General features: G+C 39.7%; 1 protein-coding gene, 1 long non-coding RNA gene and 2 other non-coding genes across 4 annotated transcripts; 2 read left to right on the top strand and 2 right to left on the bottom strand.

The window, feature by feature from the left end:
- Window positions 1-8,089: 8,089 nt before the first annotated feature.
- Window positions 8,090-10,935, bottom strand: LOC148210344 (uncharacterized). The gene is made up of 3 exons (XR_015792178.1): window positions 10,073-10,935; window positions 9,931-9,985; window positions 8,090-8,397 (listed from the first exon to the last, which is right to left on the bottom strand). It is a non-coding gene; the product is annotated as an uncharacterized LOC148210344 (long non-coding RNA).
- Window positions 10,936-21,177: 10,242 nt separating this feature from the next.
- LOC148210345 (small nucleolar RNA R71) lies at window positions 21,178-21,284 on the top strand. Its single transcript, XR_015792491.1, has one exon. It is a non-coding gene; the product is annotated as a small nucleolar RNA R71 (small nucleolar RNA).
- Window positions 21,285-48,146: 26,862 nt separating this feature from the next.
- On the bottom strand, window positions 48,147-48,252 carry LOC148210346 (small nucleolar RNA R71). The gene has a single exon (XR_015792504.1). It is a non-coding gene; the product is annotated as a small nucleolar RNA R71 (small nucleolar RNA).
- Window positions 48,253-63,395: 15,143 nt separating this feature from the next.
- On the top strand, window positions 63,396-67,238 carry LOC111025706 (uncharacterized). The gene is made up of 3 exons (XM_088126384.1): window positions 63,396-63,502; window positions 64,931-65,242; window positions 66,538-67,238. Exons 1-3 carry the CDS (start codon window positions 63,477-63,479, stop codon window positions 66,593-66,595), a joined length of 396 nt encoding a protein of 131 aa, XP_087982510.1. The 5' UTR covers window positions 63,396-63,476; the 3' UTR covers window positions 66,596-67,238.
- The last annotated feature ends 4,851 nt before the right edge of the window (window positions 67,239-72,089 follow it).

The raw sequence follows: 72,089 nt of genomic DNA on the forward strand, positions 1-72,089 counted from the left end.
GCAGCTCGGAGCTGGGCCTTGCGTCTGTCCTCTTCTTTCTTCAGCAGCTCGGCCTTGGCCTCCATCTCGGCCTTCAAAATGTCCACCTCAGAGTGAGCCTTCAGCAGCTCATCCTTCATGGTGGAGGAAGCAGCCTCCAAGGCAGCAGAGAACTCCTCTTTCTCCCTCGCTGCCAGAGCTTCCCTCCCATCCAGCTCGGCCTTTACAGCCAGAGCCGATTGAATGGAAGCAACAAACGCCTGAGGAAAAACACCAAGAAGAAAATTAGATCGAGCTACTTGTTAGGTAAATTGAGCAAAAATGAAGACACCAATCTTACCTCAGCGGCGTAGTCGATAGTCCTCTGCAGAACGGACCCCGGGTCACTTACAAATTTGGACGCCCTTCTGAGGCAGCGGTCCAAACTTGCAGCCGAGATGCGGGACACCTGGTTCATCACCCCGGAGCTTGACGGTTCGACCTGAACCGTGCTGTCACGTCGGACGTCCCGCCCATCCTGGCTTTAGGATCGTCCACCCGATCTGCGAAGCTCGCAGGCAGGGCCCCACGAGCTCCGACCTCTAAGGGGGAGGTGGTCTTCTTCTTCTTCCTCCTCCGCTTCAGAGGGGCCTCCTCCTTCACCTCCTCGCCCAAGGACGAGACGTCCACTGCCTCGATCTGACCCCTTGGGCGCTTCTCCCGCGAAGGACCCCCAGAAGACTCCAGCTCAATTACTGGGGCTGGATCTTCTGAGGCTGGCCCTGCCACAGCAGGAGTTGCGGGTTCCGAACTCTGGGCGGCCTCGAGAGCATGGGCTCGGCCCTTGGACTTGTGTTTCACGTTACTCGCAAATCCGCAAACCATGGCTGCAAAACAAAGGAAAGAAGTCAGCACAAAGTTAGAGGAATAGGGGGGGTAGCAAGCTCGGCATACCTAATTCAGAGTTCGGCCTTGAGGATTCAATGGGACGAACGGCAGAGTTTTAATCTAGCAGCCCGGACTCAAGCAGCAGCTTGTCGGTCACCAAGGTTCCGACCTTCCTGCCCCTCTAAAAGTGCTCCTTGTAATACTTCAGTGTGTCGAAGGAGGCTTGAGTAAGCTCGGGGACCGGTCGGATTGATACTGCACAAAGACAATGTTCGAGTTAGACCTGAATGACAAGAAAGAAAGTTAATCACAACAAGTAAGAACTACTCCGTACCTAGGTTCCCAAACCTAGTGGGAACGTCAAAGAAGGAAGGACCTGACTCATCCTTTGCAAGCCATTCCCCAGAAGCGTAGAACCACTTCCTCACCCATCCTTTGATGGAGGTCGGCCCCTTAACAATACCTCCTGCGCCATTCCTTGCGCACATATAGTACCGACCAGGCTTCTTAGCTATCCTTTTAGCTTCGAAGCACACGAGGAGCTGATCAACATCCAACAGCTCGGCCTCTTCACTATCCCGAGCTCGTAACCAAAAAAGGATGGCCAAAGCAAAAATGACACCCCACCCATTGGGGGCCACTTGAGCCGGAGCCAGCCCAGTTCGGAAGAGAAATTCTTGGACGAGAGGGTGAAGGGGAAGTCTGAGGCCGTACTCAAACATTTTGAAGTAGAGAGTGACCCATCCCTCTGGAGGATTGTCAACTCTCTCCCCCTCCTCCGGAATCCTAAGGAGGATGTTTTCAGGGATAGTGAACCCCCTACGAAGGGATCCGAGGTAGTGCTCGGGTATCCTAGAAGGGTATTCTAGACCCTGACCCGAAGTGGAAGCATCACTATCCTCCCCGTCATCGGAGAACCTAAAGTTTTCTATCTCCTCGAGCTCGGAATCTAACCTACGAGCTAAATCCTCATCGGATCCTAAGTCGCTGCTAAAAGAGGACGACATGGAAACTATGTCCGAAAAAGAAAGTGAGGGAAGAGACCGACCTACCAAGGGTTCGAGCTGCCTTCAGATCGAACTCCAAGAATTCAGGAAGCGTAAGGTATGACCTGAAGGACTGGGGGTATTTATAGCTCATCGGAAAAATTTCCCCACCGTACACGTATAATCAACGAGCGGCTAGGATCTTCCTGAAAATTCGAAGCGTCGGAATATTTGGATATTCCGACGATAAATCCACCGCAACAGTTATGTTTTCCCACGAATAGGAAGTCGCCACGTGTCGAAAGCGAGTCGAATGAACTTCTCTGCCAGGTCGAGATCGAACCAGACAGAGAGGGGGCCAATGTTTGGGGGAGAGAATACCCTGGACACGTGGAGGACAGCTATTGGTGTTCCAAGATGACTCAAGAGTCATGCCCAGCTCGGACCGCCAAGATTACCACCACTAGCGTTGACAGGTGCTAAGTATGAAGGCCGAGGTGCGACCTGGCGAAGGTCCGATCTACCGGGAAGCTCGGTGGGGGCCGATGTGAGTAACTGTCAGCGGCGTGATTATCGGGTGTAACCGTCGGTCCCGAGATTACCGGGTGTAACCGGCGGTCCCGAGATCACCGGGTGTAATCGTCGCGAGATTAACGGGACTACCACCCATAAGTAGAGGACCTCACTCCACGATCAGGTACGATGATTTTTGACTTCGAACTAAACTGGGAATCCGACCTATACTGACTTGATCGTCAGAGTGCTCACCTTTTTGTGCAGGTCCGCCCAAGTGTTCAGATCGGTCTGGAGACCGAGTTCGAGCTGCGATCATAAATACACTGTTGTGCATATCCTTGCATAAACAAGATCAAATCTTTAAAAGATGAAATAGATGCTTTGAATATTGAGAATAATTCTTTGATTAAAGAAAATGCATGCTTGAAAAGTAATGTCAATGATGTCCTGAAGCATGATGTTATTGAAATTTCATGTGATAAGGAAAAACTTGCTTTATTTGATAAATTAAATTTCTCGAGCATGATATTTTTTATAGAGATTAACTTGTTAAAGCTCTTAGAGAAAAAGAGTCAAATCTTATAAATGAGCTTGAATGTGCTAAAGAAAGCATTAAGAATTTGACAATAGGTACACAAAAATTAGATAAAATTATTGTCATTGGTAAATATTGTAATGATAAAAGAGGATTAGGTTATGTTGATCAGAGTTCCATTTGGTCAACTTCAAAAACAATTTTTGCTAAAGCCTCCTCAAGTGTGCATAATGAAAATTTTCCTAATGTTGTGCCAAAGTGTGATGTGCATAAGCATGATGTACCTAAATTTGTACCTAATCATTTTCATGCTAAGTCTAAATTTGTGCATAATACTACATTTGTACTTATATATATGTCCTTATCGTGGAGTTAGAGATCATATTAGACCAAATTGCTATAAATTGTAAAATGTTCCTAATTATTGTGCAAAAAGAAATATCTCCCATACATCAAAATCTTTTCATGCTCATAGAAAGAATTCTTATGTAAAAAAGAATGGGCATAAATTTCTTGTAAGAGAAAAATCCATGCATAATATCTTGTGTTTTTATTGTGGCAAATTTGGACATAAATCTTATGCATGTTATTTGCCCAAATTAAATGTTTGGAACTAAAAAAAAATGGGTTACAAAAGTTAATTGTACTAACCTAAATGGACCCAAGAAAGCATGGGTACCAAAATCTTCTTGAAATTTTTTTGTATGTTGGCTCCAAAATTCAAATTTGAATGGTTGCTTGGTTCAAAGAGGAAATTATCATGACGGCAACTCTATGTCTCTCTTTTGGTGCTTCAAATGGAAAATCACCTTATTTGATAATTTTGTTTATTTCAAAATGAGTATTCAAGATTTTTTTTAATATATTGTGATATTTCTTGATCATTGTTTGAAGTATTGATTTTTTTGTGGAATAGTTATTTTTTAAATTTCTGGATTGTCATGTGATATGATCTTGAAGAAATTATTTGCTTTGTTTGAATTTTTATAAAAAACCTCTTTGTTTGATGATCAATATATTGATACTTGGAATTAATTGTTAAATTCTTTTTTTATAGGGGGAGTTCTAATAACTTATTTGTTTAATTTCTTGAACCCTTTGGTTGATTAACGAAATTGTTGTTTTCATTGCTTAAAATTAACGCCTCTTTTTATCTCAATAAAATTGTTTTTTAATAACAATTGGTATATTTTTTTTAACAATTGGTATAATTGGATTGAAATTGATATTTTTTTGAATGGAACAAAATTGATATCTTGTTTAAAGTTATTTGAGTTTCTCTATAATTTGGTAAATCCTTGGAAATTTGTATTTTGATATGAAGAGCTTAAATTTGCTTTAATTTGTTCTCTTGAAGTTGATATTTTTGGGTTACATCATATTTATTATGATTTTTTGGGTTGTTGAATAATATTTGCATTTTAGCATTATTATGAAAATCTTGAAACATTATGATACTTTTTTTAGTATGCTTAGTTTTAGGGGGAGTTATGTCTTTTGAAGAATATGAAGGTTTGTTTGTAAGTCTTGTGAGATTTTTTTTCTATTCAATGAAATTTTATATTTTATATTGAAAATTATTTGTGCTAAATTCTTTAATCATTAATTCTATCTCTCTTGTGCGATTTTATATGATTCATTTATCCAGGGGAGTATCGTATTTTATTATTTAGTAACGGTGTATTTACTGATTTAAGGCTTTTTTTTTTGTAATAAAAAGTGAAATTTGAGTTGATATATTTTCTTGATTTGTGCTTATTGCATTTTGGTATGAAATTGATATAGAAATATTTACTTATATTTTTTATTGATTCCAAAAGTGGGAGAAAGTAGGAGAAAAATAAAATTGTTTTATTTAATATATTTCTTATGCCACTTTGAAGATATTTTTCTTAAGTGGTTTTTCATCATAAAAAAGGGGAGATGGTCGGCTTTACGAGTTTCAATGATACCATATGTTTTGATGATAACAAACTTGATATATTGATGATTTTAGTGTTTCAAAGTGTTAATGGCGTAGAGCTTGAAAAGTCGAATCCAATGCAACTTGAGTTGCTTAAATTGGAATTCAAATCATGAAGTTATGATCAAAACAAGCTGAAAGAAAAATACCCAAGATGATGACCTAGGCAAATCTTGTGCTGACACATGGCAAGCTGGATTGTTGGAAAAAAAGGAAAGAAAAGAAAAATGAAAATGAAAAGAGCAAGTTGAAAAAAGAAAAAAAAAAGAAAAAAAGAACAAAGAAACAGAGAAAGAAGGAACTTACTATTGGTAACTTAAAAAAAAAAAGAGAGAGAGAGAAAAGAAAAAGGAACGTACAGTGAAAAAATAAATAAATCAATCAAAGTAGCTGTTAGACATCGGAGCCAATGTGACTGAAGTCACACCGGGTTAGGGTTTTGTTCAGTTTTGCAGGTATTTTGTCCCAAAGTATTCGAGTTCGTGCGTAGAGTGAAGAGAACCGATCTACCAGAATCCCAGCATCAACATTTGGCGCCATGTGTGGGGACGATACAAGATTAAGCCAATAATCGAGATGAAGCCCAAATTCGAGGAAGGTTGGAATGAAGTGAGTTGATACAAACTCTGGAGGTCAATACTGTTTCGAAGAAGAGAGCCCTGAGGTGACAGCCAACGGCTCGGGAGAAATATGCCCGAGCCTTGATCAACTACCAAATTCGGCCACCTTCGACAGGGGAGAGTCGACTGAAGAGGTGGAATCCATCCCCTTGACATCCGACGATCGACGGGTCAACATTATAACCAGGTTGCAGAATAAAGAGAGAGCGAGCCTCATAAGTTTCCTTAGAAGCAACGCTGGTGTATTCACATAGTCACATGAGGATATGCCCAGAATCGATCGAGGAGTCATGGTCCACCGACTCAATGTCGACGAGAGCTGTAAAGCAATAAAACAGAAGCGTCACACTTTCAACCAGGAAAGAAATGAGATCGTGACTGAACAGGTGGAGGAACTACTTGTTGGGACTTTCTCTATCTTTAAAAAGATTAGAGACTCGTGCAAGCGCACACAATCACAAGTAATACTCGGAAGTAATCCAAGGTCGAATTCTCAGGGACTTGTTGCTTTTCAAAACAGTTTTTAAGAAGTGAACGGTTCAAATATGCAATTGTGATTTAGGAAGAAAATAGTGGTGAAATGTTGTTCTTTGGGGTTTTAACTAACAAGCAATTTAATGAAACTCAACATCCTTGTATCCTACCATAGTTTTGATGCAAAACATGGAAAACACACTATTATGGGAAAACGCACCACGCGCAATTCTTGACTTTTTTTGGGATTTCAGTTATACTCTTTCACTACCGTTTTTGGTTGCTGCAGAGGCTAGGGTAACCTACAATCACATTCCTATGTGTGATTACAATCCTAGAAGATATCTACCAACTCATTTGCATTATGGGTCAGAGAGCCTATGCCTAGGACCATGTTTTATGCGTTTATTCCTAAGTCACCTCCCATATTGGTTCCAATTATTTTACCTAACTCAACTTTCCCAAGGTTGGACTTTGGTGTACAAATCAAGTTCCCACTGGCCAAATGGAAAAAAGACGTAAAGAGAAGTTTTTAAAAACAAACCCAAAAAAGTGTCAGGCGCAATCTGGCCAAAGTCCCGAGCGTGTTGAAAAACAAATCATTTGACTAAGACCTTCCACAAAGAGGTTGATCACTAATTTAGAACATAATTAAATTAAATTAAATGCACGAAAACATAAAGAAAGTATTTTTCATTGAATTTAAATGAATAAATAAGCCGTACAAGGAGTTCTAGCTTGATCCTCTTCTCTCTCGAGCGTGAGGGGAGTTGAAACTCGCTAAACAACTTTAAAAAAACAGAATGGAAGTAAGAACTCGAATTAAAAGCAATACGAAAGGTAAAAGCGTGAAAAACGAAGAAATGAACAACTAGAACATGAACATAACCCCTAAAAACGTGTTCTACAACTAGAGAGCATCTAAAAGAAGATGAAATGAAGTTTGGAAGGGATGATTTGTTAAGGAATGGATGGCTTCATTTTATAGCATCATAGGTTGGTTGAAACTCCCCTCTATTTTAGATGGAAAAGGGTTGAGATTCACCTAACCACCTCACTTAGACTTCGACTCACGGTTTTGAACATGTGGAAAATGTCCTCCTTGCCCTTCATTAATCAAAACGTGCGTTTCGACAATTTGCGCTCCAAAAATGCACTGGGTGCAATTCTGGAAAAAACTGAATTCTATTATTTTCTTCCAACTTTGACCACATTTATCTCATATTTTTCCTAAAGTACCATAGTTTGACTTTTATGCAGAAATAATCTATGCATGTTTTACTATAAGAATATGTGATTCTTTTTGGCACATAATAATGGGAAAGGGGTAAAAAACGTGGTCAAACAGGGCTACTGACACATGTTTCTGCAGTAAAAAGTCAACCCTAACACACTCCCAAACTTAGCCATTTGCTTGTCCTCAAGCAAAAACAACGACAACAAATCTTAAACAATCAACATGCTAAGAATAGATCAACAATCCAAATGTTCTAAGTAAATGAATCATATAAGTCATAGGAAATGCTCCACAAGCTAAATGTCCTAACTTTACTCTCAAGCTAACAAACCATAAACCATCCTTTGTTTTGTAAATAAAAACGATTCTAAATCTTCCTCTTTCCTTGAAAACAAAACTCTTTTACAAAACCGTGGAATATGCACACTTCTGTTTTGATTCAAAAATTTTAACATCAAGTGGACCGACTACTAGCCCCTGAGGTTTTCAACACACTAACATCGGTTTCAAACCACAGCCACTCATAGAAACTTGTTAGGTAGCAACCCGGCCTAAAATGTAACGCCCCTGTTTTTTTTCAACTTCCGAACGGGACCATTACTAAACCTACATGCTCCAAACTACCTTCCAAAGCATAAAAGCAACTAAACGAACCTAGAAATTTCAGCTTTTCATTTGCTAAAGTTAAACCTCTGGACACTTTACTTTTCAAATGGACTAAACAACTTGTCCTTCATGGACAAACAACACCTAACTTTCCCGTTTAAGCCAAGCAAAGCCAAAACAAGTAAATAACGATAGACAAACAACCTATCCAACAGAAGCATAACCCTACAAGTTAATAACAAGACAACTAAGTAAACAAAAACCACCACTCTTCCACCGCGCCACTCTGATAATAACACCACAACCAAAACAATTAATCCATGCTTCAATCTCAAAAAGTTAGTGAATCCAACAACATAAAACATATGCCCTAAGCTTCTCAATGAAGCCAATGACATAATCTTTACAGAAGTCCATACTTAAAAGAAAAGTCATTAAAAACATTATACCAACCCCCTGAACTTTACACAAGTCGATACTCAAAACATAAGAAATAAACTAAGCCATCAAGACTCCTAAAGACCTATTTTAGACAAGTTAAAACTAAACGGAAACTAGTTATGGTCATTCTTCTCGAGTCTCCACCGCACGATCACCATGAACCTGATATTCACCTGAAAACAATGATTGTAGAGGGGGGGGGGGGGGTGAGTATTAAGAATACTCCGTAAGTAACCCTCTTTAACTACACACAAGCGACATGCTTGGCACGCGATATTCATTACAAATTATTACCCTGGCATCCATGCATCAATAAATCATAACACTCATTAATCCACACATTACAATCCAAGTAACCCCAACCACAAACACCCGCTAGTAGCCTTCAATAAATATACACAAATCTACATGCTCGTAATCACATCAATCATCAAAATGCAATAAGTCAACACACACACAAGCATCCAAAATATCAAGACTCTCGTAACTTCGTCCTCAAGTCCCACCGGTCTCTAGATCCTTCAAGCTACTTCTACCCATCCCACTATGTTAGTCCTCCAAGTCTCACTTCTTCGAATCGTATCAGCCCTTGCCATTTATCCCTAAGGCCCCGACACTCATCTACAGAAGCTTGGCGTTAAACCTTGACATTTATCCCCAAGGTTTCGAACTATGCATCTAACACATCACACCATGTTCGTTCTCCAAGTCTAACTCTTCGAATCATATCGACCCTTGCTATTTATCCCCAAGGTCCCGACACTCCTCTACAGAAGCTTGGTGTTCAACCTTGACATTTATCCCCAAGGTTTCGAACTATGCATCGATCCTTGACATTTATCCCCAAGGTCTCGATGACTACTTAACGTATTGATCCTTGACCGCCACCACGTCAAGACCCAATACTCATCATCAAATAGACTCATCATGCCGACCCCCGACCTTTTGTACCCGGAGCCTCGACACTCATCTCTACCAAGACTGGCCTATCGACCCCCGACCTTTTGCACTCGAAGCCTCGACACTCAGTAGTGACGTACCAGCCCTGGCCATCTGCCACCAAGGCTATGTATTTCTCCAATCACTTTCCGTTTCAGGATAAACCACACATTCAGCTCTCCGCCTCCTGCTAAGATTCTATCTGTGACTTTTAAGCCACGTACCATAAGGTCTCCCAGTAACGAAATCATTAGTCATGTCTACCACTTCGGACAACTCACAACAAACAAAACAACCAGTCTGTCCTATCACTTCAGATAAATCACAACTAATCCCTTCAGGGCAACGACAAGTCATTTACACTTCTATTCACAACACCATTTTTAATATGCTTTTCATTCATACAATGAGAGAAATAAATACGCAGTTCTCAAACTAGAAAGTAAATGTCTCCTAACTCAACAGTTACCATGTTCCAGTAATCATAAACCTAGCACATACATCTAGATTCAGAACATGCATTCGATCACCCAACATAACCACTTCCAACAATTTTTAATCAGAAACCACAAACCACCAGCTGCATCCAACGATCATGATTCAACACATTTACATAATATATAGGAACACAACAAGATGCAAAGCCAACTGTATCTATCAGAATTTCTCCAACGATGACCCATAACTATAGATATAAATGGCACATGATTCATATTAGAATGCAACAATAAACCATTCCAATAACATAACACCACGCACACACATACCCCTGGTACTACTTACACAAAGTCCCAAAACGCTACTAAGCTCGTCGAAGGGTTCCTAAATCCAAAAGCAAACAAAACTTGATTAGAGTTCATGTTAGAAACACTTAGTTTGCATCGAAACTAAGTCTAGATGATCCATTACCTATTATCTCACCATAAAACCTCATGGGTTAAGAGTGGGTCGACGCCGAGGATGTTCTGGCTCCAAAATTCGACTTCGAATGGCCTTAGGCTTGCTGAACCGATGTCAAAACTGATGGGTAACACAAATTTGGGTCCGATCCTAGGTGAGTCAATGTCGAACCTATGCCGTAAGGAATGCGTATCACAAATCAGCTTCGAATGGATGTGGTTAAGCATTGAAAGTCACTGGTAGGCCAAGAAAAACGCCATGAAACCCATTGAGCTTCATGGAATAGAGCTATTCGAGTTCGTCAAAGCTAGAGAACGGCGCCAACATGCCAGACCTGTTGTAGAAACACGAAGGAGTGGTCGCCTCTACTGCGCCCGCTGCTGCGCCCCTTCAGGTTTGTCGGATCTGAAGCAAAACTCTTCGGATTTGCTCGCAACTTACCGGAGAACAGCTTGCTGTCACTCCTGGAAGTCACACCACCGCACCGAAAGGGAGAATGCCATGGGTATGTCGTAGTTCGTCACGAAAGGACCCCAGACCGTTGGAATCTCACCACGAATCGCCGCCCTTGTCGTACACAAAGCACCGCCACTGCTGTACAAATCCATGCCAAAACGCTGCCACTTTTACCGTAAATCGAGGCCTGAACGCTACCGCTGTTTCTCGAGGTACCGTGCCGACACGAAATTGCTAATCGTGTAGAGTACCGTCGGATGCTGGAGTCACCGGAAGGAGGAGAATGGTGGTAGCCGCCAGATCTGAACAAGAAGAGGGTGTGCGGCGGCTGGGGGGGTTTGAAGAAGAAGACAGGGAGGGGACCTAGGGTTCGTTGTTTTATTTTTCTTTTAATTTCCCTTTTTTCCTTCATTTCTATTCTTTAATTACTAACCTTGTTTTAAAATGAATAACTTAAATTCTGAAATTTTAAAAGAGGCCCAACTAAATAAATCCCACAACAACCCAAATAAGATAATTAACTTTAACTCTAAAACCCTAGAATAAGGTCGAAAAAGGGAAAATTAAATTTCCAAAACCTTGAATTAAGATCGAAATAAAATCTCTCTCCAAAATTTGAAAACTTAATTTCTTTTAATCCGATGAACTTGATTCTAATTTACCCAAAATTAGAACACCAAAATTATAAAATCCAAAAATTAACATTATCAGCTTTGGGAAAAATCCAAATGCACTATTTATATCTTAAAATACAAGAGCCAGAGACCGCGGGGCATTACATAAAATGATGTTGACAATGGTTTTCACGAAGTCACCTTAATATTTAGGCTACCACCCTCCAAGATGCTAACGCCACCCATTTAAAGAAAATGAATGTCTATAGTGAGACTCGTGAAAAAGTACGTGCGTTTTCTTTCCTCTCATGTTTCTTACCACTCTTTTCATAAAACTAGGAAATCTAACCTATTCACGCCCTTAAGAATCCTCACGGACATGATACAAAAACAAAGAACAAGAGATAGCATTTCATTAAAAAGATTAACATGTTGAGAGGTTAGAAAAGATGCATTGAAGAAGCCAAGGACAAGCTAGTAGCTTGAACAAGGAAGCATGCAAGGTTGAACTTTAAACATATGAAAAAACACAACTTATATACCTTCCTAACAGTACAACATCCCAACAACTAACCTAAAACAAAAACTAAACTAAACAACCGATCATGCAAACTAAAAGAACAAAACAACAACCTACACAACCTAATATGCAAACTAATCTAAACAATCTAACATACAAAATCAAGATCCATATATCAAAACAAAATGAGGGAGATACTCCCTATTCATCATCGGAAGACTCATCGTCTGTGGCATTGGTAGGAAAACGGGAAGAAGATGGTAAGTCGGCCGCAAACTCTTCGGGGAATGAAGGTGCTTCATCACCGTATATCTTCTTGAGGAAAGCACAAGTGGCACGTTGAGTAACCAAAAGAAGTTCATACTTGTGCTTAAGCTAATTATATTGCTCCCTAGTTACCACTCATCGGGTCTCGGGATCCACGATGGTAATGGGAGAATCTTCCTCTCGGATAATGTAATACCCCCGAACTCTTCTTATAGATGTGAACGGCTTCTTCGACATCACAAAATTGGCATCATCAGTCTTTACTCCCGCCTGCAAGCATAACTCAGTTATAAGTCCAGAAAAAACAAGAGGACCTACCATTTTTTCGGAGCAACTCCATATCTCGTTCCTTATGAGCTCCCCAAAAAGTTGAACTCAATGCCCTTTATGAGGATGTAGACCACCATCGCCCTATTGCGCTTAATGGAGGAATCGTGGGAAGTGGGTATCGACCGTTTCTTCACCACATACATCCAAACTGTCGCTTGCTTATTAATGTCAAGGGGCTTTAAGGAAAGCTTCCCCATGGTTGAGACGATCCATGTCTTATGTGATCTACAAATAAGTCTACGCGCGTCCTCGACTTACTCGTCCAATGGATGCACCAAAATTTCATTACCTATGGCATTAAAAACATCCAACAAACCATAATGAGTATTAATAATGGAAGGCGAGAATTTTACCACTTTACCCCGTAATCTCACAACATCCCCTCGGTTTGGGTTGATGGTAGTGTAAAACTCTTTCACCAAGGCCTCGGATACACGCGTAGTTGGGGCAAACAACGACTCCCAATCATTATCCACAAGCCTTCTCCTAACATATTCCAGCACCGACTCTTGGGCCTCATCAAAACCTCTTTCGAGGAGGATATCATGTGTTGTGAAGGTGGGCCTCCTCACCTCCAATCTCACCCTTTTTACTCTTGATGGTGTGTTAAGAAACCCTTGAGAGTTGGATCTAAGAACCTTGCTATCGAACAAGACCCATAGAACTCAATCCCAAAAACCCCGAAAACAAGTATGGAATCAACCCAAGGAAAAGTTTAAGAACGGATTACCTTGATCATCAATATCAAGAGTAGAGAAAACTTATTTCTAAACTTGTGATTCGAATCACTCCACAAGAGGTATGATCAACACCGCTTGAATGATCCTAACATGCAAATTCTAAAAACACAAGAAATTGCACAAGAAATGGGAGATAAAGCTCTCAACCAAGCTAATGAGAAAACTCACTTTTCATTAAACTTCGAAATTGTGTTTACAACAAGACATCTCAAGGCTATATACAGCCATCCTAGCAAGCGAAGTCTTAAGCAAATGAAAAGACTTGTAACTTACAAGAAATGAAAATACTTGTAAATGAAAAAACATAACTTACAAGAAATGAAAAGACAAGCAAATGAAAGGTTAAGAACATGGAAAGTCAACCAAAATAAGTGCAATCTCGTCCATAATGAGGGATGTGAGTGTTTGACTTGGTTTTTGAATTGAATGAGTTGACTTTCACTTGTCTTGATGAAGTTGACTTTGACCTTGACCAAGTGGACTTTGACTTGCCTTAAAAACACTTAAAAATGCATAACTTGCACCAAATTGAAGTGCATAGTTCCAACTTCTTGCACATCTTCCATTTAATTCTCGTGTCGAGTTCACGAACGCTTGGACACGAAGTAGTAAGGCTTGTTGAAGTTTTCGAGCTCTTGATCTTGTAATTGGTCCATGAGGCATGACAAAGAGAGCTCCTTGGTTCATATCATCCTCCCCTTCTTCAGAAGGATTCGTCCTCGAATCTATAAGATCTCCTTACAATGCAACCTTATACTCAGCATCTTGAGCTCGTTCAAACATGTTGATAAGATAATAAATTTGTATGGTAAACTTGTAATTGCTTGTAGTAAAGAAAAACCTTGCAGTCTTTTTCCAAATTCCTGGTTTAAATCCCCAATACACTGGACCATGAGTCCATGATATTTGATTTTCCAAGGGCATTGAAGCAATGAGTGAATGTGGCTTCTGAGTATTGCCGAGGTCTTCATTTTGCAGTTGGGTGCTTTTCTTACTCTCCCCAATTTGCACAATATTTGTAATCTCGATCGCTTTCTCAATAAGTACCTCCTCTGTGGTCGTGTACTCATCAGGCATCAAAACCTCAACATGCACATCTTCTTCAGCATCATAAATAACAACATCAATATTAAAATCTTCTTGTTGGGCATGCTGAATAGTCTCAACATCTGTATCGTCAACGACATCTTGATTCTCTCCCTCATTTGGAATTTGTTGATGATTATCCTCTTGAGGCATAGAACAATCTTCCTCTTTTTGAACCGATTTTGCAGCATGCCTCTTCATGTCTTCGTATCGCATTTTGAACTATTGGCACAATTCATTGAGGTCATTTATGTTTTTGCGAATCTCGGCCAATTCCTTCGTATATGGATCTTCGCCATAGTGGTTATCATGATATCTCCGACTATTGTGGAACTTCGATTTCTGTGAACGTCCAGTGTGAAACATGGCTGCAAAACAAAGTTAAAGTAACAAAGCAAAATGGATCTCACAAGCACTCCCTTACTATTCCACTCGTTAATGAAGTTCACCCATGTTTAACACTCAACACTCAAAATAATGTATCACTTACTTTCAATCTCTCCCTCACGACTTAGTACACTCTTACACACATCAAACAAATTGGTAAGTGAGTAGCAAAGTCAAAGAGCAATGTGCATTTCAAGTGGTTTAGACAGCACATAAGAACTCATACAAGAGCGTGATTTTAGGAGTAACCCAAATAACAACAAAGAAACAAGTTAAGAAAAAGAATGGACAGAATTAGAAATGAAGCTAGAAAGAAATGAAAGCAGCATGATAATTCAATGCAAGGCTAGTAAATGAATAGAAAGTGTAACCACAAAGAAGTAATGACAAATGGGATATTCTATACTTGTCTTCTTCTTTTTTTTTTATTAGATATGGATCAGCAAAAGCACAATAATGTTAACAATAAATGCTTTCACGTTCAGTTTTTTTTTTTTTATCAAACAACAAATTGCAAGAATTTCACTATCAAGCAAGTGGAATTAGAAGACTTAAAAGAAGACAAATTTGTAGATAAGACCCAGATCTAGAAGAATGTAGAAGACGAAAATTGGAAAATTTGAACGGAATTTATACTTTTTTTCTTTTTTTTTGTAATTTAAGACAGAATGCTAATATGCTTAGATATAATCAAACATAAGCAAATGAATAAGGAATTCAAAGAGATAAACGCAAGGAAACATATATCCGATCAAATAGCCTAATGCTCTGATACCAAAATCTTAAGAAAACAATAGCCAATTGGATCTAAGAACCCTTATGGTTATGCAAACCCCTAGATCACAAGTGCTAAAACCCCCAAATCAAGATGATGTCAACCCAAGGAAGAAGTTAGAACGGATTTACCTTGATGATCAATATCAAGAGTAGAGAAAACTTGTTTCTAAACTCAAGATTCGAACCACTCCACAAGATAGCTTGATCAACGCTACTTGAATGATTCTAGCATGCAATTCTAAAACACAAGAAATGCAAAGGAAAAGCTCATGGCTCAATAAGCTTAAATTTCATTATCTCAAAACTCAAATCTCAAATCTTGGGAGTTGGATCCCTTGAGAGTTGGATCTAAGAACCTTGCTATCGAACAAGACCCATAGAACTCAATCCCAAAAACCCCGAAAACAAGTATGGAATCAACCCAAGGAAAAGTTTAAGAACAGATTACCTTGATGATCAATATCAAGAGTAGAGAAAACTTATTTCTAAACTTGTGATTCGAATCACTCCACAAGATGTATGATCAACACCGCTTGAATGATCCTAACATGCAAATTCTAAAAACACAAGAAATTGCACAAGAAATGGGAGATAAAGCTCTCAACCAAGCTAATGAGAAAACTCACTTTTCATTAAACTTCAAAATTGTGTTTACAACAAGACATCTCAAGGCTATATACAGCCATCCTAGCAAGCCATATGAAAAGTCTTAAGCAAATGAAAAGACTTGTAACTTACAAGAAATGAAAAGACTTGTAAATGAAAAGACATAACTTACAAGAAATGAAAAGACAAGCAAATGAAAGGTGAAGAACATGGAAAGTCAACCAAAATAAGTGCAATCTCGTCCATAATGAGGGATGTGAGTGTTTGACTTGGTTTTTGATTTGAACGAGTTGACTTTGACTTGTCTTGATGGAGTTGACTTTGACCTTGACCAAGTGGACTTTGACTTGCCTTAAAAACACTTAAAAATGCATAACTTGCACCAAATTGAAGTGCATAGTTCCAACTTCTTGCACATCTTCCTTTTAATTCTCGTGTCGAGTTCACGAACGCTTGGACACGAAGTAGTAAGGCTTGTTGAAGTTTTCGAGCTCTTGATCTTGTAATTGGTCCATGAGGCATGACAAAGAGAGCTCATTGGTTCATATCATGGTGTTTGTTCGGTAGAAGCGGGCTCCTCTTCATTAGCCTCCTCAAGTCGCTTTTCTACCCCTCTTTTCACCGTAGCCCTTTTGGCTTTTTTAGATGGACCAGCCTTGGCTTCTTTTTTGGCAACCAAAAGTGTTATAGCGGCTCGGGTTCTAGGCCTAGAAATTGCGCCAGACGCAATTTATACCACTTTTTTCTTCTTTTGTGTTTTCTTCACCACTACAGTCAAGCTCACCTCCTCATTTGAAGTCTCTGTCATATCAACAAAGTTTGGGTCAGAAACATTCAAACTTGACAAAGAAGGGGCCTTACCTTATGAAGAATAAAATGACGATTCCTCCATGGCTTCACTAGGGACATCCATAGGATCGGATGTTCCTCTTTGCTCTTGTGCAGGGGGCTCATCATCATCTTGCTGAGATTCGTGCACCAGAGTTCGTACTCTCACTTCATATTGAGAGATATCGTCATTTTCTTCTTCGTCCTCAAACTCATCTCCATGCACTTCTTCGGGTAATTCTCTAAGATCTTCATCCTCTCTATCAACATTCAATTGTCCTTGTGCTGCCCCACTGTTTCCATCATCCTCCAATGGATCTTCTCCCTTTGCTTCATTCAACGCCACCAAAATTTCGGCAATTTTCGACGTTGTCCTTTCCTGTTCTGAATCATAAAAAACTAGGGGCTGTTTAGTCAAGATAAGATTTGGAAAAGATGGAGACAAAATACCTTGTATAGTGGCCGGTGGAGTCTCATCCATAATTGTGCCAGGCGCAATTTAGCATTGAATTTCGACCATGGCCGAGTCTAAATGCTCCAAGGGCTCTGTGTCGTGTTCTGAGTCTCCACTAACTTGTTCTTGACCTTCAACATGCACAGCAACAGTAGTGGAAAGAGGGGGAGGGATAGACAGTTCTAAAGACTTGGAAACGGGGTTATCTTGAGAAAGATTCATCCTACGACGTATACTCATGCTATTTAACTCAAGTTGAATCTCTTCACTTACTTTCTTTGAGTTTTCCATGAATTCTTGCCATTTTATGTTTAGTTCCTCAATTTTCGCATAAACTCTGTCGTTCTCTTTATCCCTAATTTCGTTATTTTTACTGAACATCTCTGCTCTCTCTTAAAGTATAGCTATTTCTTTATCTAAAACAACACCTTTTTCCTTTAAAGATTGATTTTTTCGAAGATAGACTTTACTAACACCTCTTAAATTTGTCTCACTATGACCCTCTTTATTAACCCTAGCATCATGAGATTCCATATTGATTTTTTCAAAATTTGTACCACCTATGGATATATTTCTCCTAGGGTTCATTCTTATAGCTTTCTCATATTTTCTTCTTTGTTTCCTATGATCAAAAACTAGCTTTTCATGAGAAATTCTAGGAGTGCCAAGAGGAATCATATCCGGTTTAGTTGGTGGAGGCAACAACATTCTCTTCTTCTCCTTCTCTTTGTCATGTGGCTTGGAGAAAGATGAACCTTCCCTGGTTCTTCAGTTTGCTTCACGATCGACAATGAAAATCCCTCCAATAAACCCTAAATGTGCCAAAAAAGAGAGAGATGAGAGAGACTTTGAGATTCTTTGAGATTTCTTGAGAGAAGATTCGAAGACAAGTGAGAAAATTTTGGTAAAAATCGTGAATGGGGTGTTTTCAAATCCTAGGGCCGTTCGTTTTATGTTTTAAAACATATTAAAAACATAATTGGGTTTAAAATTGGGCCTCTTTTTGATTTAAAAACAACCCAAAGCCCATTTAAACATAATCCACATAAAGCTCACGAAAGCCCTCATCCATAACTCAAAAATCCAATTTTTCCTCTTAAATTGCGCCTGACGCAATAATGACGAGGGTCAGATCTTGATCCTGCAGAATTCAAATGCAAAAACAAAAATTAGATTTGGAATCTACACAAAAAAGTCTTAAAGAAAAAGTAAAAATTTCACAAAAAGAAGACAAAAAATATTTTACATAAAACCGCCCCCCAAACTATGCGAATGACTGTTTCCACTGTTTTCTCATGGGTTTTTCAGTATTACGGAGGTTTTACCTCTGTCAATATACTCACCATAATCTTTCTTGACTCGATGCCCATTTACCTAAACAAGCGTCGAAAGAATTTCCAAAAACAGAAAAGTCATCCATAAAAACTTCTAGAATATTTTCTACCATGTTAGAGAAGATGGCCATCATACACCTCTGAAAAGTCGCGGGTGCATTGCATAGTCCAAAGGGCATTCGCCTAAAAGCGAACGTACCATACGGACACGTAAATGTTGTCTTCTCTTGGTCTTCTGGAGCAATAGTAATTTGATTATAACCCGAATATCCATCTAAAAAACAATAGAAATCCTTACCTGCCAGACGGTCGAGCATCTGGTCAATAAACGGAAGAGGAAAATGGTCTTTCTTTGTTACCTTGTTGAGTTTGCGATAATCAATGCAAACTCTCCACCCGCTCACAGTTCGGGTTGAGATGAGCTCATTCTCCTCGTTGGCCACCACGGTTATACCCCCTTTCTTTGGTACACACTGTACTGGGCTTACCCAGCTGCTGTCGGATATTGGGTATATAACACCGGCGTCAAGCCATTTAAGAATTTCTTTCCTTACAACCTCTTTCATCTTCAGGTTCAACCGCCTTTGACTCTCAATAGAGTTCTTAGCATCTTCTTCCAATAGAATTTTGTGCATGCAAAAGGTCGGGCTTATCCCTCGGATATCTGCTATCGTCCATCCAATGGCCTTTCTGTGCTTCTCCAAAATCTGCAATAAAGAATATTCATTAGTAGGTGATAAATTGGAAGCTATAATAACTGGTAAAGTGTCGTTATCCCCTAGATACGCATATTTCAAATGCGACGGCAATGGCTTCTGCTCCAACGTGGGTGGTTCCACTATGGACGGAAGTAACGACTTGCATTCTTCTTTTTGTATTTTTTCAATAGGATTAGCCACATCTTCTGGTCCTTCTACTATCTTATCAAGCTCTTCTTCAATCTCTGTAACTAATAAGTCATAAAACTCATCAAACATAATAGGATTCAAGCTATTTATAGCAGAGCACTCTTCAAAGTCTCCTGGTAATTACATGGCATCTAGAACGTTAAATTTAACTTCTTCATTATTTACCCTCATTGTAATTTCTCCCTTCCTCACATTAAAAACTGTATCCCCAGTGGCTAGAAATGGTCTTCCCAAAATAATGGGAACGTCTAAGTCTGCCTCGCAATCCAGAATGATAAAGTCCACAGGGAAAATGAATTTGTCCACCTGGACTAAAACATCTTCTATCTTTCCCTCAGGTCTTATGATAGATCTATCTGCTAGTTGGAGGGTAACCGTAGTAGGTCTAGCTTCTCCTATGCCTAAAGATTTGAAAACTGATAATGGCATAAGATTAATGCTAGCGCCTAGATCACATAATGCCCTACCTAAGTTTTTTCCTCCTATGGAACATGGAATGGTAAAACTGCCAGGATCATTACATTTCATGGGTAGCGGGCTGCCTACAGCTTCACTACTACATTTTGTCATGGCTACCAGTTCATGCTCTCCTATTTTTTTCTTCCTAGAAACTATATCTTTCAAAAACTTAGCATAATTTGGCATCTGTTCTAGAGCATCTACTAATGGTATATTTATATGCAGTTGTTTTAAAATATCTAAAAATTTTCTAAACTGGGAATCATTATTTTTCTTAACTAATCTTTGTGGAAACGGGGGAGTAGGGGTAAAAGAAGGCTGTACCTGTGGAGGAACACTCAGGGTGTCCTCATTACCTTTTCTAATATTTTCTTTTTCTGGTGTTGTTGAATTTTCTGGTATCTTTACAGTTGGTTCAGTGGATGGAACCTGTACATCTGTTGTTGGCATTGTTGGTCCATCATATGCCAGTCCACTCCTGAGGGTGACAGCTTTGCACTGTTCTTTCCCTTTTCGTTTTGGTAATTCAGTATGGCCTGGAAAAGAACCTTGTGGTCTATTCTTCAATTCATTGGCGAGCTGTCCCAATTGGGTCTCGAAATTCCTCATTGATGCCGCTTGGGATTGTATCACTGCGTCGGTTCGGGCCATGTAATCCTTCATCATATTCTCAAGATTTGAGTTGTTATTTTGAACTGGTGGAGTCTGGGTTCTCTGATTGTACTGCTGTTGCGGTGGTGGGATGTATTGCTGTGTAGGTGGAACATAGGGCTGCTTGTTCTGTTGGCTCTGCCCTTGATTAAAACCGCTCGAACCTCCTTGACCTCCCTATGAGAAATTAGGGTGGTGCCTCCAACCTGGGTTGTAGGTGTTCGAATATGGGTTAAAGTTCCTATTGTTCCCATGTCCTACATAAAAAACTGAAGCAGGGTTATGTGGACAATTATCATAAATATGGTTTTAACTGCAAAATGAACAAATGAGATCGTTGACTTGGCAAACAGGGGCAGGAGTGCAATAATCTGACTGCACAGGTTGTATCGGCGTGGCTAATGGATTTTTTATTCCCAATGCCATCTCTCTTAGCCTCTGGTTCATTGTAACCATCTCTTTTTGCATCGAGGTCGCAATGTCCAGAGCCAAAACTCCAGCTGGATCTTGCTTCTTTGGTGCTGCCCTAGATCTTTGCGAACACCATAGTTCGTTGTGTGAAGCTAAGTCATTTAGGATGTCAACTATCTCGTTGAATGTCTTCTTTGTAAAGGCTCCGTTGGCAGCATTGTTTAGCATCATCTTAGTAGGATGATCTAAACCACTAAAGAAATGTTCTATCTGGATGCATGCCGGCAAGCCATGGTTCGGACATTTCCTGATTAGTTCTTTAAATCTCTCCCACGCCTCGTGAACAGGTTCACGATCATACTGTCTAAAGGAGATGATCTCCTCTCTGATATCAGCGTGGCGAGTAGGTGGGAAGAATTTTGTTAAGAACTTCTCCACTAACGACCCCCATGTGGTGATGGATCCCGGTGGAAATGCATTGAGCCATGCTCTAGCTTGGTCCTTCAAAGAAAATGGAAAAAGTGTTAGTCTCAGAGCATCGTCTGTTATACCAGGTAATCGAAATGCATTTGCAATTTGAATGAATGATTTCAGATGATCATGCGGATCCTCATGTTCCTGCCCTCCAAAATGTCCAATTGTCTGCAACATTTGGAACATCATTGGTTTAAGCTCAAAGTTTGCGTGGGCTGGAATAGGGTTGACTATCCCTGAATCAAAGTTCTGAAAAGCCGTGGCGGCATATTCTCGCATTGCCACGTCTCTGTTGTCCGCCATCTGGATATGGTTGAATTCATCATTTCTTGCATGATCCCTCATATTACTGTTAACAGCAGGTGGATCAACCGGATCACGAGGTGGAATATCTGCCATTGATGTGCTCGTACTCTCTACCTCACTTTCAGGACTGATTTCACCTTCTCTCTCTTTTTGCTTTTCTAGTTGTTTTCGAAGTCTTTGCTCCTTTCGAGTTTTTCGAAGGGTCCGCTCAATCTCAGGGTCAAGGGGTAGAAGAAAAGATCTTGTGCTCATGCACTTTAACTTACCCTTGTGAGATAAACGACCAAAAATATAGAACAAAAACGGTGGATGAAAATTACACCCAACAACAATTCACAAAAATAAAAACTAAAAGAATTTGAAAATAATTTTAAAACTAAAGTCCCCGGCAACGGCGCCAAAAACTTGACTGGGCGTTTATGTTGAACGCACGCACTAAGCGTGGTAACAATTATATAGATGCAAGCGCACACCTGTCAGAGTAATATAAAATGGATGGAGTATCCAAGTATCGATCCTCAAGGACTTCTAAATAATTTCCAAACTCTAAAGTTTTAAACAATAGTGAATGTTGAAATGAGTGATTCTTGTAAAATGGGAAGTGGTCACAAATAATGGTTTTGGATTTGGGATTTGAACTTATAATGATAAAACCTAGCCCGAATTACTTCAAGTTAGCCAACAAATAATCAAGGACATGCTAAGGATAATATGTATTTTACTTTAGAAACCAACGACTACGCTTCTCACTTGACTTATGTCTAAGCAAGTTCAAAGTCCTAAGACATTCCCTAATATGTCTATTATGAGAGATATCTTAGTTTTAGGATGGAAATAGTCGCAACCTCGGGTTAAGGTCCTATGTCTAGGCTACTTAAGCGAAACCCTTATGTCTAAGGCGCTCCTCTCCTCGGTTTAACCACTCAACAATGCAAATAAGCAACCTTTTCAGTATTGACTTGTTAAGACTTACAGTGGCCTTCTCTAAATCCTAACTTTTTGGGAAAACATGTTGAGCAATGAATGGAAAGCAAAAACACTACTTCTTAGCAACCCTTTTTAGACATAAAAGGTTAACTATCCATAACTGGGCTAGAGACGGGAATTTAGAAAGACATATTGAAGAAAATACAGCAAGTAAAATGGTTGAATGTGGAATGCATGTGTCAAAAACAAAAGTTAACTAACGGAGAGTTTTTATCGGGATTGAGAGCTTCGCCCTTCTCTTTCAAGCAAGGGGGAGTGTCACGTGCTCTTTCCTCCAAAAACACAGCTCTCTTAACTAAAAATAAAGTAAAGGCAAAGGGAAGATAAGCAAAGTGCTGGATTTTTATATATTTGAATAAGTAGAAAATGACTAAGTACAAATGGAAACAAAACAAGCTCAATAAAGGAATGTAAAGTGCTCGGGATTTAAAAACCAAAAGTAACTAATGAAAGCAACTCAAAAGTACTTAGAAAGCAACAAAGAAACAGTAAAAATGATCAAGAGAAGGAAGCAAGGCTTGATGATTTTGGTGGAGAAGTTGCTGGAATTTATAGCTATGCAGAATTGGTTAGGTAGGTCCTAAAACGATGGTGAATCACCCATTTCCAACTCTTTTGACTGACCAAATCGTGCTCAAACTGATAGTGGAACACTTCTTCTACACGTATGCATCGGTTGGAACCACCAAAACGCATTGGAAGATGCGTTTCATTAAGGGCAAAATTGGAAGAAAACCAGTTTTTCTACAGGCTTCCCAGGCGCCTGGCGCCTCCCATGTAAGTTTTTCCGTCTTTTTGCTTCTTTTGATTAATTTACACTCCCAAATGGTCCTAAAATGTCATAAATACAATATAAGCCAACCACAAACCATAATATATGAATTTTGCATGAATTGGAACTCAAACGACCGAGAAAAATCCGAAACAAAGCTGAAACATTGTAAAAACAGCATCTAAAACCTTCTTTTTACGCATGTAAACAAGCGTAATCAACTCGATGCCCATTTACCTTAAAGATATTATCTTTGGAACCCTTTAAATCCACCGCTCCATGTGGATAAACATGTTCAACTACGAATGGGCCCAACCATCTTGACTTAAGCTTACTTGGACACAACTTTAACCTAGAGTTAAAAAGCAAAACTAAGTTTCCAAGTTCTAAATTCTTGTCCATTATCTTTCTATCATGCCACTTCTTAGTTTGTTCTTTGTACATCTTTGCATTCTGATAAGAAAACTGACGAAATTCATCCAACTCATGTAACTGAAGCAATCTTGCTTCACCTGCAGCCACATAATCAAAATTTAGTTTCCGCGTAGCCCAATATGCTCTATGTTCTAATTCCAATGGAAGATGACATGCTTTACTAAAAACAATGCAATATGGGGACATGCCTAATGGAGTTTTATAAGCAGTTCTATACGCCCACAAAGCATCATCAAGTTTACTAGTCCAGTCCTTCCTATTTACATTCACGGACTTCTCTAAAATTGACTTTATTGCCCTATTTGATACCTCTGCTAGTCCATTAGTTTGAAGGTGATATGTAGTAGCAATTTTATGGTGAATGTTATACTTTTTAAGCAAATTACTTACTGCCCTATTCCAAAAGTGCGTACCCTCATCACTAATCAAGCATCTAGGTGTACCATATCTAGTGAAAATAAACTTTTGCAAGGACAAACTACCTTGGCATCGTTAGTAGGGGTGGCCAAAGCCTCAACCCATTTCGAGACATAATCAATAGCCAAGAGAACGTAATTCTTACCGAATGAAGGTGGGAACGGACCCATGAAGTCGATGCCGCAAATATCGAAAAGTTCAACTTCCAATATTAGGTTTAAGGGCATCTCATGCTTCCTTGACAAGTTACCTGATATTTGACAGTGGTCACATCCCTGAGCGAATAAATGAGCATCTCGAAATAGAGACAGCCAAAAGAAACCGCTTTGGAGGACCTTTGCTGCAGTCTTACATCCAGCAAAATGCCCACCATATGGTGATTTATGACATGCCTCTAGAATCTCCTTTTGTTCGTGCTCAGCAACACACCTACGAAGAATATTTTCAGGTCCTAGTTTAAACAAGAAGGGTTCATCTCATCTATAAAACCTAACATCGTGAAAGAACTTCTTTATCTGGTGCTTACTCAAACCATTAGGAATTATTTTGCTCACCAGATAGTTCGCATAATCAGCATACCAAGGGACTTCAAAAATAGCTAAAAGATACTTATCCGCAAAATGCTCTTTAATCGTACAACTATCATGCTGCAGAGAAGACTCTAGCCTAGATAGATGATCCGCTACTTGGTTTTATGTTCCTTTTCGATCTTTTATCTCTAAGTCAAACTCTTGTAGCAACAAGATCCATCTAATCAACCTAGGCTTAGCTTATTTTTTAGCAAACAAGTACTTAGGTGCAGAATGATCGTTAAAAACTATCACTTTAGTCCCAATCAAATATGAACGAAACTTATCAAATGTGAAAACAACAGCCAAAAGTTCTTTCTCAGTCACAGTATAGTTCAACTAACTACTATTCAAAGTTTTACTTGCATAATAAACAGGACGAAGAACTTTACCTTTTTGTTTACCCAACAACACACCTACAGCAAAATCACTTGCATCACACATTAGTTCAAATGGCAAGTTCCAATCTGGTTCAATTATGATAGGTGCTGAGCTAAGTGCACTCTTAAGTGTCTCAAAAGCTTTCAAACAATGTTCATAAAAAATAAAGGGTCGATCTACTTCCAACAACTGACACAAGGGCTTTGAAATTTTCGCAAAATCTTTTATAAAACGGCGGTAGAAACCCGCGTGTCCTAAGAAACTTTTTACACCTTTTACAGTTGTAGGAGGGGTGGTTTAGCAATCACATCTATTTTAGCCCTATCGACCTCAATTCCTTTTTCTGAAATTCTGTGACCTAAGACTGTGACGCCCCCAAATTTCACTACGTAACGAGATGACGTCACTATATTACCTACTCACCCCCCTCCCATTAAAGGTAACGTAAAGTGTAATGCCCTCGAAAATACAACCTGAAATATTGAGATAATGTGATCATTTCCCTATCCTTCCCCCTTTCAACCCAAAGACGTGAAACAGTTACTTTAAAGATAATCAGGGACTCATAACACAACAAATTCCTAAAAGTTCATGCTCGCCTCAGTGGCTAGCAATCCAATTAAAAGAAAACAATCATTTGGTCCAGTAATCCAAAGTGCATCAGTGACTTGAATAATAACAATAACCGCAAAACAATAGTTCGCATATGAAGAATGAATAAACAAAAAGAAAACGTTCCGTGAGCAAACTCAATGTTTAGTACACCCCTAACTATAAGTTTCTAATGTTGCTCGCAATGAACGACAGTTTCCGCCGTCCTAACCAACACAACTAGTGATCCCTCCTCAGTCAAGCCTCCTCCACGTCATCACCTCGGTCGGGGGTCCTGTTCATACCTGAAACAATGAATATAGAGGGGGTGAGTATATAAAATACTTCGTAAGTAGCCTTCCCTAACTAATCACAACAGCATGCTCGTAATCACAGCGATATCAAACACAATAGCAAAAAAAACAAACAACCAGGCAACACGAGATAATAACAGTAGATTAACATTCCCATATAAAAGCATCCAAACACTAGGACTCCCAAGACTTCGACTACACGACCCACTAGCCTTTGACCCACTCGAGCTAAAATTCGCTCTACCCCCCTACGTTTGTACTCCAAGTCTAACTCTTCGAGGCTTATCAGCCCTTGACATTTATCCCTAAGATACCGACCTCCCTGTACAAAAGCTTTGCATTCGACCTTGCCATTTATCCCCAAGGCCTTGAACTGTGCACCAGTCCTTGACATTTATCTCTAAGGTAGGGATGACTACTCGGCGTATTGGTTCTTGACATTTACCCCCAAGATATCGATACTCATCTTTAGAAACTTGATGTTCGGCCTTGCCATTTATCCCCAAGGCATCGATGACTACCGGCGTATTGGTCCTTGACATTTATCCCCAAGACCTCAATACTCCTTTATAGAAAACTTGGTGTCTGGCCTTGTCATTTATCCCTACGGTCTTCTACCCTCGGAGCCTCGACACCCAGTAGGGACTTAATCGCCTCGTCCATTGCCCACGAGGCCAGAACACCGGTACATCCACTTTCATTACACGATAAACCACGCATTCGCAACATCGTCATTCACTAAAACTTTATCACATAAGCCCCAATCATCCACTACAAGGCGTTGAATTTTCACTTCTGACAACCCACATGATAACAACAGCTAACCCGTCCCAGCACTCTTGACAATTTTCACTAACGCTTCCATGACAACCTATAAGTCACCCACATTCCAAGTCACAACACAATTTTCCAGCATGCTTTTAATGGTACCAAACGAAACACTACCCAACAGCTTCCAACTAAACAACATAAAACTAATAACATACAAACAGCACATGCATTTCATCTCAACATCTTTCTAAACGTCATAGATCAATCACTCCCAACCATAACAATCAGAATTGACCCGTCACATTCAACTATAAGAAACCATGCATGCCCATAATGTCTAACAATAGAATTAGTAACAAGTAACTCAACAATAATCACTAGGCGTTCACAAAACCAAGACTAACAATTTCTATATGCACGAAATAAATTATTCTAACTAAAAATCAGCACAAAACCATTCCACTAACATTCAATAACGCACGCACTCGCCCCCTGGTACTACTTACACATTGCTGACTGGGCGTTTATGCTGAACGCACGCACTAAGCGTGGTAACAATTATATAGATGCAAGCGCACACCTGTCAGAGTAATATAAAATGGATGGAGTATCCAAGTATCGATCCTCAAGGACTTCTAAATAATTTCCAAACTCTAAAGTTTTAAAGAATAGTGAATGTTGAAATGAGTGATTCTTGTAAAATGGGAAGTGGTCACAAATAATGGTTTTGGATTTGGGATTTGGACTTATAATGATAAAATCTAGCCCAAATTACTTCAAGTTAGCCAACAAAGAATCAAGGACATGCTAAGGATAATATGCATTTTACTTTAGAAACCAACGACTACGCTTCTCACTTGACTTATGTCTAAGCAAGTTCAAAGTCCTAAGACATTCCCTAATATGTCTATTATGAGAGATATCTTAGTTTTAGGATGGAAATAGTCGCAACCTCGGGTTAAGGTCCTATGTCTAGGCTACTTAAGCGAAACCCTTATGTCTAAGGCGCTCCTCTCCTGGGTTTAACCACTCAACAATGCAAATAAGCAACCTTTTCAGTATTGACTTGTTAAGACTTACAGTGGCCTTCTCTAAATCCTAACTTTTTGGGAAAACATGTTGAGCAATGAATGGAAAGCAAAAACACTACTTCTTAGCAACCCTTTTTAGACATAAAAGGCTAACTATCCATAACTGGGCTAGAGACGGGAATTTAGAAAGACATATTGAAGAAAATACAGAAGTAAAATGGTTTAATGTGGAATGCATGTGTCAAAAACAAAAGTTAACTAACGGAGAGTTTTTATCGGGATTGAGAGCTTCGCCCTTCTCTTTCAAGCAAGGGAGAGTGTCACGTGCTTTTTCCTCCAAAAACACAACTCTCTTAACTAAAAATAAAGTAAAGGCAAAGGGAAGATAAGCAAAGTGCTGGATTTTTATATATTTGAATAAGTAGAAAATGACTAAGTACAAATGGAAACAAAACAAGCTCAATAAAGGAATGTAAAGTGCTCGGGATTTAAAAACCAAAAGTAACTAATGAAAGCAACTCAAAAGTACTTAGAAAGCAACAAAGAAACACTAAAAATGATCAAGATAAGGAAGCAAGGCTTGATGAATTTGGTGGAGAAGTTGCTGGAATTTATAGCTGTGCAGAATTGGTTAGGTAGGTCCTAAAACGATGGTGAATCACCCATTTCCAACTCTTTTGACTGACCAAATCGTGCTCAAACTGATAGTGGAACACTTCTTCTACACGTATGCATTGGTTGGAACCACCAAAACGCATTGGAAGACGCGTTTCATTAAGGGCAAAGTTGGAAGAAAAACAGTTTTTCTGCAGGCTTCCCAGGCGCTTGGCGCCTCCCATGATGGTTTTTCCGTCTTTTTGCTTCTTTTGATTAATTTGCACTCCCAAATGGTCCTACAATGTCATAAATACAATATAAGCCAACCACAAACCATAATATATGAATTTTGCATGAATTGGAACTCAAACGACCGAGAAAAATCCGAAACAAAGCTGAAACATAGTAAAAACAGCATCTAAAACCTTCTTTTTACGCATGTAACCAAGCGTAATCAATTGATATGCTCATAGATCTTGCGTCAATTCAACACCTAATCAACAATAGACAAATAAAAATAATTAACACAAAATTTCCAGCCATCGAAATTCAATATATGGGATCTTGCAACGTCCGTTACCGCAAAAATCGACTTCGTCTAGGTGCGGGTAAATCGAGCCTAACTCGAATAAAAGTTGGTTGCGTAAATCGAGCTTCTAACGGTTATGGGTAGGCGCTAAAAGCAAAAACTGCTGCTGTCCAAGCTACTTTATCAACAATAACTCACCAAATCAATACCCACTACACTGTGTGCAGCAAGGACCCGTGCCGCGATTTCCGACCACCAAGGGAGACCGAACCCGCTCGCGAGGGGGGCTACGCCGCCGAAAAACGCCCCGGATTCGCACCCACGCCGCACCGTCGCCGCCTGTTGCTGCCCGACACCGCGCGCATACCCATTACTGCCTGAAGCCGCGCGTCCGTTGCTGTTCGATGCCGCGCGTCGTTGCTGCTCGGAGCCGTGCACTTGCTGCTGCCCGAGCCGCGCCGCCTGCTGCCGTCCGCCAGAGATGGGCGCCACTGCGTCGAGCTCGCCGACCATTGAGCTCGCTTCGAGAAGCAATGGGTTGACGGTAGAAGGAAGAACAGAAAGAAGGAAAACGTTGTGGGGGGGTGTTTCACGAAGAAGGTGGGTTTGGGGGGGGGAGGGGGGCTAAGGTTTTCTCTTCCCTTTTCTTTTGTTTTAGAACAAAAACCCCACTTGGGCTAGGGTTTTCCCTTTACTTCTCTTTTGTTTTAAAATAAGAAAGGCCCACTTACCCAATTACTTTTTGTTAAAACAAAACAAAGCCCACGAACAAGAAATTAGAATCCTATTTCCAACCTCCTTAAGCTTAATTATATCCAATAATAGAATTAAGTAGTTGGTCCAACGACTCAAGAAAATTGCCAAATAAGCGAACTCCTCGTTAAACAATAATTAAATAAGTACATACACGTCAATAACTCACAACAATTACCGCAACAACTCAAAATAAAATGAAATGAAACACTTAGATTAAATTAAAAAAGATTTCTAAGACAGGAGGCCCCGAGACTTGAGAGTAACCTAACTTGAGTAATGCGGGGCATTACATAAGACTATACTATACCTTCACGTACCATAAAATGACACTTCGCCCAATTAAGCACAAAGTTAGTCTCTTCACACCTTTATAAAACATTATCTAAGTTCTCTAAACAAACATCAAACGACTCACCAAACACAGAAAAATCATCCATGAAAATCTCTACCGTACTTTCTATCATGTCTGAAAAAATAGTTGTCATGAATCTCTAGAAGGTAGAAGGAGCGTTGCAAAGACCGAACGACATCCTCTGGAATGCAAATGTCCCATAGGGACACATGAACGTGGTGTTTTCTTGGTCCTCCGGAGCTATAGTAATCTGGTTGTAACCAGAATACTTATCGATGAAACAATAGCACTCTTTCCCTGCAAGATGATCAAGCATTTGGTCAATAAAGGGTAATGGAAAATGGTCTTTTCGAGTTACCTTGTTTAACCGACGGTAGTCCATACACACTCTCCAACCAGTCACCGTTCTAGTTGGGATCAACTCGTTGTCGTCGTTTGTAATCACCGTCATACCACCCTTCTTTGGAACGCATTGAACCGGGCTAACCCAACTACTATACTAGATGGGGTAGATCACTCCAGCATCTAACCATTTTATGATTTTCTTTTTGACCACCTCTTTCATTTTGGGGTTAAGCCTCCTTTGGCACTCGATAGAATTGGTGGCTCCTTCCTCCAGGATGATTTTGTGCATGCAAAATGTAAGGCTAATTTCTCTTATGTCCGTGATGGTCCATCCAATAGCCCTCTTATACTTTGATAAAACCTGCAAAAGCAAAGATTCATGTTCATTAGACAAATATGAAGAAATGATAACGGGTAAAGTATCGTTTAAACCCAAATAAGCATATTTTAACTGAGAAGGTAAGGGTTTCTTCTCCAATTCTGGAGCTTCAATGATGGAAGGTTGCAAGGCCTTCAAATCCACTATTGTCGGCTGTAAAAACTTAAAACGCTCAAATTGGGGCAAAATTGCGCGACGATTCTTTTTCTGCTGTCTCCAAATCTGCTTCTAAGTCTTCCACCATCATTTGCTGGAGTTTCTTCATGATTGCCCCTATTGTAGAGCACTTCTCGACTTCATCCAGGAGACGCATCGCATCGAGGACATTGAAGGTTACCTGCTCATCATTGACCTTCATTATGATCTCTACCTTCCTAACATTGAAAACAGTATCTCGAGTTGCTAAAAATGGCCTCTCAAGAATGATCCGCACCTCAAGATCTGCTTCACAATCCAAAATTATGAAATCGGAGGGAAAAATAAACTTATCAACATTAACAAGCACATCTTCTATTTTTCCTTCCGGTTTCTTTATTGATCTATCAGCTAGTTGTAAAGTGACAGTAGTGGGACGAGCTTCTCCTATATTTAACTCTTTAAAGACAGAAAGAGACATAAGATTAATGCTTGCTTCTAAGTCACACAATGCTCTTCCTAGGTTCTTACCTCCTATTGAACAAGGGATAGTAAAACTACTTCGGTCCTTATACTTAACAGGCAATGGATTCCTTAGAGAATCACTACTACACTTTGTTAAGGCTACCGTCTCATGCTCACCTAACTTCTTATGCCTATATATGATGTCTTTTAAAAACTTAGTGTAGTTAGGCATTTGTTCTAAAGCATCTATGAGAGGTATATTTATATGCAACTGTTTTAGAATCTCAAAGAACTTCTTAAAATGACTATCCTGATTCTTTTTAACTAGCCTTTCGGGGAAAGGTGGAGGAATCTTAATATTACCTACCTGTGGAGTAGTGTTGGGCACTACTTGCTTACCATTTCCGCCTTCTTACCTTTTTCTTTTGAAGTTACGGGTTATGCTTTCTCTTCTTGTTGTGGATTGGAGGTGGATGCAGGAATAGGTGTAACTGCATCAGTTTCTTCGTCTGGAAGTGAGGGTCTATCATAACTTAATCCGCTTTTCGTGATAACTGCCTTACAGTGCTCCTTTCCCTCACGATCTCGCTTCGGGCTTTTTGTGTGTCCAGGGAATGTACCTTGGGGTCTAGATTTATGGTCATTAGCTATCTGCCCCACTTGCATCTCCAAGCTTCTTATCGCAGCATCAATTCTTGTGATAAACTCTTTCATCATGGCTTCAAAACTTGCGTTGCTAACACTTTTCCGAGTAGTATTTTGACCTCTTTGCTGATTGTATTGTTGAGGCTGCAACGCCGATTGAGTTGGAAAACCAAGAGGAGTGTAGTTTTGCTTGTATTGTTGAGCGGGTGCTTGTGCACTGCTACTAGCTACTCCTTGCTTACTCCAGGAAAAGTTTGGATGGTGCCTCCATCCAAGGTTGTAAGTGTTTGAATACAGGTTGAAATTCCGCTGGACACCTTGACCTACATAGAAAATATACGCTGATTAGCTGGACAGTTCTCATACAAATGGTTATCACCACAATAGACACAAGATATATCTGAAATTTGTAAAACAGGAGAGGGTTCAGGTATCGCCGAAATGACGGTTTTTGTTTCCTTCTCCATTGTCAACTACTTTAACATCTGGTTCATAGCCGCCATTTGGGCTTGCATTGAAGCTACTGTGTCTAACTCAAAAACTTTGGCTGAGACTTGCTTCTTTGGTAATGACCTTCCTATTTCGCCTTGGTCATTAATGTCTGTCATTTTATTCAAGATATCAACGATCTCATTTACCTACTTCTCTAACAATGAGCCATTGGATGCAGTGTCCAACATCATCCTTGATAAACGATCCAATCCTCTATAGAATTGTTCGATCTGCACACATGCGGGCAATCCATGGCTCGAGCATCTTCTCAGTGATTCCTTAAAATGCTCTCAAGCTTCTTGAACCGCTTCGTTCTCCTTATGTCTAAAAGACACAATGTCCTCTCGAAGATATGCATTCCTGGTCAAAGTGTGGTACTTTTTGCCAAAAATTTATCCGTCAGTTCCGTCCATGTGTTGATAGATTTTGGTTCTAACGCGTTTAGCCAAGTCCTTGCACCATCCCAGAGAGAAAAAGGAAATATTTTTAATCTTAGCAGCCTCAGAGACACCAGGAAGTTGAAATGCATTAGCTATTTCAATAAAGAATTTGAGATGGGAGTAAGGATCTTCATTAGTCAATCCTCCGAACTGGCCCATCGTCTGTAACATCTGGAACATGACTGGCTTGAGCTCGAACTGTGCGGCTTCGGGTAAAGGATTATTTATCCCTGAATTTATGTTGTGGAACGCATGAGTGACATAATTCAGCATGGCTACATCTCGATTATCTGCTAGAAGGATCGGATTGGGAATTTCTCCTGCTCGGTTTGCTGCTCCTTCACCTGCCATATCTCCATTCACAGGTGGATTTTGTGGCGGTGGAGGATCTTGTGGATTTCTATTCATCTCGATGGTTTCTTCTTCAATTTCTACTTCTTTCTCTTTTTTATTTTCTCGATCTTTACTCAACCTATGCTCACGCCTTATCCTCTTAAGTGTTTCAATCTACTGATCAAAGGTCAACCAACCAGACCGTGTGCTCATACACAACTCCCTTAAAGGTTAGATATAATAATTAAGTCCAATGATAGAGGTATGCAACAATCACACAATGAAACAATTCACTTGAAAAGAATATGATTTGAAAACTTAAGTCCCCGGCAACGGCGCTAACTTGTTGGGACTTTATCTATCTTTAAAAAGATTAGAGACTCGTGCAAGCGCACACGGTCACAAGTAATACTCCGAAGTAATCCAACGTCGAATGCTCAGGAACTTGTTGCTTTTCAAAAAAGTTTTTAATAAGTGAACGATTCAAATATGCAATTGTGATTTAGGAAGAAAATAGTGGTGAAATGTTGTTGTTTGGGGTTTTAACTAACAAGCAATTTAATGAAACTCAACCTCCTTGTCTCCTACCTTAGTTTTGATGCAAAATATGAAAAACACACTATGTTGGGAAAATGCACCAGGCGCAATTCCTGACTTTTCTTGGGATTTGAGTTCTACTCTTTCACTACCGCTTTTGGTTGCTGCAGAGGCTAGGGTAACTGTAACGCCCCAGGATTTTGAACATCCCAACGGGGACCATTACTAAAAGCCACCTAAAACAACCCACTCGTACTAGAGAATTTAAACCACCTGACGTATAAACTATGACCAACTCTCACCACGCTTCCGCTGCGCTACTCTGATCAATAACAGTTACAAGAACTTGCACTAAGCAGCCCAAACACCACTAACGTTCTAAAGAAACTCAAATCCTTCACAGTTAATAATTTAATAACAAACTAACCTCATGAAACTTCTCAATGAAAACTTCACTAATCATAAACCATCCACTACACGAATCTAACTTTCACAAAAACAGCAAAGCAAAAGATATCTCAAGTTCAACTTGAACAAATGCATTATACTGATAAATATCCTCAACGTATTACGTCACCACAAGTCAAGTAGCTACACAAAATTACGGTTCTCAAGAAAACGAGTTATCAATCCTAGGACATCCCCTAAATATGGGACTTCACAAAACACTTTATTAATCTAAGAACAGACTTAAGCTAAAAACAAATAACTATAGCTATCCTATTCAACTTGAAACTTAATGACGCAGAATTAACGGGTCTCTCTAATCAAGTCTCCTCCTCGCCATCACCATCCCAAGAGCTAGTTCGATACCTGCAAACTGGAGGGAACAAAAAGGGATGAGTACAACCACAGTACTCAGTAAGCAGCCCTTATCTGAAGGGTCACGCACAAACAGCATACTTATCAAAGAAACAACGTGTCATGCTTATTAAAGAATCAAAATATCATGCTTATCACAACTCTCGAGCTTTGAATAAATAGAAAAATATCACAAGAAGCAGTTTATGCAAATGTTTAACTATACATGTACCGTACATGTCAAACTCATCCTTACATATTAACACACTAGTTCTCTTTCTTGATTCCTCAAAGGCTTCCTCCTTCGAATCGCATCGGCCCTTGCCATTTATCCCCAAAGCCTGACACTCATCTACAGAGGCTTGGCGTACGACCTTGCCATTTATCCCCAAGGCCTTGAACTGTGCATCGACCCTTGACCATTTTTGCCCAAGGCCCCGATGACTTCACCATCTATCGGCCCTTGACCATTTTTACCCAAGGCCCCAATAGCATTCCTTCCAAAAGACTGCTCGCATCGACCCTCAACCGTTTTTACCCGAGGCCTCGATACTTAGTTAGTGACGTATCAGCCCCCGACCATTTATACCCGAGGCCCTGACACTCACCCATTCAGTTTCCCCAAGAATTCAACTCTCACCAGAGTCTTACTATATGCTATCTTAAGCCATGACCCATGCATCTTTCAGCTCACAAACACAATTCAGCATGCTTCCACAACATAAACAACATTCTAACAATGAAATGATAAACCAATCATGCTTTCACAATATAACATTTCTTAACAACAGCTCCACAATGAGTTTTGTCACAACAAAGCATAACCAAACAAATTTTAAACAATTAGAGCCCAACACAATTCACCCAAAACACTTAATATCCAACATCAATATTCAATAAGCATTGCTAGATATAATAAAACACACAAAACACGCCGAACAATTCATGCATATTCAGACAACAAACATCCCCACAACAATTCTCAGTAGTTTAGCAAAGCAGAAAATTACGCCATTATCACCGACCAATATTCTACACTACTCCAAGTATACAAATTAACACAACGAGAGATACCTAGCACAACAGCGTATCAAAATCAATATTAAACGCCACAAAACCAGCATATTAAAAACTATTTAACACACATTAACGCACGCACACGCCCCTTGTCTACTTACTTTGTTATGTCCCAAAACTCTCACAAGAGTTCTACTTGCTACTACGCCATGCCTCATGCATCAATAATCTCATAACAGTCCAATATGCGATACACCAAAATGATCATATGTAAAAGCCAATCAATTTAAAATAGTCCAACATGATCCAACAACTCCAACAGGCATCGTTTACAGAAGAGGCACAACCAACAACTTAACCAAAATATAATCGATAGATATCCAGCATATATCAAACACAACTGATTTCTCATAAATCTTCAATATGCTTTCGGAACAACAGATTATAGTACAAGTATATAATTTTCATAATGAAAACCAATTAAAGCACAACAACAATTCGAACATAGTCATCCAAGATTACTTGGTTACAATTTATTCACACAACCACATAATTTTCCCGAGATATATCAACAGTTTTATCAACAATGATGTTTACTAAATGATAACAATGATAAGCAATCATGCAAATATCACACATGGGCACACGAGCAAACAACCATATCATATCAGCACACATCAACCAATCCCTTCAGTAAGAAACTACTTACAACAAAGTCCCAAAGCGCTACTAAGCTCGTCGAAGGGTTCCTAAATCCAAAAGCAAACCAACTTGATTAGAGTTCACGTTAGAAACACTTAGTTTGCATCGAAAGTAAGTTTAGATGATTCGTTACCTATTATCTCACCATAAAACCTCTTGGGTAAGGAGCGGGTCGACGCCAAGGAGGTTCAGGCTCCTAAATCCAAGTTCGAAAGTCTTCGCGCTTGCTGGTCCGTTGTCGAAAAGCAATGGGTAACGTCTATTTGAATCCGAATAGGGGCGGGTAACTCGAAACCAACTCCGAACAAGGATGGGTCAACACCAAGTGTTGCTGGAGCAAAGAAACCTTGGCGAATCTGCTACTGTTGGCGTCGGGGTTGCAAAACGAGTCGTCAGATACGTGGGTTCGTGTGTTGGCCACAAGCTGTAATCGGAGAATAGCGTGAGCGTCGCGTCGGAACCTCGTGCCACTTCGTTGCCGACGGGTCTTGGGTGCCAGCGCTACAGACTCCACTGGAGGGATCCACCGCAGCTGTTGTTGTGTCGTTGCAGGTGAAAGCGCCGCCGTGGGTGTCTGCTAGTCGCACGGGGAAGATCGACGTGAAACCAATCGACCAAACTATATCTGGGTGTCGGGCTCGACTGAGGAGAAACGGCTCGCCGGAGATCGACGGATCTCATGCCAACGACGCCGCCGATAGAAGAGCTGCACCATCGAAGACGGTCTGTTCGCGTTCCGCTGCTGCTCCGTTAAGCTGCTGTCACTGATACGAATCCATTTGTGACCAATTACATATATCAAAGGAGCAATTATTACAAGAAAGGCAAGGAAGATTCAAGAGGCTTTCACACTGCACCTTCAAAAGCTTGTTAATGCACAAGAACCAACAAAGAGTTTTGTGCCCGACTTTATTCATAATGTTACTTCAATGAGTCAAGAAGAGAATGGAGCAAAGATGGCATGGGAAAAGTTGTCTATTTTGAGAGATGGCACGGAGGACAAAAAAAGTTTGCAGATTCGTGAACAGGTGCCTTTGCAGATTGCACCTCTTTGGAGTTTGTGAAGTCAAAAGTTGTCAAACCATATCCAAATGTGAAGCGCCTCCTACAGCACATAGATAAGACCATTTGAAGCATGACTACGTTTTCTGATCCGAATTTAAGTGTCTAGAATGATGTGCAATCAAGTTTTAATTTGCATGTCTTATTTTTTACAATTTGCATTAAGTAGTATTTTGAAAAACTTTTGGTGTTCTTATGTTGAACGACCATTTGGCCTATTTAAAGGCTTGTAATGCTCTTGTCATGGAAAACTTAACATTAAAACATATTGAAATTCAAGAACTTTTGTTCCTTAACACTTTTGGTGTTGCTTCTTTCAAATCTTGCTTTAGGTTTGATGTTAAACCGATTCATTGGATTAGTCTCGATCAAGCTAATTCTGGAGTGAGTCGTCTTAGGATCTAGGAGTGACCATCGTAGATTCTAAGTCCGATCTAAGAGTGATTCATCTTCTAACCTTACTCTTGGTTGGAATCATTCGGTAAGTTAGTCGTTTTTGTGAATGTTTGCAAGGATCCTAGAAGGACCTCTAGCTTGGTAAACACGAGCAACCTTGGCGCTTATCATTTGGTATCACAGCATTGGTCGACATCCTTTGGCCGGCTCTAGAGTTGAAATATCTTTACTTTGTCTAATTTTATATTCTGTCATTTTTTCTTTTTTCGAAAGTAGTTCTTACAAAGTGTAACAAGACATACTACAACTTGCCTTGAAATTCTTGTATTTTTGCTCTCGGATTATTAGCAAAGAAAAAAAAATAGAAGCAAAAGAGAAAAAAAAACAGAAGCAAAAGAAACAAAAATCAGTAACAAAAGAAAGAAAACAGTAGCACAAAAAAAAAGCATTCGAAGATCCGAGGCACATGAAAAGTTCTTTTCATTATGTTGTGTTTTGTTTAAATTATCAAGTTTTTTATCCTAAGATTGAGTTGTTGTAGTCTTAGTTTGTGAGAGTTGATCATTGAATTAGTTATATCAAGCTTTAAGCAAGATTGCACCAAAATTTAAGCCAACCCTTACATCTTTGACCTAGTACCAAAAGCCTACCCTCGAGTGATAAACACGAGTGTCCTTGAGTGAAATCCTAGTGAGAGGAGTGGAAAGGTCCTTATTTTGTTATTTTATTTTTCTAACAAAATGTCACAGGGAGTACCGCAGGATCCTACTATGGCCATTCTTCAATCAATTCAAGATATGGTGGAAATGATGAGGGAAGATAGGCAGGAAAGAAGGGTGCAACAACGAAGAGAAGAACGAGTCTTACAGGAAGATGAAGGTATGTTTGACTTCGATGTACAAAAAGAACAAGTTGGGAGTAGAGGAAGGAATAACTTTGCCAACATTATGCAACCGAGGAGATGGGAAAGAGTAAATGAAAAGAGAGATGGTGGAGCTAAACTCAAAATTCCATCATTTAGTGGAACGACGGACCCCAATGCTTACTTGCGATGGGAAAGGAAGATAGAACGTGTATTTCATTACTCTACATATAGTGAAAATAAGAAGATGAGACTTGTCATTGCCGAATTCATTAATCATGCTAATGAATGGTATCAACATCTCAAATCCGAGAAAAGAAGGAAAGATGAGGATCAAATAGAAACTTGGGAAAAACTCAAAGAAGCCATGAGAATGAGGTATGCTCCCAAACATTATAAAAATGATTTGAAAACTAAACTGCAAGCTTTGAGGCAGGGAACAAAAAGTGTTGATGAGTATTATCAAGAGATGGTGATTTTAATGGAAAAAGCACACATTCGAGAAGAAGAGGAAGAAACCATGTCTAGATTCCTTGGAGGTTTGAATCTGGAAATTGTTCATCATATTGATAGAAATCCACCACCTTACTTGGAAGATATGTATCACCATGCTATCAAAATTGAAGATCAATTGAGGAAAGAAGAGGAGCATTCCAAATGGAATGAATTCATGCAACCAAAAGGGAAGTTTGGTGCTGTCAAAAGAGTGAAGGCCGAGAGCTCCAATGCCAAAAACAATGAAGTTCCAAAGGAGGTAAGGGAGAAGACTAATTCTCTTACATGTTGGAAGTGTAAAGGGTTTGAACACATGAGCAAAGAATGTGTCAATAAAGAAGTCATGGTGATAAGAAATGGTGTTGTTGATTCAAATGATGCTTGTGAGAAATATGATGCAAAATTTGAGGAAGATTCTAAAGCACATGTTGATGAATTTACTGAACAAGATCGCAAAGATTCTGATTTTGATAAAAGTGAGTTCAAAGAAAAGAGAGAAAGAGAAGAGTTAAGAGAAAGGAATTCAAAGGGGAAAGAAGAGGAAAATAGCAAGATCCAATCCATTTGTCAATATAAGTCAAATCTTATAGCATTGTTGCATAAGGACCCTTACTATCAAGCTCACATATTTTATCCTAGTCTTTCTACTTTTCTAAGATTTTTGCAGGAAGTTCCAACTTTTCAATTCAAGCATGATCGAATACAAGAAACAAAGGAAGCTATAAAGGAGCCAAGAAGAGTTATCCTATCATCTTCTCATGATCTTGAGATTGTCTTACAAGGTAAGTATAAAATATATCTTGATTTTAAAGATACTAACTTGCTTCCTTATTGTGTAGGTAACCATGGACATAAGAAACCTAAGGTGAAAGGCATTGTGGAAAACTACTTATCCAAGAATTTGTATAAAGAATTCCATGGTTGAGAAAGCAGAATGTTATGTTGGAGAATGCAAATGCAAAGTACCAAGTGGAGGAAAAATAAATCCGAGCACAATTTCAACAAACCAAGTGATTGGGTTTGGAAGCACTTTTAGAAGGAACGAAGAATTTGTCCAAGTCCAAACATAAGAAGACTAAGAAGGATGATATTACATGAAGACTTCAAGATTGCACTTCAAGAAAGTCAAAAAGTGGTGTTAACTCAAAGAAGGCAAACAATAAAGGGCCATAGAAATTTTCAAGAAGAAAGAAGTGACATGTCCAACGAAGAAAATCATAAATCTTCAAGCCCCAATATACAACTCACAAGGTAAGGAACAACTTGTTAAGGCTTATCATTGGACTAACTTGATTCGTTTTGATGAAGGAAATGAAAACCTTGATTTGAGGACAAATCCTTTTAAAGAAAGGGGGATGATACGAATCCATTTGTGACCAATTACATATATCAAAGGAGCAATTATTACAAGAAAGGCAAGGAAGATACAAGAGGCTTTCACACTGCACCTTCAAAAGCTTGTTAATGCACAAGAACCAACAAAGAGTTTTGAGCCCGAATTTATGCATAATGTTACTTCAATGAGCCAAGAAGAGAATGGAGCAAAGATGGCACGGGAAAAGTTGTCTATTTTGAGAGATGGCACGGAGGACAAAAAAAGTGTGCAGATTCGTGAACAGGTGCCTTTGCAGATTTCACCTCTTTGGAGTTTGTGAAGTCAAAAGTTGTCAAACCATATCCAAATGTGAAGCGCCTTCTACAGCACATAGATAAGACCATTTGAAGCATGACTACGTTTTCTGATCCGCATTTAAGTGTCTAGAATGATGTGCAATCAAGTTTTAATTTGCATGTCTTATTTTCTACAATTTGCATTAAGTAGTATTTTGAAAAACTTTGGTGTTCTTATGTTGAACGACCATTTGGCCTATTTAAAGGCTTGTAATGCTCTTGTTATGGAAAACTTAACATTAAAACATATTGAAATTCAAGAACTTTTGTTCCTTAACACTTTTGGTGTTGCTTCTTTCAAATCTTGCTTTAGGTTTGATGTTAAACCGATTCATTGGATTAGTCTCGATCAAGCTAATTCTGGAGTGAGTCGTCTTAGGATCTAGGAGTGACCATCGTAGATTCTAAGTCCGATCTAAGAGTGATTCATCTTCTAACCTTACTCTTGGTTGGAATCATTCGGTAAGTTAGTCGTTTTTGTGAATGTTTGCAAGGATCCTAGAATGACCTCTAGCTTTGTAAACACGAGCAACCTTGGCGCTTATCAGTCACCGCTGTTCGCTACTTCGCCGGAGATGGGGATGGCTGGGCGGCGATGATGGAACCACAAGGTGAGGGGCGGCTACCGGTGTTGGGAGGTTGAAGAAGAAGAAATAAGGGAGGGGACCTAGGGTTCCTTGTTTTAATTTTCTCTTCATTTCCCTTTTCCTTTATTTGTTTTTTAATACTAAAAGCCCAATCCCTTATTTTTAAAGGTGGCCCAACTAAAAAACACAAAGGCCCAAAACAACAAGTCCAAAATTTTACTTTAGAAATCAAATACAACCCACAACAACCCGAAATTAAATAGCTAACTTAAACTCTAATAGCCAAGAATAATAATCCAATAAGTAGAAATTAAGAGTCCCAAAAACCATGAATTTAAGATTTAACTAAAAATCTCCTACACTGATCGAGAATTTAAATTATCTTAATGCAATGAAATTAAACTTAATTCTAATTTAGCCAAAAATTAGAATTTCAAAATTATAAAATCCAAGAATTAAAGTTATCAGCTTAGGGAAAAATCCAAAGATACTATTTATCTCTAAAAAGACGAGTCAAAGAACGTGGGGCGTTACAGTAACCTACAATCATATTCCTATGTGTGATTACAATCCTAGAAAATATCTACCAACTCATTTGCATTATGGGTCAGAGGGCCTATGCCTAGGACCATGTTTTATGCGTTTATTCCTAAGTTACATCCCATACTGGTTCCTATTATTTTACCTAACTCACCTTTCCCAAGGTTGGGCTTTGGTGTATAAATCAAGTTCTCACTAGCCAAATGGAAAACAGACGTAAAGATAAGTTTTTAGAAACCAACCCAAAAAAATGTAAGGCGCAATCTGGCCAAAATCCCGAGCGTGTTGAAAATCAAATCATTTGACTAAGGCATTCCACAAGGAGGTTAATCACTAATTTAGAACATAATTAAATGAAAGGAAATGCACGAAAACATAAAGAAAGTAATTTTCATTGAATTTAAATGAATAAATAAGCCATACAAGAAGGTCTAGCTTGACCCTCTTCTCTCTCGAGCATGAGGGGAGTTGAAACTCGCTAAAGAACTTTAAAATAATAGAATGAACAAAAAACGGAAGTAAGAACTCGAATTAAAAGCAATACGAAAGGTAAAAACGTGAAAAACGAAGAAATAAACAACTAGAACATGAACATAAACCCTAAAAACATGTTCTACAACTAGAGAGCATCTAAAAGAAGATGAAATGAAGCTTGAAAGGGATGATTTGTTGAGGGATGGATCGCTTCCTTTTATAGCATCATAGGTTGGTTGAAACTCCCCTCTATTTTAGGTGGAAAAGGATTGAGATTCACCTAACCACCTCACTTGAACTTGGACTCATGGTTTTGAACATGTGGGAAATGTCCTCCTTGCCCTTCATTAATAAAAACGTGTGTTTTGACAATTTGCCCTCCAAAAATGCGCCGGGCGCAATTCTGCAAAAAATAGAATTCTGTTATTTTCTTCCAACTTTGACCGCATTTATTGTTGGGTGTGTTGCCCTAAACTCGTAGTTTGTATGTTGTGTAAAAACAAATGTATATTCAATAAAGTTTTATTCAATAAATTTGTTGTTGAATTCATAGCATTGCATTGTCCAAAATCCAATAAACTAAACATCCGAGGTTATTTTAGTGTAACCGGAACAATATATGTACTGCGTATATATTTGATATACCCCTGATATACGAGGTATATATTTGATATACCCTGATATAACCTAAAGGGTCTATAGTATATGGATAAGGTTGGGTACCTTATCCTAGCAACACTATAGATACGGCCCACTCTGTAAAGGTTACAGATGACTCGGTCCAGGTCGTTCGTGTGGAGACATGCGAGTGGGGGTATCCTATAAAATGAGTTTGTATAAGACCGGACCACAAAATAGCCAATCTTTAGATGTAACAACGTTAACTAATAGATTGCTGTTTCTTAGGATGACCAGGCAACTCATTCTCAAACCTAAGTGAGTTATGGACTCCTGCCAGTGAGGGCTCGTCCTTTGATCTGTATGGGTAAGAGTGGCCCAAGTTGCCGACTCAACATTCCTACCATTTTGGGGACGAGACCGAGTGGGGAGCTGAGAACATAACTTCACAAGATGGAATTCACTTCTCTCCAACTTTAGGGAAGTAGATGAGTGTTTCCTTAAATACTGACTCCAGGACTTGAACAAAGGGCCCCACCCTCTCATTGGCCCGAGAGGGACTTCCGGTTATTGGTCGGACCATAACCGGGTTGTTCATTAGAGGAGCAGTGGTATTTAAGGAGTAAGATATAACTCAAGGGTAAGACGGTAATTTGACTCAACTTGAGTTACGAGTACTCGTGAAGGATTGACTCGTCATTAATGGTCGTATATCCATGGACATGAAAAGATTATGCAGTGAGAAGAATGCAACTGCGGGTCTTTAGTGGAATGACCTGTAGTTAACGAATCTTGATTAACTCGGTCAATGAGTTTGACCGATTAATCTTGCATCGTTGGAGCTTCTGATCTGTAGGTCATTAGGTCCCCTTGCTAGCTCATAACGAGTAAAACGAGAATCAAGTTTTTGGAAGAATTTGAATTGTTCAAATTACTTAATGGATTATATGTATATTGATACATTATAATATATAGTTAATTATAAATTAAAACTATATATTATGAGAGAAATTATTTGAATGAGATTCAAATAAAATTAATATGAATATGATTCATATTAAAACTAATGTGCATAAGATGTAGTTTTATTTGAATCACATTCAAATAATTTCTCTCATAATATATAGTTTTAATTTAAAATTAACTATATATTATAATGTATCAATATACATATAATCCCTTATAAAATTTGAACAGTTCAAATTCTTCCAAAAACTTGATCCTCATTTTACCTGTTATGAGCTAGCAAGGGGACCTAATGACCTACAGATCAGAAGCTCCAACGATGCAAGATTAATCGGTCAAACTCATTGATCGAGTTAATCAAGATTCGTTAACTACAGGTCATTCCACTAAAGACCAGCAGTTGCACTCTTCTCACTGCAGATTGTTTTCGTGTCCATGGATATACGACCATTAATGACGAGTCAATCCTTCACGAGTGCTCGTAACTCAAGTTGGGTCAAATTACTGTTTTACCCCTGAGTTACATCTTACTCCTTAAATATCACTGCTCCTCTAATGAACAACCCGGTTATGGTCCGACCAATAACCGGAAGTCCCTCTCGGGCCAATGAGAGGGTGGGGCCCCTTGTTCAAGTCCCGGAGTCAGCATTTAAGGGAACACTCATCTACTCCCTTAAAGTCCGAGAGAAGTGAATTCTATCTTGTGAAGTTATGTTCCCAACTCCCCACTCGGTCTCGTCCCCAAAATGGTAGGAATATTGAGTCGGCAATTTGTGACACTCTCACCCATACAGATCAAAGGACGAGCCCTCACGGGCAAGAGTCCATAACTCACTCAGGATTGAGAATGGTTCTGGTAAGGAATCCAAATGGCAAATGGTGAATGTGCATCGACTTTACGGACCTAAACAAAGCTTGCCCAAAGGATTCTTTTCCTTTACCTCGTATAGATCAACTAGTTGACGCCACCGTTTAGACATGAAAGATTGAGTTTCATGGATGCCTACTCTGGATATAATCAGATTAAGATGCATCTACCAGATCAAGAGAATACCTCCTTTTTCACAAATCGAGGCCTATATTGCTACACAGTAATGCCCTTTTGGTTAAAGAATGCAAGCGCGACTAACCAACGAATGGTAAACTGATTGTTTGCAACGTTGATTGGCAAAAACACGGAAGTCTATGTAGATGATAGGTTAGTAAAAATCCGGAAAAGCAATCAATACGAAGCAGATCTGGCAGAAGCATTTCGGGTTTTGAGGAAATACAAGATGAAATTGAATCCCAGCAAGTGCACGTTTGGGGTGACCTCAAGGAAATTCCTTGGATTCTTGGTACACTAATGGGTAATTGAAGCCAACCCAGATAAAATCAAAGTTGTGTTGGAAATGAGTCCCCCTAGAAATTTAAAGCAACTACAAGGGCTTAACGGGAGGATTGCGGCACTCAACAGGTTCGTCAGTCGCTCAACCGACAAGTGCTTGCCATTCTTTAAAGTCCTAAGGAAAAAATGACAATTTGAATGGACTGAAGAGTGTGAGACTGCGTTCAGGGAGTTAAAACAATACCTGGGGGCAACCCCGCTCCTCTCAAAACCAGTCACGGGAGATGAACTCTACTTATACCTAGCCCTATCTGATACTGATTACGCTTGTTTACATGCGTAAAAAGAAGGTTTTAGATGCTGTTTTTACAATGTTTCAGCTTTGTTTCGGATTTTTCTCGATCGTTTGAGTTCCAATTCATGCAAAATTCATATATTATGGTTTGTGGATGGCTTATATTGTATTTATGACATTTTAGGACCATTTGGGAGTGCAAATTAATCAAAAGAAGCAAAAAGACGAAAAAGTATCATGGGAGGCGCCAGACGCCTGGGAAGCCTGCAGAAAAACAGGTTTTCTTCCAACTTTGCCCTTAATGAAACGCGTCTTCCAATGCGTTTTGGTGGTTCCAACCGATGCATACGTGTAGAAGAAGTGTTCCACTATCAGTTTGAGCACGATTTGGTCAGTCAAAAGAGTTGGAAATGGGTGATTCACCATCGTTTTAGGACCTACCTAACCAATTCTGCACAGCTATAAATTCCAGCAACTTCTCCACCAAATTCATCAAGCCTTGCTTCCTTCTCTTGATCATTTTTAGTGTTTCTTTGTTGCTTTCTAAGTACTTTTGAGTTGCTTTCATTAGTTGCTTTTGGTTTTTAAATCCCGAGCACTTTACATTCTTTTATTGAGCTTTGTTTTGTTCCCATTTGTACTTAGTTATTTTCTACTTATTCAAATATATAAAAATCTAGCACTTTGCTTATCTTCCCTTCGCCTTTACTTTATTTTTAGTTAAGGGAGTTGTGTTTTTGGAGGAAAGAGCACGTGACACTCTCGCTTGCTTGAAAGAGAAGGGCGAAGCTCTCAATCCCGATAAAAACTCTCCGTTAGTTAACTTTTGTTTTTCACACATGCATTTCACATTCAACCGTTTTACTTGCTGTATTTTCTTCAATATGTCTTTCTAAATTCCCGTCTCTAGCCCGGTTATGGATAGTTAGCCTTTTATGTCTAAAAAGGGTTGCTAAGAAGTAGTGTTTTTGCTTTCCATTCATTGCTCAACATGTTTTCCCAAAAAGTTAGGATTTAGAGAAGGCCACTGTAAGTCTTAACAAGTCAATACTGAAAAGGTTGCTTATTTGCATTGTTGAGTGGTTAAACCGAGGAGAGGAGCGCCTTAGACATAAGGGTTCCGCTTAAGTAGCCTAGACATAGGACCTTAACCCGAGGTTGCGACTATTTCCATCCTAAAACTAAGATATATCTAATAATAGACATATTAGGGAATGTCTTAGGACTTTGAACTTGCTTAGACATAAGTAAAGTGAGAAGCGTAGTCGTTAGTTTCTAAAGTAAAATGCATATTATCCTTAGCATGTCCTTGATTCTTTGTTGGCTAACTTGAAGTAATTCGGGCTAGGTTTTATCATTCTAAGTCCAAATCCCAAATCCAAACCATTATTTGTGACCACTTCCCATTTTACAAGAATCACTCATTCCAACATTCACTATTCTTTAAAACTTTAGAGTTTGGAAATTGTTTAGAAGTCCTTGAGGATCGATACTTGGATACTCCATCCATTTTATATTACTCTGACAGGTGTGCGCTTGCATCTATATAATTGTTACCACGCTTAGCGCGTGCGTTCAGCATAAACTCCCAGTCAAGTTTTTGGCGCCGTTGCCGGGGACTTTAGTTTTAAAATTATTTTCAAATTCTTTTAGTTTTTATTTTTGTGAATTGTTGTTGGGTGTAATTTCCATCCACCGTTTTTGTTCTATATTTTTGGTCGTTTATCTCACAAGGGTAAGTTAAAGTGCATGAGCACAAGATCTTTTCTTCTACCCCTTGACCCTGAGATTGAGCGGACCCTTCGAAAAACTCGAAAGGAGCAAAGACTTCGAAAACAACTAGAAAAGCAAAAAGAGAGACAAGGTGAAATCAGTCCTGAAAGTGAGGTAGAGAGTACAAGCACATCAATGGCAGATATTCCACCTCGTGATCCGGTTGATCCACCTGCTGTTAACGGTAATATGAGGGATCATGCAAGAAATGATGAATTCAACCATATCCAGATGGCGGACAACAGAGACGTGGCAATGCGAGAATATGCCGCCACGGCTTTTCAGAACTTTGATTCAGGGATAGTCAACCCTATTCCAGCCCACGCAAACTTTGAGCTTAAACCAATGATGTTCCAAATGTTGCAGACAATTGGACATTTTGGAGGGCAGGAACATGAGGATCCACATGATCATCTGAAATCATTCATTCAAATTGCAAATGCATTTCGATTACCTGGTATAACAGACGATGCTCTGAGACTAACACTTTTTCCATTTTCTTTGAAGGACCAAGCTAGAGCATGGCTCAATGCATTTCCACCGGGATCCATCACCACATGGGGGTCGTTAGTGGAGAAGTTCTTAACAAAATTCTTCCCACCTACTCGCCACGCTCATATCAGAGAGGAGATCATCTCCTTTAGACAGTATGATCGTGAACCTGTTCACGAGGCGTGGGAGAGATTTAAAGAACTAATCAGGAAATGTCCGAACCATGGCTTGCCGGCATGCATCCAGATAGAACATTTCTTTAGAGGTTTAGATCATCCTACTAAGATGATGCTAAACAATGCTGCCAACGGAGCCTTTACAAAGAAGACATTCAACGAGATAGTTGACATCCTAAATGACTTAGCTTCACATAACGAACTATGGTGTTCGCAAAGATCTAGGGCAGCACCAAAGAAGCAAGATCCAGCTGGAGTTTTGGCTCTGGACATTGCGACCTCGATGCAAAAAGAGATGGTTACAATGAACCAGAGGCTGAAAGAGATGGCATTGGGAATAAAAAATCCATTAGCCACGCCGATACAACCTGTGCAGTCGGATTATTGCACTCCTGCCCCTGTTTGCCAAGTCAACGATCTCATTTGTTCATTTTGCAGTGAAAACCATATTTATGATAATTGTCCACATAACCCTGCTTCTGTTTTTTATGTAGGACATGGGAACAATAGGAACTTTAACCCATATTCGAACACCTACAACCCAGGTTGGAGGCACCACCCTAATTTCTCATGGGGAGGACAAGGAGGTTCGAGCGGTTTTAATCAAGGGCAGAGCCAACAGAACAAGCAGCCCTATGTTCCACCTACACAACAATACATCCCACCACCGCAACAGCAGTACAATCAGAGAACACAGACTCCACCAGTTCAAAATAACAACTTAAATCTTGAGAATATGATGAAGGAGTACATGGCCCGAACCGACGCAGTGATACAATCCCAAGCAGCATCAATGAGGAATTTCGAGACCCAATTGGGACAGCTCGCCAATGAATTGAAGAATAGACCACAAGGTTCTTTTCCAGGCCATACTGAACTACCAAGACGAGAAGGGAAAGAACAGTGCAAAGCTGTCACCCTCAGGAGTGGACTGGCATATGATGGACCAACAATGCCAACAACAGATGTACAGATTCCGTCCACTGAACCAATTGTAAAGATACCAGAAAATCCAACAACACCAGAAAAAGAAAATATTAGAAAAGGTAATGAGGACACCCCGAGTGTTCCTCCACAGGTACAGCCTTCTTTTACCCCTACTCCCTCGTTTCCACAAAGATTAGTAAAGAAAAATAATGATTCCCAGTTTAGAAAATTTTTAGATATTTTAAAACAACTGCATATAAATATACCATTAGTAGATGCTCTAGAACAGATGCCAAATTATGCTAAGTTTTTGAAAGATATAGTTTCTAGGAAGAAAAAAATAGGAGAGCATGAACTGGTAGCCATGACAAAATGTAGTAGTGAAGCTGTAGGCAGCCCGCTACCCATGAAATGTAATGATCCTGGCAGTTTTACCATTCCATGTTCCATAGGAGGAAAAAACTTAGGTAGGGCATTATGTGATCTAGGCGCTAGTATTAATCTTATGCCATTATCAGTTTTCAAATCTTTAGGCATAGGAGAAGCTAGACCTACTACGGTTACCCTCCAACTAGCAGATAGATCTATCATAAAACCTGAGGGAAAGATAGAAGATGTTTTAGTCCAGGTGGACAAATTCATTTTCCCTGCGGACTTTATCATTCTAGATTGCGAGGCAGACTTAGACGTTCCCATTATTTTGGGAAGACCATTTCTAGCCACTGGGGATACAGTTTTTAATGTGAGGAAGGGAGAAATTACAATGAGGGTAAATAATGAAGAAGTTAAATTTAACGTTCTAGACGCCATGAAATTACCAGGAGACTTTGAAGAGTGCTCTGCTATAAATAGCTTGAATCCTGTTATGTTTGATGAGTTTTATGACTTATTAGTTACAGAGATTGAAGAAGAGCTTGATAAGATAGCAGAAGGACCAGAAGATATGGCTAATCCTATTGAAAAAATACAAAAAGAAGAATGCAAGTCGTTACTTTCGTCCATAGTGGAACCACCCACGTTGGAGCAGAAGCCATTGCCGTCGCATTTGAAATATGCGTATCTAGGGGATAACGACACTTTACCAGTTATTATAGCTTCCAATTTATCACCTACTAATGAATATTCTTTATTGCAGATTTTGGAGAAGCACAAAAAGGCCATTGGATGGACGATAGCAGATATCCGAGGGATAAGCCCAGCCTTTTGCATGCACAAAATTCTATTGGAAGAAGATGCTAAGAACTCTATTGAGAGTCAAAGGCGGTTGAACCCGAAGATGAAAGAGGTTGTAAGGAAAGAAATTCTTAAATGGCTTGACGCCGGTGTTATATACCCAATATCCGACAGCAGCTAGGTAAGCCCAGTACAGTGTGTACCAAAGAAAGGGGGTATAACCGTGGTGGCCAACGAGGAGAATGAGCTCATCTCAACCCGAACTGTGAGCGGGTGGAGAGTTTGCATTGATTATCGCAAACTCAACAAGGTAACAAAGAAAGACCATTTTCCTCTCCCGTTTATTGACCAGATGCTCGACCGTCTGGCAGGTAAGGATTTCTATTGTTTTTTAGATGGATATTCGGGTTATAATCAAATTACTATTGCTCCAGAAGACCAAGAGAAGACAACATTTACGTGTCCGTATGGTACGTTCGCTTTTAGGTGAATGCCCTTTGGACTATGCAATGCACCCGCGACTTTTCAGAGGTGTATGATGGCCATCTTCTCTGACATGGTAGAAAATATTCTAGAAGTTTTTATGGATGACTTTTCTGTTTTTGGAAATTCTTTCGACGCTTGTTTAGTTAATTTGGAGAGAGTATTGGAGAGATGTGAACAAACAAACCTAGTCCTAAATTGGGAGAAGTGTCATTTCATGGTACAAGAGGGTATTGTTTTGGGTCACAAAATTTCCAAGCAAGGAATAGAGGTAGACCACGCTAAGATAGACATCATTTCAAAGCTACCTCTTCCTACAAATGTCAAAGGGATTAGAAGTTTTTTAGGGCATGGGGGATTTTACCGCCGCTTTATAAAAGACTTTGCTAAAATTTCTAAACCCTTGTGTCAATTGTTAGAACATGATAAACCATTTGTTTTTGATGATGACTGTTTAAAATCATTTGAAATGTTGAAAGTTGCTCTAAGTTCAGCCCCTATAATTATCGAACCTAATTGGGATTTACCTTTTGAGCTCATGTGTGATGCCAGTGATTGTGCAATAGGAGCTATGTTAGGACAACGTAAAAACAAGATCTTGCATCCTGTGTATTATGCTAGTAAGACTCTGACCGGTGCACAACTCAATTACACTACTACTGAAAAGGAACTGTTAGCAGTTGTGTTCGCCTTTGATAAGTTTAGGTCTTACTTGATAGGCACAAAAGTCATTGTTTTTACTGACCATTCTGCTTTAAAATATTTATTTGCTAAAAAAGATGCTAAACCACGTTTGATACAGTGGATTTTGTTACTTCAAGAGTTTGATATTGAAGTTAGGGACAGGAAGGGTACTGAAAACCAAGTTGCTGATCACCTGTCTAGATTGGAATCCCCGCTCTGTGATGATGGAACTGTTATACGTGAACAGTTTATTGACGAGCAACTCTTGCGAGTTGATTCAGTTCCGTGGTATGCCGATATAGCAAATTATTTGGTAAGTCGAATAGTTCCTTATGAGTTCAACAAGCAACAGGTAAAGAAATTTCTAAATGAAGTTCGATTTTATCGTTGGGATGAGCCTTTTTTATATAAGCTAGGACCTGACAATATCTTACGCAGGTGTGTCGCAGAAGAAGAGCACGAGGCGATATTAGACGCTTGTCATATGTCTCCATATGGAGGACATTTTGCAGGACACAAAACCGCAGCCAAAGTTTTGCAAAGTGGGTTCTTTTGGCCCACTCTGTTCAAAGATGCACATAAGTTTGCCCAGGTTTGTGACAAATGCCAACGGACAGGTAATATATCTAAACGCCACGAAATGCCTCAAACCCCGATCCTGGAGATTGAAATATTTGATGTGTGGGGTATAGATTTTATGGGTCCATTTCCATCTTCTAATGGTAAGCTTTATATATTGTTAGCAGTAGATTATGTTTCGAAATGGATAGAAGCCATTGCAACTGCTACCAATGATTCCAAAGTTGTCATTCGTTTTCTGCAAAAGCACATTTTTACGTGTTATGGAACCCCGCGTTGTCTGATAAGCGATGGGGGGGCTCATTTTGTGAATAGGTCTATGCAAAAGTTGCTGACTAAATACAATGTGCGTCATAGGGTTGCAACAGCATATCATCCTCAGTCGAATGGGTTAGCCGAAATATCTAATAGGGAGATAAAAAACATTTTAGAAAAAACTGTAAATCTTAACCGTAGGGATTGGTCTTTTAAGCTTGATGATTCACTTTGGGCATATAGGACAGCATTTAAGACTCCCCTCGGCATGTCCCCCTATAGGCTAGTTTTTGGAAAAGCATGTCATTTGCCTCTTGAGCTAGAATATAAAGCATTTTGGGCTACTAAGAAATTAAATTTTGATTTGTTGGCTGCAGGTGAAGCGAGGAAGTTACAATTGTTGGAATTAGAAGAACACAGGCACTTTTCTTATGAGAATGCTAAGTTGTTTAAGGAAAAAACTAAACAGTGGCATGATAGGCGTCTTCGGCCGAACAATCTTCAAGAAAGTGATCTGGTTCTGTTATTCAACTCTAGGTTGAAACTTTTCCCTGGAAAACTTAAGTCTAGATGGTCTGGTCCCTTTCAAATTTTTAAAGTCTACCCATATGGGGCAGTGGATCTAGTTGACTCTAAGGGAAATGTTTTTAAAGTAAATGGGCAGAGACTTAAGCCGTATTTTGGAGAACCAGTGGATAGAGGAAAAACCTCTATTCAACTTTCAGGTCAATAATTTTTTGCGAAAAATGTTTTTCCTTCTTATCCGTTTTTGAAAGAACAAAAGTAAAGGAAGGAAGTCTTTGTATCTTGTATTTTCTCTTTGTTTCATTATAAAGTTTTTCTTATTAAGAGAATGTTTTTGAAAACGTTGAAAAAAAAAGAAAAAAAAGAAAAAAAAAGAAAGAGAAAAAAAAAACGTTGAGAAAAAGAAAAAAAAAATTACGCAGGCGTCTGGCGCCTGCCCTTTGCGAAAAAAAATCACGCAGGCGCCTGGCGCCTGCCCTGTTTTCCAGCAGTTCGAATTTCGTTTTCCTTCACGGTTTGGGTTTTAATTTTCGATAGCATGGGCTTTATTTTGGGTCAACATTAATCCTCTATGATTTAGCTTTAAGAACTTCTCTTCAAACTCAAATTTTGTTTCCCTAATCCTATTTTGTATTCAAATTTGTTTTCTTTTCCTTTTAGGTTTAGGAAACTTAGTTGAACTTAAATGTCAATCCCTTTCCATTTAGGATTTAGTTTGGGGAAAGCTTTAAATAGACTCATTGCCTAAGCTTACAACTCCACCAAAACCCACACAACTCTCTTCTTCCCCTTGTTTTTTCGGCAAAACCCACTCCCTTCATCACCCTTGTTTTCGATTTTCAGCTACCAAAAAGAAGAAGGAATTTCCAGCATTTGCTTACATCTATGGCTTCTTCTTCTCAACATACTTCACTTCCTACCTCTTCTACTCAAGCTCCAAATGCCACAAGCATTCCTTTTCCACCATTGGAGAATTTCCAACACCACATGGGTTCAGATTCTAGGCTAGCTGCTGTTAGGGGAGGAAACCCGCTTCAAACATTTGAATGTCCTCCATCCCAAGCTCCTACACAACATCCTATAATGAGCCCACATGGTTATGTTAATTTTCAGCAACTACCCACCTTTAATATACCTCAAAACAGTGAGTTTAGGGCTGAAAATCCTCAACAACTTCCTCCAATGATCAATCCGGGTATGTACCAACCGTTTATGTTTAACCCGGTTCCTTCCTATCATTTTCCCTTGTCTCAAATGCAAATTCCAGCTAGTGTTCATCCTTATGGAATGCCAAACCCATCTACTCTATTTCCTAGCCTTCCACCTTATTATGGAATGGGTCATTGGGTACCTCCACATAATTACGGGATGATTTCACCTAGAGTTTCCCCACCACCTCAACTTCCATTCCTAGAAAGAGGACCTCAAGCACCCCAATTGAACCCTAACATATCGAGTACCTTCAACATGGGACAACTAAAACCCTTAGAGCCTCCTAGGATGCCAACCCCAACCAATATGCCAATGGATGCAGGAGATGAGCATGGAGGAGAGCAAGAGAAGAGCCATAGCCATAGGCTAGAGCCCGGGGTTTCGATAGGGCAAAAGAGGAAGGGCAAGGAGGTGATGATAGACCCAGAAATTGAGGAAGATGGGAGTAGTAGGCGTCTAACGCCTAAGGATTCATCTATGGAGAACAGGGACGAGGAGCAGTTTTATTCATCTCCATTGATTATTACACCGGAAGATGGTAATGATGATTTTCTACTGGTTTCATGAGGACATTGTTCAAATATGTCGGAAACAGAGGATACCGAGAACGAAGTGGTGAGAACAGATACTCAGGAACCTTCCCCATTGGATACACCTACAGAAGGAGCGTTTTGTAGTCACCAAGAGTTGCCTACTGGGGCAACTGGATCTACTTCGTTGGCAACGGATGAGTATGTCACACCGATGGCCACTCTACCAGGGGTAAGGGATGCTCACACTATTCCTTCTAATACAGTTAACCCGCTTGGGTGTGATACAGGTAGATCCAAGGTTGGGGAGAATAGTACTCAAGAACCTACCAGCGAAGAAGATCTTGAGGACACGCAGACGATAAGGGAAATGTTCCAATACAAGAGGCGGGAGAGAAAGACTTCAAAACGTCGTGCAGTTCAGGCTAAGAAGCCAACAGTGCCCGCGAATGAACCTAAAACGAGAGCTGCGAAAGCTAAAGCAGCTGAAGCTAAGAAGAAGGTAGTGGCACCTGGGCCAGTTGATACAATTGAACTAGACTTGTCTGAGGGAGAGGAGGTCGAGACGAAATGGAACACGGCAAATTTAGCCACTCGAACTTCATTAATGAAATCCCGTAAGATTATGACAGAATTGGGATTCGATCTCACTCTAGGAGATGTGCCTGATGATTGGAGGGAGACCGCTAGAGACAAAGAGTGGAGACCACTTATTCAGCCCATACAATGTGAGGCTTTGGAGTTAGTCAGAGAGTTCTATGCTGCTGTCCATCCCCAGTCACATATAGCCATAGTGCGCGGGAAGGAAATACGGTTTGATGCCACTCAGATCAACTACACCTTTAACATTAAGAATATCAGAGATGTTGTGGGCAATAAGATGTTAGTGACTCCGACTCTAGAACAGCTTGATGAGGCTTTAGAATGTGTTGGGAAGCCCTCTGCCACTTGGGATTTGACTACTCATGGCAAGGTACGACTAAAACCTGAGGATGTTTCCCTCACTGCTGCAGGATGGTTATACATAGTCAAAAACAGAATTCTGCCAACGGAGCATGATGAGCATGTCACTCAGGATAGGGCACTGCTGGTTTATGCCATGCTAAAGGGCATAGATGTGAATTATGGAGAATTGATCAATACTAGTATCCATGAGTGTGCCCACCGAACACGTGGTAAGCTGTATCACCCACGTTTGGTCACTTCTTTATGCTTGCGACAAGGTGTACAGCTCCCTGAGGATCAAATTAAGAGAGATGCCCCAATTGTGGAAGAGAAGAATATTCGGCGTATTATCGCCCATGCGTTACAAAGAAGGGAAGGTACTGGGATGTCTCCTACATCGGAGATCCGTCGTCTTCGAGAGGAGAACCAACAGCTGCGAGATCAGGTTCGAGAAGTCGTGCAACATATCTACAACTTAAGGGCTTCATTGGATTTTGCGGTTTTACCTTCATGGCCTCCAGCGCTAGCTGCTATCCTTGGTCATCCATCTCCCAGTACTGACACTGATCCTAGTCCACAACCTCCGACTTCATGAAGGGGAGGTTTCTTCTTTGCTATTTTTTGTGTTTTCTTCTTTTTGTTAATGACGTAGTTTGCATATTCTAGCATTACTACGCATGTTTTTTTTTATATTGATTATGTTTCGAGCTCAGTTGAAGCATGAATAAATTAGTATCGTTTATCTTCTAATCACTTAAAGTATGCCTTCACTTAACCTTAGTTTAGCTTTTCACATGCCTATTTTGAAGCATCTGTGTTGTGCATGTGATTTCATGTCGATGATGATTATAAGAGATTGTTGAGTTTTCTGTTCTATGCCTGACTAAGCTTTGAGCTATTTCCTTTGTTTATGTGATAAACTCATTTTCTTTTATGTCTTTTTGATATTTACAGACTTTAAGCTTTTTCTTTGCCCCTATATAGGAAGTCCTTGTCCTTTTTACTGTTAAGCCTTTTTTTCATCCGATGCAAAAGTCTTTTCCCAGTGAGGACACTGTCTCTCTTAAGTTTGGGGGGGACAGTCGTTGTGTCAGTCGTTGTTTCAGAAAGATAAGGTGTTATTTATATTTAAAAAATCATGCTATTTTCTTTTGAAAAAGAGTCAGTTGGAAAGAAAGAAAATGTTGAAAAAGCACTTTGCTTAAAAAAAAAAAAAAAAAAAAAACGAAAGAAAGAAAGAAAAAAAAGTTGCAAAAGAGTAAAAAGAGTCTTGTTGAGAGAAAATAAGAGTGGGGAAAAGACTTGTGTTAGAAAGAAAAGAGCGGTAAAAACAATGAGAGTTAAAGAAAATGTATTTATGATTTCCGAGTCCTACTGTAGACACCCATTTAGTTTTAGGTTGGGTGTTGACTTTGAAAATAGCAGTAAAAATGGTGATAAGTGACTTCGTGTTTCTCATTGTCGTCGTTTTATGACCTAGCTGTTAGTTTCAAAGTCTTTCTACGAGTAGCTGTGGTTGAAACCGATGTTAGTGTGTGAAAACCTCAGGGGCTAGTAGCCGGTCTTTCAGATGCAAAAGTCTTAGTGTAAGGAGGGAGTGTGCAGATTCCTTAGGGGTATTGGAAAACGTTTTCTGTTTTTGAAAGAGAAAAAAGATTTTGAAAGAAAAAGTTTTTATCATTTCAAACTTGGTTTATAGTGACTAAGTTTACAAAGGCAATAGAATGGTAGGCTTTGACATCTTTTCCCTGAGACAATTTATGATTGAACATCTCGGTTGCTTTTGCTTTTCCTTGTCCATGTGTTAGAAAGCTGATTAAAGTTGCTAAGTTTTGCTTGAGAACAAGCAAAAAGTTAAGTTTGGGGGTGTGATTACGCTTGTTTACATGTGTAAAAAGAAGGTTTTAGATGCTGTTTTTACAATGTTTCAGCTTTGTTTCGGATTTTTCTCGATCGTTTGAGTTCCAATTCATGCAAAATTCATATATTATGGTTTGTGGATGGCTTATATTGTATTTATGACATTTTAGGACCATTTGGGAGTGCAAATTAATCAAAAGAAGCAAAAAGACGAAAAAGTATCATGGGAGGCGCCAGGCGCCTGGGAAGCCTGCAGAAAAACAGGTTTTCTTCCAACTTTGCCCTTAATGAAACGCGTCTTCCAATGCGTTTTGGTGGTTCCAACCGATGCATACGTGTAGAAGAAGTGTTCCACTATCAGTTTGAGCACGATTTGGTCAGTCAAAAGAGTTGGAAATGGGTGATTCACCATCGTTTTATGACCTACCTAACCAATTCTGCAGAGCTATAAATTCCAGCAACTTCTCCACCAAATTCATCAAGCCTTGCTTCCTTCTCTTGATCATTTTTAGTGTTTCTTTGTTGCTTTCTAAGTACTTTTGAGTTGCTTTCATTAGTTGCTTTTGGTTTTTAAATCCCGAGCACTTTACATTCTTTTATTGAGCTTTGTTTTGTTCCCATTTGTACTTAGTTATTTTCTACTTATTCAAATATATAAAAATCTAGCACTTTGCTTATCTTCCCTTTGCCTTTACTTTATTTTTAGTTAAGGGAGTTGTGTTTTTGGAGGAAAGAGCACGTGACACTCTCCCTTGCTTGAAAGAGAAGGGCGAAGCTCTCAATCCCGATAAAAACTCTCCGTTAGTTAACTTTTGTTTTTCACACATGCATTTCACATTCAACCGTTTTACTTGCTGTATTTTCTTCAATATGTCTTTCTAAATTCCCGTCTCTAGCCCGGTTATGGATAGTTAGCCTTTTATGTCTAAAAAGGGTTGCTAAGAAGTAGTGTTTTTGCTTTCCATTCATTGCTCAACATGTTTTCCCAAAAAGTTAGGATTTAGAGAAGGCCACTGTAAGTCTTAACAAGTCAATACTGAAAAGGTTGCTTATTTGCATTGTTGAGTGGTTAAACCGAGGAGAGGAGCGCCTTAGACATAAGGGTTCCGCTTAAGTAGCCTAGACATAGGACCTTAACCCGAGGTTGCGACTATTTCCATCCTAAAACTAAGATATATCTCATAATAGACATATTAGGGAATGTCTTAGGACTTTGAACTTGCTTAGACATAAGTAAAGTGAGAAGCGTAGTCGTTAGTTTCTAAAGTAAAATGCATATTATCCTTAGCATGTCCTTGATTCTTTGTTGGCTAACTTGAAGTAATTCGGGCTAGGTTTTATCATTCTAAGTCCAAATCCCAAATCCAAACCATTATTTGTGACCACTTCCCATTTTACAAGAATCACTCATTCCAACATTCACTATTCTTTAAAACTTTAGAGTTTGGAAATTGTTTAGAAGTCCTTGAGGATCGATACTTGGATACTCCATCCATTTTACATTACTCTGACAGGTGTGCGCTTGCATCTATATAATTGTTACCACGCTTAGCGCGTGCGTTCAGCATAAACTCCCAGTCAGATACCGCGGTGAGTTCGACGTTTTTAAAGGAGGAAAACGGGTGATAGTCTCCAATCTACTACACGAGCAAAGCAATGGTGGATGCAAAAGTTAAATACCCTCAAGTGGAAAAGCTGGCATTTGGCATTAATTACCTCGGCTCAGAGATTACGCCCATATTTCCAAGCCCACAAGATAACCGTCCTCACCAACTTCCCTCTACGGCAGATTCTGCAAAGGCCCAAAACTTCTTGTCGACTGGTAAAATGGGTTATGGAGCTCAGCAAATACGACATCCACTACAAACCGAGAACTCCAATGAAGGGTCAAGTCGTAGCACACTTCATAGCAGAATTAACACCGGTAGAACATCAAGTATGTAGCATCGCTCCACATGTTGATGAAGCAAAGCGGCCCTGGACCTTGTACGTAGATGGGTCCTCAAACTTCAGCGGCTACGGGGCGGGACTTCTATTAGTTTTTCCAGATAGGGAGAGGTTCGAATATGCGTTGCGATTTAGTTTTCACGCCTCCAACAACGAGGTTGAGTATGAAGCTCTACTAGAGGGATTGAGAGTAGCCAGTTATATCGGAGTCACGAACATATTAATACTTAGTGATTCACAGTTGATTGTGAGTCAGGTGAAAGAGGAATTCCAAACCAGAGAACCACGGATGGCGAGGTACCTTTCCCGGGTAAGAGGCCAGCTCGGTCAATTCTAGAAATACGAGATCCGGCAATTTCCAAGTACTCAGAATGTCAACGCAGATGCATTAGCACGGCTAGCGGCAGCCTATGAAACCGACCTGGGAAGAACTGTATTAGTAGAAATTTTACCCGAGCCGAGTATAGAGGTCCATGAGGTGATGGATATAGACGAACCAGGTCAACCTGAGAAGAACTAGATGAATCCTTTGATCGAGTATTTAAAAGATGAGACCCTGCCTGATGAAAGGATAGAGGCCCAACAACTCCAATGGCGAGCAGCTAGGTATGTGCTTAGAGATGGAAGCCTGTATAAGAGAAGCTACTCTTTGCCACTTTTAAAATGTTTACCACCAGAAGAAGTCGACTATGTTATAAGGGAGATACACAAAGGCGTTTGTGGTAACCATTCTAGGGCACGATCCCGGAGCCACAAAATCATTCGATAGGGGTATTATCGACCAACCATCCTAAGCGATGCAACACAGTTCACCTGGAAATGGACAAATGTCAGCGGTTCGCAATAGTGCCTAGGCAGCCGCCAGAGCCATTAACCAACATAATAAGTCCCTGGCCATTTGCCCAATGGGGAATAGGCTTCATATGGCCCCTCCCACAAGGAGAAGGCAGACCAAGTTTGTAGTGGTAGCAGTTCATTATTTCACTGAATGGGCTAAGGCTAAAGCCCTAGCGACAATCACCGAGAAGAAGATCACCGACTTTATTTGGAGAAGCATAATCTGCCGCTTTGGGATACCCTACACCATTATCAATGATAATGGAAAACAATTCAACAATGCAGCTTTTCAGGACTTTTGCCGAGAGTTGGGTATCAAGCACATTTACTCTTCGCCAGCACACCCGCAAGCTAACAGCCAGGTCAAAGCAGTTAACAAAATCATCAAAAGAACTTTAAAAAATAGATTATAGAAGCTTAAGCGGCAGTGGGCAGAAGAACTTCTCAGTGCACTATGGGTCTACAGAACAACACCCTACACATCAACTGGTGAAACACCATTTTCATTGTCGTTTGGTTCTGAGGCAATAGTGCCAGTGGAAACAAAACGATTCAGTCTACCTGAAAACGACGAGTCTATACAACTTAACTTCGATCTACTAAAAGAACATCGAGAGGTAGCACGTCTACGAACAACCGAGTACAAAAATCGAATTGTTTGATATTACGACTCAAAAGTCAAAAAGCGCAGCTTCAAAGAAGATGACTTGGTCTTAAGGAAAGTCACGCGTAATACCAAAGACCCGACCAGTGGGGATCTCGGACCGACATGGGAAGGCTCATACAAGGTCACCAAAGTGGTTCGGACAAGCACCTACGCCCTGGAAGATTCACATGGAAAAATCCTACCTCATCTATGGCATGCACAACATCTCAAGAAATACTACCATTAGTTTGGTGATGCATTCCATTTATTTTATGAGCGATTGTTGCACTTGTTTATGTCAAACGACTGGTTATTTTATTATATTAGAACAATTTCATTTTAATGAAAGTTTACGCCATTTAACATGATACTTGAGCTCTTATGTTTATGTGAAAACAACTTTCTCAAGTAGGGGGCATTGTACGTAAATGTCTACACCGGTCAAGAAACTCAAGAGGGGACAGACTAAGAAGCAAGCCAGAAAAGGCTCATCATGGTCAAAACAAAGGCAGGTGAATAGGGTCAGGATATAAAACCATTTGGCGAATGCCAAACAGGTTGGAAATCCAAAGACTTCAACACTAGCTCTACAAAAGTTAGATCCCAAGGCCGAAAAGGAATGGTGAAAACTAGATGGGTAAGAAACCAGGCCATGGAAACTTGATTATAACCAGGCAATTCAACAAAATATGAAAATCGGAAAAACTTCCAATTCATGAGACAACTCGGTGTTGGTACACAACTAGTAACAAAAAACCAGGCTTTTAAATATGAAAGCTGGATATAAAAGTTTTCGGTAGAAGCTCAGTAAATTAGGAACCTTGGCGTCAGCTAAGAATTCGGTACTAATGACACATATGAACTACTTTAAAAAAACAAGCGTTGTAGCAACCACGGATAACGAATACTCTCAAAACATGAATCTTATCGTGATCACAAATTTCATATTCAGTTTTGAGAGTGGGGGCTACTGTTATGTATGGAGCAATATGGTAGAAGATTGGACTACATCAGGAAGGACAACTGGGACCATCGACAAGCAGAGCCGGCCCAAGGCACGGAGGTCGGCCCACCAAAGGGACGACCCACCTCAGCGTCGAGGCACTGACCCCTTCTCGGCCTTAGGTCGAGAAGGCCTTCGGCGCTCTCCTTTTTTCCTCTCGGTCCCTGTTTCAAGTGTATGGCGTTCGGGCCCCAAAGTCGAGCCCTGTCTCCATTCCTCTACCAATTCTGGAGGCATCCCGGCCCAAAGCCCACAAATATCAATCCTAGGGTTGACGTCTTGAGAAACTCTAGGGGGGCAAATCGACTATAAATAGGGAGGAGGTCACCCCTTGAAGTTAAGCAAGAACTACACTTTTAAGTGTCTTACTTGTTTAGTGATCTCTCCTTTTGCTAATTTAGGCATCGGAGCCAGTGTGACTGAAGTCACACCGGGTTAGGGATTTATTCGATTTTGCAGGTATTTTGTCCCAAAGTATTCGAGTTCGTGCGCGGATCGGAGAGGATCGGTCTACCAGAATCTCAGCATCAACACAAACAGTTTTTATTTTTTAAAAAAGAAAACCAAAAATCAAAAACAAAAATAGATTTCGAACGAGTCCTAAAATAAATATTTAAAATTCATAAACTAAAATGAACCAAAACTTAAAATTTAGAGACCAAAATATAATTTAAACATTTTTTTTTATTTTAGTATAGTAGCATTTTTAACAAGTTAATTAATTTTCTATAACATCATGTCTTGGGTTAGATAATTGGTTATTACAAGTTCCGCTATGTATGTGATTCACCTGGTTGTTGAATTTTACGGATGCATGTACTGCCGTTTTTATCTTTAATGTTGATTAATTAATTTTAATTAATAATGTTGGGATGAAAACAAATACTTATTAGTAATTAATTTTAGTATTTAGTGTCAAACTAACATAGTTCAGTAATTGACATTTATATTCGACCAAGAGATTTTAAGTTCAAATTCCCTTCCCAACATGTTTTACTAAAAAAAAAAAAAGGTATTTTAGTGTTGTCGTGGTATTGCTTAAAATTACAAGTACAGCAAAATAAGTGTCAATTAACTTAAAGTAAGGAAGTTTGGATGAAAATAAGGTTGTATTAATTTTGGGTATTTACCAGATCGCATGTGCCGTTTATATTTTATTTTTGTGAGCTCAGTTATAAAAGAATGGTCGACCAGTAAATCAGGTAAAACAATGGCTGAGATTTGTTGAAGGAAATAATTTCGTGTTGTGAGTTTATTTGAGCTTTCGTGATTTTCATGTATTTAACGGACGAAATTAATTAACCAGTTAAATGGCTGAGATCTTGACAAGTGACATATAAGGAAAATTCAGAAATTAAAGAATTAGAAAATTCTCCAACGGTCAGATTTTGGAAGCCCACTCGCGTCTTGAAAAGTTCTTTGTCCCTTTGTTTGAAATTACAAATTGGCCCACTACTTATTGCAGTTGGCAACCATTTACTCTCTCCTAGGTACACACACGTGGCTTCTTTTTAGTAGCTGATTTTTAGATAACTTTTAAATTATTATTTATTAATAATTTCAAATTTTCAAATATTTGACACCAACGGCACTAACGGCTCTTTCCTCTTCTTCCTCTATTTAATCTCGAAAAAGTGCTAAACAAAAATTAGAGAAAAGCTATGAGAATTTGATGCATGAGCTGGACATTCTTTTGAGGTATTTTGAATATTTTTTCTTGAGTTTCGACGTAGTCTTGAGACTTTTTAATTAGCCTAATTGAGAGCCTTTAATTTTTGTGAGGTTTCGTCTTCTTATCTAATTTTCTTTAGAGAGTTTTATTGTGTGAATATCTTTTTTTCATACTCAGTTGCGATCATTTATTAGCACGATAAAAAGAACGTAGCATAGGCTTTGATTTTGTCCCATAAAAAATGTGGAGCTTAGTTTTAGATCCCGTAAAAAAGCGATTTGTATGGTTTGGTCTGGATTCTTTTAAGATTGGATTTGCGATCTTGAACCTGTAAAAGGATCATATTTAGTAGAAATCTCGCAAAGGAGTGCTCCAAGAGTGGAGTAGGCCGAAGGTTAGCCGAAGTGCTGTAAATATGCTCGAATTGAATGGTTGATTTTAGTTAGAGAAAAATTATTGCAATCATCTTGAATATTTATGATTTATGATTGTTTGTTTGTTTTTTTTTTTATACAACATGGGGGAGGTGGGGGATTAAACTCAAAATCTTGTGGTTGAAGATATATGTCAATTACCGTTGAGCTATGCACTTTGACATTTATGATTATCTTTGATTATTTAATGCATGAATTAAATTTATAGTATTCTCATTGCTATAAATTATGCATTAATTGTTTTGGCATAAAAAGTATAATTAGTTATTTGATTTTAGCTAGGTTGAAATCGAAAAAATTTAGGACATTGATCTTCAGCCCTATTGACACTCCTTTATGTAGTGTTTCCATATTGATCCAAAAAATTGGTTGTTTTCCTCTACTTTGAAAATTTTATATCCAATATTCTGCTGAAAATTATTTTTAAAATTTTTAAATTATCATTGAAAATTATTTTTGAATTTTTTAGAAGTTTAATTGTTAGAGCATTATGACAAACTTTTTGGTGAATGAAATTGATGGGTCAATCTCCTTCTAAACCTCCTTTCTTTGATGACTCAAATTATACATATTGGAAAGCTCGAATGAAAATCTATTTACAATCTATTGACTATAATTTATGGTTAATTGTTGCTAAAGGTCCTTTATATTCCCATGAAAAAAATAAATGATGTTTTTGTGCCTAAATTAGAAGAGGAGTATGATGAAAATGAAATGAAAAAGTATTATTTTAATGTTAAAGCTAACAATAATTTATATTGTGCTTTAAGTAAAAATGAATTCAATAGAATATTTATGTTTGTTTCCGCTAAAGAAATTTCGAAAATTCTTGAAGTTACTCATGAAGGAACAAATCCAATTAAAGAGTCTAAAATTAGAATCATGTTCATAATTATGAATTATTTGAGATTGATGCTAAGAAGTTAATTATCAATATGTTTAGTCGATTTACTAACATTATATATGCCTTGAAGTGTCTTGATAAAGATTATACAATGAAAATGTTACGAAAATTCTTAGGTCTCTACCTAATAATTGGGAAGCAAAAGTAGTGGAAATCCAAGAAACGAAGGATATCACCAAACTTTTATTGGAAGATCTTATTGGCTTACTCATGATTCATGAGATCACTGTAAAGGAGCACTTAGAAGACGTGTCCAATAAGAAGAAAGACATTTCTTTGAAGTCCACATCCACCGAAGTGGAGTTTGATGATGAGTTTGAGTTCAACGAGGAAGAACTTGTCTATCTCAATAGGAAATTCAAAAATCATTTTGAAAAGAAGCATTTCACAAGGAGAAGCTCTAATCAAAAGTCAAAAGGAGAAAAGAGGCAAGTGAAGTACAATTGTCCTCTATTTAAGTCTTCTTCAAAGAAATAAAAAAGAAAAGGCTTTTAGACTTACTTTTTTTTTTGGCACATGCTTAGACATAGGATGACTACCATGAGAGTAGCACCCTAGATGAAGAAATTGCAAATATATACTTAATGACCTTTTGAACTGGGGAAGTGGACATAGAGTGTAAATCTTGAAAAAGCCCCCTATGTGCATAATAATGTTTTGCCTCATTTTTGTTAAGCATTTTCTAGTGTGCATAATAATGTTTGGCCTAATATCGTGCCTAAAGCAAATGTATCAAAGTATAAATCTAAATTTTTGCGTATTTATCATAATTGTAGAGTTAGGTCATATTAGACCAAATTGATATAAATTGAAAAATGCTCATAATTATTATAAAAGAATAAATATCTCTGTTAGAGCAAACTTTTTTTTTATGCTTAAAAGAAAATTTTCTTATGTGAAAAAAATGTGCATAATTTCTTGTAAAAGAAAAATTCCCGCATAATATCTATTGTTCTATTGGTGTGTATAGAAAAAATCCATATTTTATAATATTTTAATTCCATTTATTTAAGAAATTTCCAAGATTCTCAAGAGAAGATATTTCTTTTATTAAAAATACGATATTTCTTATAAGTTATCTAGACTTTAGGTTCTCCCTCTATAAATAGAAGGAAAATATTCATAATTGATGGGAGTACAAAACTCTATTCTTTCCTATGATTCACATAAATCTCCAATTCTAACTTAAGCATGTGTAATCCTTTTTACTTTGCAGCTTTCGTCGATCCCTTTTCTTCTAGAAGATTTGTGCGAATTTGGTAATCTTAATATGCCAAATTTATGCATTAACAATTGGTATCATCTGTAACAATTTCTGCATCAAATTTCTATAGCCTTCGTCATCAAGCTTCCTTGTTGATATCAAATTCATTTTAAAACTTGGTATGTATCTAACACCATACAAAACTAGTTTGATCCTCCAGTCAGTCTTCGGATGAACATCCCCAATGTTGGATCGGTATGGCAACCCTAGAGGGGGGTGAATAGGGTTTAATTAACAAAATATAAACTTTTTAATAAATGAGCCCAATTTAAACAAAAATAATATTGTTTACAAAAAACTTGATAACTTCTAATCCACAGATTTAAAATTATGGATTTTGGGCCTCCTGGAAAGCTAACTAAGGGATCTTTCGAATGACATAAATTTCACTCAATTTGGACTTTGGAGTAAAAATTTATCGATTTTTGAAGTCAGCTCTTGGTTTTGTGGTATCTGTAGGTTTCTCTCAAATTCAAGGGTTCGAAGAAAAATTGATAACTTTGGCTATAGGGCATGAGGTGTGGGCGTGTCAGGTGTGGACGACCATGTGCACGGCTGGGCTGCATGCGGAGCGGCATGAATGTTGGAGGGCGCGGCATGGGCGAGCGGCGGGAGATGCGCGATGTGGGCGAGCGGCAAGGGGCACGCGACATGGGCAATTGGAGGGTGTGCACAATAGAGGTAGCATGCGGGCGAGCCTTGGAGTGAGCGAGCTGCTTGCATGCATGCATGTTCGAGGCGTTGGTGCTCGTGCTGGGCATGGCGCTTGCGATTGGGGGCGTACAAGCTCTTGCGTCTTCAGATGGGCATTGTGAGGTTTGCGCTTGGCTGGAGGAGGCACGCGACAGGTTGTGAGGCTTGATGACGGGCACAATGTGGGGCACGCGCTGAGCGTGTGTAAACACGGACGCACGCACGGGGCTATGCGATGGTGCAAGCGTGAACGCGCTGGGCGTTGGTGCACACGGAGGTTGGCAGCAGGGCATTTGTGCGCGACCATCGTTGTTGGCACTTGTAAGCCTGCATGATGTATCTTATTGTGAGTTTTGTGCAATGTTGATGGCCTTGACTGTGCGGTGATTCTCTCATCTTAATATAATGTGGTCTAAAGTCTCACAGCGAATTATGATCATATCAAATTTAATTAGTCATTCACCTTAGTCATGCTATTGCTGTTCGTTTCCTCACAACTAAGGGAAAATTAGGTCAAGTATACACTGTTCTCGCTGATTGACATCTCACAATAACAAAAAGATAAGTAAAAAGCTTTTAATTGGATTGTGGTAACTATTTCAAACCTAAAATAATAAAATAAGAATTCAACACACAATAGAAGTTAAAATGAAACTCCTGAAGCATTCAACACAGATAATGTGTGAAAAGACGGGAAACGAATTGGAATGTAAATCGAGGGAGATTTCACTCTCATGCTCTCACCCAATGCTTGGTAAGCTAAAGTAACCCAAAATAACCAAATGCCCAGACCGTCACAGCTCTCTCTCGAGATACCCAAAGATGCTTTCACCCCTCTCCCATTGTAATCAAAACAAAAAATAAAAATTAGTCTATATGCGCAATAAAGTGAGTCTCATCTCTGAGTACTCACTATCCTACTTAAAGAAAGGAATCTACAGCTAATAGAAGCATTCACACTCAACAAATACTCTCCCGAGCCTCAAGCAAGTAAGCACACACTAAATTGGTTGGCCAAACGGACTGAGTGTGATAAAAAATAATAAATGCACTTCTATTAAATCAGCCATTAAAGGTCTAAAGCATAGCAAACATTAAAGCTACAACGAGCTCATCCCCTCCGAAGGTGGGGTTTAATTCATGACGTAAAAGAAAGAAATGAAAAAGAAGAAGAAAATCCTCATTTCAGAAGTAGACAGTAGAGAGATGAGAGTTTCCTCAATGGCAGCAAGTGGGCCACGAGAAAAACAGTTACTCTTTGTAGAGATGAGAATGACGCTATTGTAGCTATAGTGACAAAGGTTGCTATCCCAATATATATCTTACTCATCTCTTCGAGTAGAGACCCATGCTATTCTGGAAGTAGTCCAATTAGTCATTCACCTTAATCTGAATAAGCTAGTGTTCAAATCTAATTCTCTTACAGTAATCAAGATGATCTTGGGCGAGAGTAAAAACATCGGCGAGGGCGGTACTTGGATTTAGGATACTCAGCGAGCTATCATCTCTTGATTGGAATTTATAAATAGAATTATTTTTAATAAAAATGAAAAGCCATAACTTCTTATGAAATGATGTATGTTTTGTAAAGGACATAATAACCTTAGCGCTAAGAGGTAACATCGGTGAATGAATATGTCCTTTAATAAAAAAACATAACTTTACATTAAAAAAAACATGACTATTTGAATGACTACAAATAGTGGCTCTTTTAAGTTTTGAAACACAAAAATATTCCATCAAAATTCTCTTATGTTTTCCTCATTACTTAAAGTTCGTTGAGCACTGTGCATGTAGTGCTGCATTCACAGGTTGGTTATCCGTTCTATCCTAGAAGACAATTGTTCGTGAAGCCTTGATCACCATAGAAAGAACAAAATTCAAAATTTTCTTTAGAAAACAATGTTACTATTGGGATATAATAATAATAATAATAATAATAATATATAATAATGCTTCTAACCCTTCGAGTTTGGGGGATTTCTGGCCTCTTTCTTTCTGTACTGTGCTTTATAAATGTATCATGAAAATTCTAGCTAATCGTTTGATGATTTGGCTCCCTAGTTTTATTAGCCTGAACCAGTCTGTGTTCGTGCCAGGGCGTCGTATGGTGGATAATATTCTGTTGTGTCACAACTTTGTGGGTGGTTATCATCTGAATAAGGGTGTTCCTCGGTATGTGCTAATGGTAGATCTCCACAAGGCTTATCTGTTCATTAGGATTTTTCTCTTCCAGCCTGATTTATGAATTGGATTCGGGCTTGTATTACTTCCCCCATGTTTTTTTGTCTCTTTGAATGGTGTGCTTAAAGCATACTTTCTACGGTGTCGAGGGTTCAGTCAAGGCGATCCTCTTTCCCTGTATCTTTTTGTTATGGCCATCTAGGTGTTGTCTTAGATGCTGAATAGGCCTTCAATGGGGTTCTGGTTTTATTCAAAGTGTGATCATGTTTGTCTGACACACTTATGTTTTGCAGATGACTTGATGATTTTCTCGCACGAGGATTTCGATTCTTTTATCTTTGTAAAATATGCTTTGGCCTCGTTCGGTGATTTGGTAGGTCTCGTTGCAAATACTCGAAAGAGCTCGTTTTTCGAGGCTCCTGATGTTGAGGTGGAGCAGTTGGCTGTCTTCATAGGTTTTTCGGTAGGGTCGCTTCCTGTGTGCTTCTAGGGGTTCCGCTTCTTCCGAGCAGGTTATCTCATCGCTTTCGTCACCCTTTGCTTTAGCGGATTGTGATATGATCATATTTAGGCAAGAGATCCAAGAATCAACCTACGTTAGTGAAGAGGAAGATAAAGATGGGAAGCTCCCTAAAAGGAGGATGGAATTCAAAGACGATCCAAGAAAAATGCTACGATCGGATAACAAGCCGACCGCACGAACATTGACTACACGGCTCACCCTGCCATCACGGGCTAACCTCGCAAGGCGACGCCCTCCGGTGCACAACATCGCCTCCTGCCGCGCTAACCTCATAGCGCGTGCTGCCCGTGCCCGCACGCCTTTCCCTGCTACCAGCGCCCTGTGCACGCCCCTTACCACTAGCCCCTATTGTGCCACCACATGCCCCTGGCTTGCTAACTTCGCAAGCGCGCCCCCTGCCGCTCGCCCATACTGCATGCCCCCTGTCTCTCGCTCAAGTCGTGCCACTCGTACGCTCCTTATCACTTGTCCACGCACGTCTCATAATGCAAGCGTCCCCCAGCGCCCTTCGCACGCCTCACCTATGACCACGCGCGTGCAAGCCCAGCTGCCTACCCTTTGTGCGTGCCACACCACAAGCCCCATGGGCTCCCACCTGATGATAACGTGATTATCTTTATGGATCATTTCTTTTACATTATTTTTAGCAAACTTTCTCAATTTTAGGCAACTTTTCGATTTCACGAATTAACATTTTTTATTTTTATTATTTAAAATTTTGTTATTTCCTTGTAATTGTGACAGTTTTCTCTTCCTTTGCCCTATGCAAACCCCTCCACCCCCCCCCCCCCTCAATATTTAGGATCTCATATTTTACCCCTGTGCCTTGATCTCGGGCGGTAAGATCCTCCGTCTTTTTTTTAATATATTTACCTTTACAAAAAAAAAAACAATAATGTGCTTTATTTGAAAATTTGTAAAATGTAGTGCAACATCTTATTATTTTAGTGTATATATATATATATATATATAATCTACATTATTAACATATATTTACAATGTACGATTGCCCAATATTGATGTTTGGGGAAGGGAATACCCTGAACACGTGGAGGACCCCTATTGGTTCTCCAAGATGGCTCATGAGTCATGCCCAGCTCGGATAGCCGAGATCGCCACCACTAATGTCGACAAATGCTAAGTATGAGGGCCGAGGTGAACCTGGCCCAGGTCCGACCTACCGGGGAGCTTGGTAGGGGCCGATGTGAGCAACTGTCTGCGGCGTGATTATCGGGCGTAACCGTCGGTCCCGAGATTACCGGGTGTAACCGACGGTCCCAAGATTACCGAATGTAACCGTCGCGAGATTAGCGGGACTACCACCCATAAGTAGAGGGCCTCACTCCCCGATCAGGTACGATGATTTCTGGCCTCGAACTAAACTGGGAATCCGACCTATACTGACTTGATCGTCGGAGTGCTCACCTTTTTGTGCAGGTCCGCCCAAGCGTTCAGGTCGGTCCGGAGGCCGAGTTCGAGCTGCAATCTGGAACACACTGTTGTGCATATCCTTGCATAAACATTTGACAAGAAATGTATAACGAAATGATGCTAGTTGCAAGCGCAGGGTCCCGATCTGAAAATCGAGTGGTGCGCGTGGACGTACGCGAGCAAAGGGGTTCCCACCTCGGCCCAGCCGAGGAGGAACGTCCCGAAGACAACGAGAGCGAGGGGTACACTCGCCAGAGGGGAGACCTCCGTGAGCATCTCAACAGAAAGAGAGGCTCGTCTCTCTGAAAAGGGCAGTCACCATCCCGCTCACACAGGAGCTCCAACCAGCAGGCTGAATCCTCTCACAATCCCGCAGGGATAATCACGAGGGAGGAGTTCGACCAGTTGAGGGGGGAGCTCGATGCTCAGGTGGAGGCCTTAAAGGCCAAATGTGAGCAGAAAGACGATTCACTGAACGATGGCGACTTGGGAGAATCGCCTTTCACCTCGGACTTTTTGGAAGCACCAATCCATCCGAAGTTCAAAGCTCCTACCGTGAAACCTTATGATGGGACGAAGGACCCCAAGGACTATGTTGAGGTCTTTGAAGGCCTCATGGACTTCCAAGCGGCATCAGACGCAATCAAATGTCGCGCCTTTCAGATCGCGCTTACTGGCAGCGCGCGATTGTGGTATCGGAGACTGCTAGCCAGGTCGATCTCGACCTACTCTCAGCTGAGAAGGGAGTTCCTCGCCCAGTTCTCTTCTCGGCACTATGATAAAAAGACAGCGACCCATCTCGCCACCATCAGGCAGAAGGAGGGTGAGACGCTGCGGGAGTATGTCACCAGATTCCAGGAGGAGCAGTTGAAGGTTGCACACTGCTCCGATGACTCGGCCATGTGCTATTTCCTCACCGGTCTAGCCGACGAAGCCCTCACGGTGAAACTTGGAGAGGAGGCCCCGGCTACCTTCGCCGAGGTACTTCAGAAGGCGAAGAAAGTCATCAATGGACAGGAGCTTCTCCGAACCAAAACCGGCCGACCGGAGCGAAAGATCGGCCGGGGCAGAAGTGGGAAAGATGTAGAAAGGGCAGATCCCAAGTCCAAGGACAAGGGATCCTTTTCCAGCGGCCGAGCTGAGTATCGAAGGGCGGAGAATGGACCTACCAGGAGCCGAC

The sequence above is a fragment of the Momordica charantia genome, assembly GCF_013281855.1.
Source record: "Momordica charantia cultivar OHB3-1 chromosome 7 unlocalized genomic scaffold, Mcharantia_2.0 BLBB01000007.1, whole genome shotgun sequence".
NCBI lineage: Eukaryota > Viridiplantae > Streptophyta > Magnoliopsida > Cucurbitales > Cucurbitaceae > Momordica > Momordica charantia.

Bases quoted from the DNA above. Each gene is read 5' to 3' on its own strand.
- LOC111025706 (XM_088126384.1), top strand. From the start codon at position 63,477: ATGCATGAGCTGGACATTCTTTTGAG. The intron at 63,503-64,930 runs GTATTTTGAATA...GAAAATTCTTAG, and splicing joins GAGCTGGACATTCTTTTGAG to GTCTCTACCTAATAATTGGG. The intron at 65,243-66,537 runs GCAAGTGAAGTA...TGGTATCTGTAG, and splicing joins AAGTCAAAAGGAGAAAAGAG to GTTTCTCTCAAATTCAAGGG.